At 42.0% G+C, this 72089-nt stretch overlaps 1 protein-coding gene and 1 non-coding gene across 2 annotated transcripts; both read right to left on the reverse strand.

Moving 5' to 3' along the window:
- Window positions 1-12931: 12931 nt before the first annotated feature.
- LOC126281640 (uncharacterized) lies at window positions 12932-44004 on the reverse strand. The gene is made up of 5 exons (XM_049980771.1): window positions 43855-44004; window positions 39761-39930; window positions 23441-23744; window positions 18951-19136; window positions 12932-13354 (listed from the first exon to the last, which is right to left on the reverse strand). Exons 1-5 carry the CDS (start codon window positions 43904-43906, stop codon window positions 13227-13229), a joined length of 840 nt encoding a protein of 279 aa, XP_049836728.1. The 5' UTR covers window positions 43907-44004; the 3' UTR covers window positions 12932-13226.
- An 8974-nt stretch (window positions 44005-52978) lies between these two features.
- Window positions 52979-53053, reverse strand: Trnap-cgg (transfer RNA proline (anticodon CGG)). The gene has a single exon. It is a non-coding gene; the product is annotated as a tRNA-Pro (tRNA).
- Between the last annotated feature and the right edge of the window lie 19036 nt (window positions 53054-72089).

Here is a 72089-nt window from a genome sequence, read left to right on the forward strand (position 1 = left end):
GTATAAGATGAACATCAACAAAAGCGAAAAAAGGATAATGGAATGCAGTCGAATTAAGTTGAGTGATGCTGAGGGAATTAGATTAGGAAATGAGACACTTAAAGTAGTAAAGGAGTTTTGCTATTTGGGGAGCAAAATAAATGATGATGGCCGAAGTAGAGAGGATATAAAATGTAGACTGGCAATGGCAAGGAAAGCGTTTCTGAAGAAGAGAAATTTTTTAACATCGAGTATAGATTTAAGTGTCAGGAAGTCATTTCTGAAAGTATTTGTATGGAGTGTAGCCATGTATGGAAGTGAAACATGGACGATAACTAGTTTGGACAAGAAGAGAATAGAAGATTTCGAAATGGGGTGCTACAGAAGAATGCTGAAGGTTAGATGGGTAGATCATATAACTAATGAGTAGGTATTGAATAGGATTGTGGAGAACAGAAGTATGTGGCACAACTTGACTAGAAGAAGGTATCGGTTGGTAGGTCATGTTCTGAGGCATCAAGGGATTGTAGTATTGGAGGGTATCGTGGAGGGCAAAAATCGTAGAGGGGGACCAAGAGATGAATACACTAAACAGATTCAGAAGGATGTAGGCTGCAGTAGGTACTGGGAGATGAAGAAGCTTGCGCAGGATAGAGTAGCATGGAGAGCTGCATCAAACCAATCTCAGGACTGAAGACCACAACAACAAAAACTATCCCTGTTCACCCAGTATAACTGCCCCACATGGCAAGATGTTTTAAATCATTACTTCTTTACTATTATTTACCGAGCGAGGTGGCGCAGTGGTTAGCACACTGGACTCCTGATTTAGGTTTTCCGTGATTTCCCTAAATTGTTTCAGGCAAATGCCAGGATGGTTCCTTTGAAAGGGCACGGCCGATTTCCTTCCCAATCCTTCCCTAACCCGAGCTTGCACTCCGTCTCTAATGACCTCGTTGTCGACGGGACGTTAAACACTAACCACCACCACCATCTTTACTATTAACTGTATTTACAACATCTTTTGCAGCCAGTACCCACATATACCACTCAGTGTACCAGAGATATACTCAGTAAAGAACAGTTATTAACTTATTAATTGTCTAAAGGAAATTCAGGTTCCTGATACTCCTAGGTTTGCATCACTTGACATCACAAACCTCTACACAAACATACCGGTCAAAGAAACAATAGAAATAATTAAAAACAATTTACTTAAACATAAAAATTTGGCATTACCAGAAATATATGAATTCATTGATCTATTAACACTAGTACTATCACACAACTATTTTTCTTTTAATAACAAAATGTACCACCAGAAAGAGGGCCTGGCTATGGGTAGCTGCCTTGCCAGTTTGCTTGCAGATATTTTCATCAACAACTTAGAATGTAAATTTTTTAAAGAAAACCCCCAGATGGTACACAAGATAATTTATTACAAAAGGTATGTTGATGATATAATAGTCTTAATTGATGGCACAGCAGAATAAATTGATAACCTTGCAAAAGAAATAAAGAGAATGCATCAGAACATCATCTTCACTGTAGAACACCAAACAGAAGTAGGTTTAAATTTTCTGGATCTCTGCATAAGTAGCTCCAACAACAAACACAAATTTCAAGTATACAGGAAACCAACATCTACATCTACATCTACATGACTACTCTGAAATTCACATTTAAGTGCTTGGCAGAGGGTTCATCGAACCACAATCTAACTATCTCTCTACTACTCCACTCCCGAACAGCGAGCGGGAAAAACGAACACCTAAACCTTTCTGTTCGAGCTCTGATTTCTCTTATTTTATTTTGATGATCATTCCTACCTATGTAGGTTGGGCTCAACAAAATATTTTCGCATTCGGAAGAGAAAGTTGGTGACTGAAATTTCGTAAAAAGGTCTCGCCGCGACGAAAAACGTCTACGATGTAATGACTTCCATCCCAACTCGTGTATCATATCTGCCACACTCTCTCCCCTATAACGCGTTAATACAAAACGAGCTGCCCTTTTTTGCACCCTTTCGATGTCCTCCGTCAATCCCACCTGGTAAGGATCCCACACCGCGCAGCAATATTCTAACAGAGGACGAACGAGTGTAGTGTAAGCTGTATCTTTAGTGGACTTGTTGCATCTTCTAAGTGTCCTGCCAATGAAACGCAACCTTTGGCTCGCCTTCCCGACAATATTATCTATGTGGTCCTTCCAACTGAAGTTGTTCGTAATTTTAACACCCAGGTACTTAGTTGAATTGACAGCCTTGAGAATTGTACTATTTATCGAGTAATCGAATTCCAACGGATTTCTTTTGGAACTCATGTGGATCATTTCACACTTTTCGTTATTTAGCGTCAACTGCCACCTGACACACCATACAGCAATCTTTTCTAAATCGCTTTGCAGCTGATACTGGTCTTCGGATGACCTTACTAGACGGTAAATTACAGCATCATCTGCGAACAGTCTAAGAGAACTGCTCAGATTGTCACCCAGGTCATTTATATAGATCAGGAACAGTAGAGGTCCCAGGACGCTTCCCTGGGGAACACCTGATATCACTTCAGTTTTACTCGATGATTTGCCGTCTATTACTACGAACTGCGACCTTCCTGACAGGAAATCACGAATCCAGTCGCACAACTGAGACGATACCCCATAGGCCCGCAGCTTGATTAGAAGTCGCTTGTGAGGAACGGTGTCGAAAGCTTTCTGGAAATCTAGAAGTACGGAATCAACTTGAGATCCCCTGTCGATAGCGGCCATTACTTTGTGCGAATAAAGAGCTAGCTGCGTTGCACAAGAGCGATGTTTTCTGAAGCCATGCTGATTACGTGTCAATAGATCGTTCCCTTCGAGGTGATTCATAATGTTTGAATACAGCATATGCTCCAAAACCCTACTGCAAACCGACGTCAATGATATAGGTCTGTAGTTAAATGGATTACTTCTACTACCCTTCTTGAACACTGGTGCGCCCTGCGCAATTTTCCAATCTGTAGGTACAGATCTATCGGTGAGCGAGCGGTTGTATATGAGTGCTAAGTAGGGAGCTATAGTATCAGCGTAATCTGAAAGGAACCTAATCGGTATACAATCTGGACCTGAGGACTTGCCCGTATCAAAAATGGTTCAAATGGCTCTGAGCACTATGGGACTTAACTGCTGTGGTCATTAGTCCCCTAGAACTTAGAACTACTTAAACCTAACTAACCTAAATACATCACACACATCCATGCCCGAGGCAGGATTCGAACCTGCGACCGCAGCAGTCGCACGGTTCCGGACTGCGCGCCTAGAACCGCGAGACCACCGTGGCCGGCTTGCCCGTATCAAGCGATTTGAGTTGCTTCGCAACCCCTAAGGTATCTACTTCTAAGAAACTCATGCTAGCAGATGTTCGTGTTTCAAATTCTGGAATATTCCATTCGTCTTCCCTGGTGAAGGAATTTCGGAAAACTGCGTTCAATAACTCCGCTTTAGCGGCACAGTCGTCGATAACAGTACCATCGGCACTGCGCAGCGAAGGTATTGACTGCGTCTTGCCGCTTGTATACTTTACATACGACCAGAATTTCTTCGGATTTTCTACCAAATTTCGAGACAATGTTTCGTTGTGGAACCTATTAAAGGCATCTCGCATCGAAGTACGTGCCAAATTTCGCGCGTCTGTAAATTTTAGCCCATCTTCGGGATTTCGCGTTCTTCTGAACTTCGCATGCTTTTTTCGTTGCCTCTGCAACAGCGTTCGGACCTTTTTTGTGTACCACGGGGGATCCGTTCCATCTCTTACCAATTTATGAGGTATGAATATCTCAATTGCTGTTGCTACTATATCTTTGAATTTGAGCCACATCTCCTCTACATTCGCATAGTCAGTTCGGAACGAATGGAAATTGTCTTTTAGGAAGGCTTCTAGTGGCACTTTATCCGCTTTTTTAAATAAAATTATTTTGCGTTTGTTTCTGATGGATTTGGAAGAAATGGTATTGAGCCTAGCTACAATGACCTTGTGATCACTAATCCCTGTATCAGTCATGATGCTCTCTATCAGCTATGGATTGTTTGTGGCCAAGAGGTCAAGTGTGTTTTCGCAACCATTTACAATTCGCGTGGGTTCGTGGACTAACTGCTCGAAATAATTTTCGGAGAATGCATTTAGGACAATCTCAGAAGACGTTTTCTGCCTACCACCGGTTTTGAACAAGTATTTTTGCCAACATACCGAGGGTAGGTTGAAGTCCCCACCAACTATAACCGTATGAGTGGGGTATTTATTTGTTACGAGACTCAAAATTTCTCTGAACTGTTCCGCAACTGTATCATCGGAGTCTGGGGGTCGGTAGAAGGAGCCAATTATTAACTTAATTCGGCTGTTAAGTATAACCTCCACCCACACCAATTCGCACGGAGTATCTACTTCGACTTCACTACAATATAAACCACTAGTGACAGACACAAACACTCCACCACCAATTCTGCCTAATCTATCTTTCCTGAACACCGTCTGAGACTTCGTAATAATTTCTGCAGAACTTATTTCAGGCTTTAGCCAGCTTTCTGTACCTATAACGATATCAGCTTCTGTGCTTTCTATTAGCGCTTGAAGCTCAGGGACTTTTCCAGCGCAACTACAACAATTTGCAACTATAATTCCGACTGTTCGTTGATCCAAGCACGTCCTGTAATTGCCAAGCACCCTTTGACATTGCAGCCCATCCCGCACTTTTCCGAGGCCTTCTAACCTAAAAAACCGCCCAGTCCACGCCACACAGCCTCCGCTACCCGTGTAGCCGCCAGCTGAGTGTAGTGAACTCCTGACCTATTCAGCGGAACCGGAAACCCCACCACCCTATGGCGCAAGTCAAGGAATCTGCAGCCAATACGGTCGCAAAACCGTCTGAGCCTCTGATTCAGACCCTCCACCCGGCTCTGCACCAAAGGTCCGCAGTCGGTTCTGTCAACGATGCTGCAGATGGTGAGCTCTGCCTTCATCTCGTAAGCAAGACCGGCAGCCTTCACCAAATCAGATAGCCGCTGGAATCCAGAGAGAATTTCCTCAGATCCAAAGCGACACACGTCATTAGTGCCGACATGTGCCACCACCTGCAGCTGGCTGCACCCTGTGCTCTTCATGGCATCCGGAAGGACCCTTTCCACATCAGGAATGACTCCTCCCAGAATGCACACGGAGTGCACACTGGATTTCTTCCCCTCCTTAGCCGCCGTATCCCTAAGGGGCCCCATTACGCGCCTAATATTGGAGCTCCCAACTACCAGTAAGCCCACCCTCTGCGATTGCCCGGACCTTGAAGGCTGAGAATGATCCTCTGAAACAGGGCAGGCAGCTGCATCTGGCTCAGCCAGAGACAGTGCCTGAAACCGGTTTGTCAGACGCACCGGGGAGGCTTTCTGATCAGCCTCCGGGGACGCCTTTCGCTGCCTGCCACGCCTTGGAACGACCTCCCAATCAACCACAGGCGAGGGCTCAGCCCCACTGCGGGCAGCAACCGGGACAACCACAGCGGCAGACCGATCTGGGGACAGACGGGACGAGGTTGACATCCCCGTGATACCCAAGTCCGGCTCCCCACAGTAGTGCCCATTGGCAACAGCCTCAAGCTGCGCGACCGAAGTCAGCGCCGATTGCAGCTGTGAGCGAAGGGATGCCAAGTCAGCCCTCATCCGAACACAACAATCGCAGTCCCTGTCCATTCTAATCGATGTTTAACAACAGTTACCGAAACACGAGTCCGTGCCTAGATAACGCAAGCGGAACACGCAAAGAATGTATCAACTAACCTGTACAAATGCCTAACGACTGCGCTACAATCTGCTGAATTTACGATTACAGTAACTAAAACTCGAAATTGCACCTCTTATACGAAACTCTCACGCAATTTAAATAAGAATCTACGAAGTAAACACTAAAGCGCGATGCTACAACTGTCAAATACTATAATACGCCCGAAATATATGAATTAAACAATGCAAGTACCCGAAAACACGCAAAGAAATTAATTAAACTATCTAACAAATAAGTAAACTAGGGTTATACGACTTGCTGCTGCAGCTGCTTATCCAACGGCGGCAGGGAGCACACTGACTGGCCAACCGACACTGGCCGTTCACAACAAAAACAGAAGACAGACGACTACGCGAATTTGCACTATTCAGGTACTAAGGCGCGATGCTACAACCCTCAAATACTATAATACGCCCGAAATATATGAATTAAACAATGCAAGTACCCAAAAACACGCAAAGAAATTAATTAAACTAACGAACAAATAAGTAAGCTAGGGTTATACGACTTGCTGCTGCAGCTGCTTATCCAACGGCGGCAGGGAGCACAATCATACACAGATAACACAATTAATAAGTCATCCTGCCACCCAGATAAACATAAGACGGCTTCATACAGAGCAATGCTAAACAGAATGCACAAAATACCACTAGAACCAGCTGACCAAATAGAAAAACTAAACACCATCAAAGCAATTGCTTACAATAATGGTTACAATCCAAAATTAATAGATGAACTAAACTCTAAGGTAAATTCCCACATAAACAAATACAGTAACAAAACTACATTAAAGAATACCACAAAACAGCCAAATGAAAAATATGTAAGCTTGCCATTTGTAGGAAAGCTGTCATATAAAATAGCAAATTTGTTCCGAGGAACAGATATCAAAATCATCTACTATACAAATAACAAAATAAAGGACAAAGCTATACATAACATTAAAAATAATACCAAACCGTACAATCAATCAGGAATATACAAACTTAACTGCAACTCATGTCCAAAAGCATACATAGGCCAAACAGGGAGAAACTTCAGCATACGGTTTCGAGAACACATGGATGCTCTTCATTTAAAAAACTTAAATAAATCCACATTCGCCCAACATGTAGCAGAAGAAGAACATCAAGTAACAGACATATCCCATAACCTACAAGTTCACCACTTAGCCAACAAAGGAAAAAGAATGAACCTTCTAGAAGAAATCGAAATTTATTCACATATACATGCATCCCCTTCTGACATACTTAACGATCAAACAGAGCTGCCAAACCGAATATTTATAAAAAACTTCCACACTCTACTTATCAAACCACTTACTAAGCACAATCAAGAAATAACATAACCTAATATAAACCCAACAAATGCATGTAATAATATAAAACATAAAAATCTTAATTCTCTCTTTGTTATATTGTAAATGTATGAATTACTGCTTTGTACAAATGTGTTATGTTAGTTTATTATCTTCAGTACTACAAAAAAATTGTATACATCATACTTAGAATACTTATATCAGCCAAGTCAATATTTAGAAAACAGTAGCTTATCTTATAACCTCAAAACTTTCGTAAAAATGTAACTTTGTCCACAGATAAAACATTTGTATGTGAACAAAAAGTGACAGTCGACAACATGCCGGCTAACGCACTGCGCCTGTGTAAAATACGCGATAAAAAGTGTTTGTGTTATTGCAAAAAAGAAGAAAAGCCAATAAAAAAGAAGGAGAGGAGAATGTAAGTAAAATGAACAACTGATAGTGTGTGACTTTAAACTCGCGAAATTGAAGTAAATGATTGGAATTGTTGCTTTTGCACAGGCCTGCTGCAGCATCCAAACTGCTGTCGGGATTGTACTACTGTAGTAACTGAAGATCCATGTAATTTGCCAGCTAAAGTTGGGTGCAAACCCGAAATGCATATTGACGTCAATAAAAACTCATAAAAAAGTGGCTGGTTGCCGTATTTTTTCAGTGAAATATCATTACCGATGGCCACGTAGTTCAACAGTCCAAATAAAATGGACAAATTGTAATTGTATTTGTATATCAAGGGACGAATGCAATAGGTAGGTTCAAATGGATATAGATTGTAGAGTATTTAGATATGAAGAGATTTACATAGAATAGGCTCAGACGTATCTCAAACGAACTTTGAGCTGAAAATCAGAACAAACAAGTGGAAAATTAAAGGTATGGATGAGAACTGTAAAAGTCAATGAAATACACATTGTCCGAATCGATGGGAAAATTTTTAATCATTCACAATGGTTGAGTGGAGATAAAACTGGACACCTTTTCATTTGTTCCAAGACATTTTGACAAAAACATAAGACTCGAGAAGTATTAAAGTTGAAGAGAATTCTTATATTAACAAATACTTATTTCTTGAAAGATATGAAAATATCATTAATGTTGCTGCACATGCAAAGGTTTTTTGGGTGATTATGTTATCAAAAATATTGATAGCATGAGAGAAATCTTTATAGGACAAGGACATGAAGAAATAATTTCCTTTTGTAGGAAAGGAATATAGCTTAAAAGATGTCAATAAAATAATAATTGGTTGCAATAAATTTTAAGAGTAAATTAATGAAACGCACATGTAATTTAAGAAACGTTAGTTATAAATATGAATGTTAATAACATAACCTAAAATGAAAGTTTGTAAAAGATTAACTAGAGATTCATAATCAAGAAAGAGTAACGTATAAAGACTAAAATAGAAAAATAGAATGAATTACCAGTGACAAATATGAACAATAGTAAATTGTCACTCAAGCTGTTATAAACAAAACTCAAAATCTATTATTTTAGGAATAGATCAAAATACTACCATACATAATACACTCCTGGAAATGGAAAAAAGAACACATTGACACCGGTGTGTCAGACCCACCATACTTGCTCCGGACACTGCGAGAGGGCTGTACAAGCAATGATCACACGCACGGCACAGCGGACACACCAGGAACCGCGGTGTTGGGCGTCGAATGGCGCTAGCTGCGCAGCATTTGTGCACCGCCGCCGGCAGTGTCAGCCATTTTGCCGTGGCATACGGAGCTCCATCGCAGTCTTTAACACTGGTAGCATGCCGCGACAGCGTGGACCTGAACCGTATGTGCAGTTGACGGACTTTGAGCGAGGGCGTATAGTGGGCAGGCGGGAAGCCGGGTGGACGTACCGCCGAATTGCTCAACACGTGGGGCGTGAGGTCTCCACAGTACATCGATGTTGTCGCCAGTGGTCGGCGGAAGGTGCACGTGCCCGTCGACCTGGGACCGGACCGCAGCGACGCACGGATCCACGCCAAGACCGTAGGATCCTACGCAGTGCCGTAGGGGACCGCACCGCCACTTCCCAGAAAATTAGGGACACTGTTGCTCCTGGGGTATCGGCGAGGACCATTCGCAACCGTCTCCATGAAGCTGGGCTACGGTCCCGCACACCGTTAGGCCGTCTTCCGCTCACGCCCCAACATCGTGCAGCCCGCCCTCCAGTGGTGTCGCGACAGGCGTGAATGGAGGGACGAATGGAGACGTGTCGTCTTCAGCGATGCGAGTCGCTTCTGCCTTGGTGCCAATGATGGTCGTATGCGTGTTTGGCGCCGTGCAGGTGAGCGCCACAATCAGGACTGCATACGATCGAGGCACACAGGGCCAACACCCGGCATCATGATGTGGGGAGCGATCTCCTACACTGGCAGTACACCTCTGGTGATCGTCGAGGGGACACTGAATAGTGCACGGTACATCCAAACCGTCATCGAACCCATCGTTCTACCATTGCTAGACCGGCAAGGGAACTTGCTGTTCAACAGGACAATGCACGTCCGCATGTATACCGTGCCACCCAACGTGCTCTAGAAGGTGTAAGTCAACTACCCTGGCCAGCAAGATCTCCGGATCAGTCCACCATTGAGCATGTTTGGGACTGGATAAAGCGTTGTCTCACGCGGTCTGCACGTCCAGCACGAACGCTGGTCCAACTGAGGCGCCAGGTGGAAATGGCATGGCAAGCCGTTCCACAGGACTACATTCAGCATCTCTACGATCGTCTCCATGGGAGAATAGCAGCCTGCATTGCTGCGAAAGGTGGATATACACTGTACTAGTGCCGACATTGTGCATGCTCTTTTGCCTGTGTCTATGTGCCTGTGGTTCTGTCAATGTGATCATGTGATGTATGTGACCCCAGTAATGTGTCAATAAAGTTTCCCCTTCCTGGGACAATGAATTCACGGTGTTCTTATTTCAATTTCCAGGAGTGTATATTCATCCTAATTAACAGTTAATATTTTTGACATTTATTTTCTGTTTGCTCAGTAACCTCACTTTAGAGTAGGTAATTCTATCAAAGTTGTTGAATCATGATCATCTGTAAATATTCCGCTAAACTTCAGATGATCAAGAGAAACATTGGAAAAATTGATACTTTGTAATACCACAGTTCTTGACAATAATTAATTATCCACTACAGGATATAAAGCTTTTATTATTTACAGTTCAATTTGTTATTCATGACATAGGTAATAATAATAATAAATTTAAGGAAATAATGATGTGGTGACACTTTTAACTTAAACCAGATTAATACATCAAAGTACTTAAAAATATGGTGGTCATGATAACGAAGTTGAAGAATTAATTATAAATAAGGACCTATTACTGTTAACAAATGCTATTTATTGTTGCTGTAAATTGAGTATAGGGATCTGAAATCATGTTCAAATGAAAAATCGTCACCAGCAGAAGCAGCAGCCACCTAAAATCTAGTGCTGGTAAAAGCCTCGTCTAGATTTTGCAGTGCATTACAGCTTCCAGTGAATTGCGACCCATGCTCCATATGCATTTTTCTTAATGTCATCTGTCAACATTCCACTACATCATGCCCACATTCTTTCCGTTTTTCTAGAAATTCAGATTCCTGGGTCCTAATACCATCATTTCCCTGGGTTATACATCCTAGGCACCTTTACTTTTTTGGTATCCTTGTGATTACTTTTCCATTACTGTTTCTTCTGTGATCAAAATATTTGTTTCCCTGCCTTTTCTAGTCTTTCTATCATCCATCTCCCCACTGTGTGCTGAGTGACACTGAGTTGGTAAATGATTTATGCAGTCAAACAATATGTCTCTCTGCTGTATGTGAAAACTACTGATTATGAATTTGCCATGTGTGACACTCTGTAATCTGTTTCAATAAAATATGTATTCTTCAGTACACTAATACAGGTTGAATGGGTGTCTTATTTTTTAGAAGTTATTAATATAGATTCTTTAATTGAGTCAGACTCTTTTTAAAATTCATGAACCCCTACAAAGTGGTAATTGATACTCATTACTATCTTCTAAAATACAGTTGACTACTTGTAACTATTCTGCTGTGTTAGAACCACTTTTAAATCAGCCTAAATGCTGTACTTATATCAAAACTAACGTTTTTTTTTTTTTTTTTTTTTTTTTTTTACGATGGTGATAAGTTACACAACCAAAGCTGAAATGCTTGCAGCTATTTTATATCTTGTTAGTATTCATCCTTATGAAACAGTATATGTGTAGCATGGTTCCACTAATGGTACACTGTCTAACACCAGGGACATTCTCTTACTAATTTTCGGTATTGCTTTTGTAGGGGAGAGCGTTGCATCTCGAGAATTGTGTACCTAGGAACAGTTTCCTGCTCGGTATTTCAGTGTACTGACTGAATAACACGAAGGAACACGCAGTAGAGACTGTCTTAAGCAGTTTCCGCCATTTGCTACTGTTTTTGTTGTTGTGAGACATAAAGTTTTGTCTTGTGTGGCATTTGTAAATATTTTGAAGTCTGCATACTGATGTGATGTACAGCATATTAAATCTGTTTGGAAGAAGACGTTAATTATTCAGTAGCAGACTTTAACAACAAGTAAAATTCTATATATTTTTAAAACTAACTGTATTATGACTGACTGTTAAGCTGTACTTTGTCAGATATGCACCTTCTTGTGCCCTGAAATGCAAGAAGGTCTTTTATCATGGAACACGGGATACTTGTAAATGATCTTGGTTTTTTTACACTGTTAACAATTTGACCTGTATTGTAAAGGAATATTCTGATTAGTTTCCAATACCTTCTGTTTAACATTGTATTTAACTTATAACTCGTTTCTGGTAATACTTCCTCTTATGTTGTCACTTGCATGTGTGCAGCAGAGTAATAATATAACAGATAGATTCTACAATATTGACAAGATTCACTCAATTGTACTGCTTTTAAATTTCAATAGAATATTCTTTCCTAGGTACAAGAATGTGTTGTATTTGGAACAGGTTGTTTGCAGTTTCAGAAAAACAATGCAGCACACAAAAAGTGAATACCAACATTTAAAAATGGAATCAGAAAGTATATTAAACTTCTGTAACAGCGCTGGCTAGGGCCAAGATCTGTCAGTCTTGCAAAATGCAACTCTTTCCCCTTATGTCTCAAAATTAGGTACAAAAAGTTCTATTGAAACCCCGTCATTTGCAGACATTTTTCCTTTCTTTGTGCCTGAAATGACTTTATACACCCCATGTGATATTAGTTATGGAATGGCATTCAGAATTCTAATTAATGATTGAATTTCTGATTCATGTTCTACAGTACACAAAATTTTAAGAAATGTTTGAATTCTTGTGCAATTTTTCCACTGTTTGCTAGTTGCTAATTACTGTACGATTGTTACCTCAGTGAAAAATATAATCAGTACCCAACATAAGAGTTAGTTTTGCTATCTTTCTTTCTTTCTTATTTTTTATCGGTGTCTCTTTTATCATAGCTTCATAGTAACTTCTCACATCATCTTAGACAAATTTAAAATAGTTTTATTTAAATAGTGCATTCTATAATCATCCTCTTAATGTTTTCTTGAAAGTCTTGCCTTAGTGATGCGAGAGGTTTCGTTCATTTTGTCACGATATGATTGATCTATAAATCATTACACTTTATTTAACGTTTCAGTAATGTAGTATATCACAATACACACATAGCAGTGTGAGGAGTGACTTTAGCTAGTAACAGGACAGGAACTGAGAAACAATTATGTTTAGTTACCTGAAACGAAGGAACAGTAAATAAGTATAGATATTTTCTGAAGTATATCTTAGAGGAAAAAACATCTAACGTCATTACAGTTCAGTATATTGCCTAAAAACAGAAAACAAAATAATTACATAAATATTTATTTACTTCAGTTGCTTTATATGTGGCTGCGTATGTCCACTCCAGAGGAACCATGACAGTCATATCAGTACAGATCGTACAGAGACAAATCAAACGATAAATTTAATATAATCAGAGTACAGTGAAGTCAATTCTTGGAAACAAAACATCTAAAGACGTTACTGGCTAATTCCCTATTTGTGTGTCTTTACCACGGTAGAAGTGGTACCATAAACCTGCCACACAGCGTTGCGGCAGTTATCGCGTACGCAGGTAGTAGATGAAGGCGCCCAGCAGTCCGACGCCGACCACGGCTGCCAGTGTGCCGAGGACGATGGCCACCGTGTCGTCTGTCTCCAGCACAGGCGAGGACCTACACGAGCTCACTACAAACATACCAACAATATCGGCACTGATCGTCGTTTTCGGCCAAAATTAAGTAAATGTTGGTGTACGTGTATTGGACATTTGACAGCAAAACAGGAATCAGAAATAGTGGATGTTGTCTAATCTCATATTACAAAAACGTCTATTGACATCAATACGTACACTGTGCAAGTCTCTGTAAAGTGTATTGCAGAGGGTACTTCCGTTTAAAAAGGTTTTTTAGTGCTTCTTCCGGTTCCATTTTCGAATGGAGCGTGGGAAGAATGATTTCTTAAACCGTTCTATGCGCATTGTACTTAGTCTACTCTTGTCTTCACTATGAAGGGAGCTATAGCTTATTTCTCCATACCTCAATTAAAGCTGATTCTAGAAAATTTGTAAGTAGGCATCCTCGGGATAGCTGCATCTATCTTCAAGTGCCTATCAAATCAGTTTTTTTCGCACCTGCATGACACTTTTCCATGTAATATTCCGAATTGCGGTTATGCCAGCACCATCTGTGGCCGATTCAGCGTAGCTGGAACGCAACTTCAGTTGTGTGTGTGTGTGTGTGTGTGTGTGGTATGAATCATCTTCTGTAAACTCTTGGACCACCTCTATGAAGAAGAGCACAACATTTACGTGTTCAGATCTGAGGACTGCTAGACGAACTGCAAACCATGATTCATAACAATTATAATTAATCGCTTCCAGAGACTTTAATTTTATATTAAGTTATGTAAATTTTGTTTAAAGTGTTTTGTAAATTTGTTATGCAAGTGTATTTGTGAAAATTTCATTGTTTACGCAAGAATTTATTTAGTTTGATAGTTACTGATAGTAACATGAGACAGGAAGCTGTTTGAAAATTTTGGTTTATGTAAATTTTCATTGATACGCTCATGAATACATATGACAAGGCAGTTGAGCGTAACTGAGTAAATAAAGACTTTGAAGGGGACACAACTTGGCGCCAAGTGAGAGTGTAACGTACATCTTAACACGAAGTGATATTAATGATATGGCTGTTGTGTAATGTTGTTTTATGTACGTGAATTGTGATTCGGATAGAAGTTGACAGAAGATCTTGAAGAAACTTTAGACCTCATATGAAGGTATTGGCCACAAAATCTGATGACAGCCAAGTATGAAGCCACTTATGGAAAAAGACATTAATATTGTTTGTCCTGCTTCGCTGTAAGTGTTGTAATGCTATATTTACCTTCATATGGCGAGAGATGGGAAAATGTAATTCACCCAGGAACATTTCGAGCATCATTATTTTGGTGGTCCACGTGTTGTGGCGTACAGAGTCATAATGTTGCTTGAGCGTACTGTCTCCCTAATGTTTGAACGCGTTACACTTAGAGTTCAACTTTAAAGTGACACTCCACCCCTTATCCACGTGTGTCTTTTCGGGGGTGCGTTCGGCAGTGACTTCAGTTTCATGGATGACAATGATCGACCGCATCCAAGATCACAGGTGGAGGAGCAGTTGGAACGGGAGAACATTCGGCGAATGGACTCGTCTTCCCTTTCCCCTAACTTAAATCCCATCGAGCGCGTTTGGGATGCTTTTGGGAGACGTACTATAGCATGCCCAGATGCACCAACGACCATCCACCATTTGTCAGCCGCTCTGACAGAGGACTGGAACACCCTATCACAAGAACTCCTTACGAACCTTTTGTCCAGCATGAAAGCACATTCAGAGCATACATGCCGTCTGTGGTGGTCACCCACCCTATTAAGAAACAGACTTTTGTAATGACCAGGAAACCATTATAAGTCGAGGTGAATTCAGTGTGAAAATTGCTTCTGAATAAAACTGTAGCTTCTACTCGTTTTGACTGTGAATTCTTTCAGTTATCTTCTGGGCTATACCGAAAGAGTTCTTTCTATGTCTGGCCCAGGATCCATCGGCCTCTGTTATTTCACAGTGAAACATCATGGGAAAGTTATTTTTGTCCTTAAATTTCCTACAGCAATGTGTTATACCTCAAATGGAGGCTAACACAGCTGTAAATTCTGTATACGCGACACGGGTATCATCGGGCCTTGAAGACTAGTGTAATTTTAGCGGTTTCAACAGTTTCTCAACGCCTCTGACACTAATCTTGGTGTCACTGATTGGCGTAACATGCAACCTGTGTTACTTTGGATTTTGTGAGAAAGGTTACGATAATGTAATGGTTCTTTAGTTACGTGACCATTACGGCACTCCAACCCCAGTTCTCGATGCCAGTAATATCGTACTACTTTTCTGTGAAGTAACGGACATATTTTTGTGAGAATATTCACATTTGGTTTTATTAATGTATATGTACTCCGATGTATCGATATATTACAGTGATATGGTTCCTGTGTGTATTCATTTCTGTAAGACTGTCATAATCTTTGACTTACTTGTAGCCGTTTTGGCGCGAATGCGCACAGAGCAGTATTTGTTTCACTTTGCAGAAGTTAAGTTGTTGTTTCGCTTTGTAAAAGAACAGTCAAGTCTTGTGTTTGGTTAAAGTGGAAATTTAATATATATGAAGATTGATACAAAACTGTTGTCTTGATGTAATAATTAAGAAGAAGTATATGTGCATTTACAAGAAGTTTAATAAAGATGTGGATCGTGACACCAAGTCAAAAATTTTTTCCACCATACCATTGTTCGGATCTGGGATTGTTTGATCATTAAAAATTACCTGAAAAACGCATTTGTTAGGTCTTCAAAAATTGCTAAAATACAGATCTGGGCCTTCTAGCAATCAAAGTGGAATCACCCTAGAATCTACAAGATGAGCCATAACAACTTCGACAAAGTCTACGTTGGAATCCATTCAAGATAAATGCCAAAATTAATGACTTTTTACAGTGACTTCATTATTTCCATTCTGACGATACCATCCACAGTCAATAATTTTGTTGTTGCCCGATAAAGCGAACAAATGCTGCGTGAGCAAACATTGTAGTCTGATTTCTAACCTACTTTGCAACTGGTGGTACTGTTAGAAGCTACATCGGCCATTAAAGGTTTCGTGCATTGCCCTTTTGGAGCCAAACGCTGTCATTGATCTCCCATTTTATAAGACTGTGTTTTGTTTTATACTGATTACACAGCAGTTACTGACTTGTTTAGAAGTGTCTTGAGAGTAGCTGTATTAAATGGAGGGTCCTTCCCATATGCCCTTATAAAGATTGCTGCAGTATCGCGTACACGAGGTAGGCAGTGCATTTGCAGAGCTGTCATTTGTACTCAGGTAATTCATGTAAATAGGATCCGACGTGATTGTAGCCGCATGAAGGGAATTAACATACTTTCTACGCGGACTGGTAGTTGGATGTAGATGCATGGGACATTCCATTTCGGAAATCGTTATGGAATTCAGTACTCCGACATCCACAGTGTCAAGAGTGTGCCGAAAATGCCAAATTTCAGGCCTTATCTCTCACCATGGACAATGAAATGGCTGACGGCCTTCACTTTACTACGGAGAACAGCAGCGTTTGCAAATAGTTGTTAGCGCTAACAGGCAAGCCCCACTGCATGAAATAACCACAGAAATCATGTAGAACGTACGACGAATGTATCCATTAGGACAATGAAGCGAACTTGGGAGTTAATGGGCTCTATCAGCAGACAACCGACGTGGGTGCCCTTGCTAACAGCACGACATCGCCTGTCCTGCTGGGCTTCTGACCATATGGGTTAGACTCTAGACTCCAGTCCCTCGTGGCCTGGTCAGATGAGTCTAGATTTCAGCTCCTAAGGACTAATGGCTGCGCTCGAATATGGCGCAGATCCCACGTAGCCACGAACCCAAGTTGTCAACAAGGCACTGTGATGGCTCCATAACAGTGTGGGGTGTGTTTACATGGAACAGACTGGATACTCTGACCCAACTGATGCGATCATTGACTGGAAATAGTTATATTCGGTTATTTGGAGACCGTTTTTATGCATTCATGTACTTCATGAGCCCAAACAACGACACAGTTTTTTTGGATGACAATGCGCCATGTCATCTGGCCACAACAGTTCGCAATTGGTTTGAAGAACATTCAGGATAATTCTAGCAATCGATTTGGCCACCCAGATCGCTCTACATGAATCCCATTGATCATTTATGTGGCATAATGTATTGTATTAACCGAGACCTAGAAACGACGGATGGGCTTCGTTCCGCCTTAGCCTTTCAGTGGTTCACAGCCCCACAACAGGCCACAGCAGTCTACCCACCCCTCCGCCGCCCCACACCAAACCCAGCATTATTGTGCGGCTCGGCCACAGTGAATACCCCCCCCCACCCCCCCACCCCCCCAGAGAAGTCTCATACCACATGAGTGTACCCCCAGATGTTTGCGTGTTGCTTTGCAGAATGATTATGGTATATACGTACGTGTAAACGGTGTTTGCGCAGCAATCACGCCGACACATTGTAACTGAGGCGGAATAAGGGGAAGCAGAGCGTTAGACCGCGCGGCTAGCCGAACGGGCATTTCGTAATCATGGATGGCTATAGAGTCAGCACGGCTCAATATTTCTGCAGGGGACTTCCAACGCCTTGTGGAGTCCATTGCACGTCGAGTTGTTGCACTTTGTGGCGCAAAAGTAGGTACGACACGATATTAGGAGGTATCCTGTGAATTTTGTCACCTCAGTATATGTATTATAAATTAAAGTCCTCCACACCCAGAGGGGTTGCTCAGTGGTTAGCACACTGCATTATCACTCAGGAGGACGACGGCTCAAGACCGCATCCGACCATCCTGATTTAGGTTTTCTGTGATTTCCCTAAATAACGTCAGGCAAATGCTGGAATGTTTCATTTGAAAGGGCACGGCCGCCTTCCTTAGGAAATCCCTAATCCGATGGGACTGATGACCTCGTTGTTTGGTCCCCTCCCCCCAACCAAACTACTAACCAGTCCCCCGCCGTATTTTTCTCTCTGTATGTGAAGGCTTATCCCAGGCGCTACTGTAGGGATTTTGATATCGTTTTCACTGGTAGAGAGGGTGATTCACGAGGTATTTCTGTGCATATAATTTACTATCGCAAAGCCAGACAAATGGTCCGCTTGTATAACTTAGTGCTACCCGTGCATAGGTGAAGCTAGTCGCTAGTAACATATAAATCAAACTTAAGTACTTTTCTTGCAGATCTGCCAACCTCCCAGATATTTTTTGCACCAACAAAAAATATTTAACTGCCTATGGTATTATCTACTGAAGTATCTGGAACGATTAGAATAATATTACATCTGTGAGTTTGGCTTAAGATTAATTCATACTATCTGTGATATGTTATTTACGCAGGAGCAAAACAGATTCAAAGAATATTTGAAGTACATCCTTTCCGGCTGTTACCAAAAACATGTGTCCTTATTATCTACCTTTTCGACTTCCCACAATCTACCTTAGCGTAATATTCAAAGTGTCTCATAGTACAGTATTAAATCTGTAACTGCGAAGTCTTTTGAAATATACTCTGTTCTTCCAAACATTGTTCAAACGGTGTCGTAAATTTATTTCTTTTATGATTGACAAAATTAGCTTAATCAGGAATCCTAAACTTGTCGTTCAAGTTAGATATAAGCGTACCAGATGATGGAAGCAGTAAGGTACCTTGGTTTGGCCAAAAGGACTCCTCGTGGTAGGCCAGTAGCTGCACGTCGGTGAAAACGAGAGTGACGGCTGTCACGTTGCCGTAGACGTCTCCTTCGACCAGCGTCTTCCCGTAGCACATGGACACGATCCCCAGCGGCGCCTCGAACAGTTTCTGGTCTGTTACGGACAGTTCGATTACCGTGCCTGCAAAACATAGAAGATGATGTCACAGAACATGAGCACAAGAGATGGCTGTTCATAATAAACGTGTCTGTCGCACAGTTATCTAAGGAAAAGTGGAGTCTTCCAGTCATTCCTGTCCGTTCCTAGATAATGTTCCGTATCTAATGATCATGCTGCCAACAAGAAATTTAACTGTAACCTACATTAGTTGTGAAAGCTACTACGACAGACGTTTTGTAACAGAAAGTTGTCACGCAGCGACAAAGAAACAACAATCACACATTACGTTTATTTGTAAGACATGGATGTGAGGCATGTACACAATTCCTTATAACATTGAAGAAAAGCGTCGATACGTTCACCGCTATAATCTACCCCTAAAATCATTGGTTTGAATCATTCATACAACATCTGTTGCCTGATAACTGATCACAATAACTCGTGAAACTCCCAGGCTTGCTGTTGGCTTGAATAAGATTTGAGCGTACAGAGAGTGTACAGAGTGGTTGTAGTTAAACTTTGGCTACTTCATAGGGCCCCTTTGACAAATTAGTGACCCAGCGAGGTAGTGCAGTGGTTAGCACACTGGACTCGCATTCGCGAGGACGACGGTTCAAATCCATATTCGACCATCCTGATTTAGTTTCCCCGCTATTTTCCTAAGTCGCTTCAGACAAATGCCGCTATGGTTCCTTTGAAAGGTCACGGACGACTTCCTTCACCATCCTTCCCTAATCCGATAGGACCGATGACCTCGCTGTTTCGTCCTCTCCCCGAATCAACCAACCAATCAAACGAGTTGTCGCAGGACAATAGACCTTGGTGGAAACATTTGTAAGGACATGCGGCAGTAAAACAAAGAATGAAACATAGAATGGAACACCTTTTAATTTCCACACTTCAGAGTAACATTTATTGCGTACCATTATTACATTCCAGTTTCCAGACGTTCTTCAGTGTGTCCATATTACTTGAATGCGTCGATATTGGCGAAGAGGAGCAGTACTAGTACCATTACTGTTGCTTTGATAAAACAGTTTTACGTTTAGAACCGTGGACACCTTGTCCAGACACATGTTGACTGTCTTCAGCTATAACGCACGCTTATGCTTGTTTCAGCCCTACGTCGCCATGCCAGTACCGGAGCCTAACGGCAAGTCATGGTACTAAAACCACAAACGACGCAAATCCTGCAGCGTAGTCTGTTAAGTTGGCCACATATACGGTAAAGAGTTTTCCGTCTACACTGGCTCAAGTAGCTTGAGTTTAATTATAACCATCTTGTGCTACAATAGACGATTGATGTAACGTTTGGTGTACCCCAAGAAACGTAATAAAACCAGTAATACAGACACTACATACAAAAAATTTGTCCAACAGTCTTCAACACTCCCAAATATTTCGCTAATGATGTTCGCCGCGTGGCTGTAATAACATAAAGAATGACCTAGTATTTTCATTCGATTTGCGTGATAGCAGCTCTCTGTGATAATGCAAGATAATTTCCATAAACAAGAGAAAGAGCGCTGTGGTACTGGACGTTTCGCCTGTTTCCTGTTTGTAATGGGACTCTTGTTTCCTGCAGGCGCTTTCCATAAAAATTTTCTACATTAAATAGGGGTCACAGTATGTAAAATTTTGTAAATTACATCATGGTCGCCTTTTGACTCTAAAATTATGTATTTGTACGACGTTCTATTGCAGTTTCGGCCATAGGGCCATTATCAGGTAGAAATATTTCTGCTTCAGTACTTGTTAGACACACGTAGAAGTGCCGATAAAATGCATATGTTTATTTCAGATGATTGTATGTTTTGAAATGCGCTAAAGCACAATTATTTCCAACTGATAATAACCAAAGGGCCAACGTTGCAATATTGGGTTGTACAAACATAAATTTTACAATGAAAAGGCGTCCATGACGACATTTATAATATTTTTCACATTTGGGACTAATTTGCTTGCCTGTTCTTTATTTTTTTTATTTACGCTCTACATTTCCACAAGGTGTACAGAGCGGGTACGTAAAACTTGCACATGATTTTATCGATTTTGCTGCTATTTATATGTTTCATTTATTTGCTATTGTTATTATTCGTATTATTTGAACTGACTAGTTTACATTGGAACTCAATGTGTTGCCAACTTAAGACAGATCTAGTACTTGTATTATTTCATTCTTCCTTATAAACTTCTTCCCCCTCGACCCCTCAACATACGGTTAACTGTATACACGTTTGTGGAGTAGTGGGGTGGGGGGCTGCTGGGAGGATGAAGGAGAGAGTGAGGGGGCTGCAAGTACATGGCGGAAGGCCATAAATGCAAAGATTGGTGCATCTGGAATGATCGGAAGAAGGAAGACGTGTAATGAGGAAGGATATGAAATGGCTCTGAGCACTATGGGACTTAACATCTGTAGTCGTCAGTCCCCTAGAGCTTAGAACTACCTAAACCTAACTAGCCTAAGGACATCACACAACACCCAGTCATCACTAGGCAAAGAAAGTCCCTGACCCCGCAGGGAATCGAACCCAGGAACCCGGGCGCGGGAAGCGAGAACGCTACCACACGACCACGAGCTGCGGACGGGAAGGATATGAAAGCGAGGACCTAAGGAAAGAGGGACATGCAGAGTAATAGCGCAAATAAATGCATCCTTTTCCTAGATTTTTTTTTAGTGCATGCATTCAGTGAGGAGAGAGAATTATTCACATCACATGAAGTCCTATGTTCCTCTGGTCATATAGCAGACGTATTTAATGTGTTTATGTTATTTGAGAGGCGCAAAATTGCTGCTTCAAACTAATGGTACTGACGTTTCTGTCCACTGTGCTTGTCAGTGATGAATTGTTTGTATTATGATACCAGGTCGCGTGTTTTCGATTTTTGTTTTTGCCAAATGCACTTTTCTCAACGTGTAGTCTTCCATGGACCCTGCGATCATTAACGTGCTGTTACTGATATAGCCTGTGTTATTTATGAAGAATTTCTATGAATAATTTCCTTCTCAAATAATTTTTATGTGCTTTTCTTCGAATGTATTATTTATTAGGTAAATGTTTTGATCGTGATATCACTGTGTACCGTTTTCGCGTGGTTGTACTGCTCCAATAATTCACGTTTTACCACTTTAGGATGAAAATACAGCAATAATTGTGATACTTGGTCTTCTCCAATCTTTTTATTATTATATCAGTTGCATATCCACAACTCTTGATCCCACTTTTCCTGTCGCCATCTGTTCACATAGCTGTGCTCAAAGGTTCTCTTTCCTACTCTGCAACTCCACTACGCAGCATGACGTGATCCCCATACTCCTTTGTTCCATACAGCTCTTTCTGTTCTTAATCTCTGATACCGCTTCCAGTGCTTTATTAGTTTTTGACATTTAGTGTTAAGGTTCCCATAATTCCTAAAGGAGATTTTTAAAATTGTTCCAGATTATTATTCATTTCTTAGTTCATAGCAGTTGTAATTTTGTAGTGATGAGCCTTGATACGATGATTACGAGTAGTTCTGTACCAGTACCTGTCTCAGATTCTGTCTTGGTGTGTTGAATGTGTGAGCTTTGCCATTAGTCACCATGTTTATAGTCACCGTTTTCCGTGTGGGGTTAACAAGCTTAGAGTTTGATTTCCTGATCGACGTTAGCGACTGCAGGGAATACTTTCTTGTCCAGTCGAGTAACACTACTAATCAATCACGGCTACCAATTAGAATTTCTAGAATTTGAGCTGGTAAACTGATCTTCATTTCCTCATGATTATGCATATGATTGACGTTTCTCGTCAGTAATTTAACATGTTAAAATGAAATATTGTTTATGTTAGATACCTTCTCTTCAAATTAAATATTCTATGAGTAAATTCCCACGTTAGTATCTCCAGCTAGAGTCAAAAATATCAACGTTATCCATTTAAGTTAAGCCCATACACATAGTGCATATCTTAAAGCCATGGCCTGCTCACAATTAACCTTCTATGCACGGAGGTTCTTCAATATAACGTGTATAGACCACTGTGGATTTGTGAAACTGTACAGAGGCAAAATAAAACAAACTTTTATATTTCTTATACCTGCAATTTTTCTGATATATGTGATGTAGCTTACTTTCTGGCGCAAATAGGGTAGGATAAAACGTCATTAGAATCACTGAATGAACCTCTAAATCTCTATCCCACAGGTTTTAGCTTGCTTAATGAAATTAGGGTGAAATAAGAGAGAGAAAGGGAAGAATGCGACCTCTCTTAACAACTTGTCAGTTATCATGAATAGACAGAAGACCAGTTATGAAAGAAAGAAAAAAAATATAAAGAGAAACTTACTGTTTGGTGAATAGTCTTCGGAAACGTCATTAATATTAATGAAGCCTGTAATGTTTGCTATGAAGTAAGAGTCGTTCTGCTGTACAAAGTCGAAATGAAGTGTGTTGCTGTTGACATCGTCAAATACTGTGGGCTCGGACCACGATGTCTCTTCCACATTCAGTGCATTAGCTTCCTCTGGCGTCGGAGTCTCCGTTGTTGCGTCAGGTGAAGGCCAGGACAGATGAAGAGAGGCGTCTGGACCACAGCTGCCTTCAACATTTTCCTTTGTAAGATGTGGAACTATGATCTGGACCGCTCCGTCCTGTCGATGACAGAGGAACAAAATCAGTAACGAGCAAGAAAGTCATCTGAAAAGAGTTATGAAAAATTGTTTTGAGCTTTAGTTGAAAGGTGACACTACAAAAAGTGATCATTCGGCTGGTGGTGAATACTTTCTCTCTTCCCTTCTTTTTCTGGGCTGTTCTAGGAAATATTTTCAAGATACAATATTAGTCATTTCTTTATTTTTTAAACGACATGACACGAATGTCAGATAGATAAAAGGAAACCTGTTACGCAGTTAGTTGATAGCGATTGTAAATTTCAATATTTGACTGTGGCATTTCCCAGTGAGGTTTTCTTGACAAAGTTCATGAGTGTCCAAAGAAGTATAACATAATGTGAGCACCGGGAATTATGACTGATCTGTTGGCTTGGTAGACTTTGGTCAGCACTTGGGAATCCTAAAATGGAATATGTGTGTAGATAAGTGTTGCATCCCTTTTTGCTGTGACTGCACGCTTTTGTCACTTCATAATGTGTCCTAGGAGAGACAAATAAGGTCTTTTAAAAGCGACAGTTGTTCATTCATCTACATCTACGTGATTAGCCTGAAATTGACAATAGAGTGCCTGGCAGGGGGTTCAGTTGATCACCTTAAAGCTGTCTCTCTACCCTTCCACTCTCGAACGGCGCGCGGAAAAAACGAGCACTTAAATTTTTCCGTGCGAGCCCTGATTTCTCTTACTTTATAGTGATGATAATTTCTCCCTATGTAGGTGGGTGCGAAGAGAATGTTTTCGCAATCGGAGGAGGACACTGGTAACTGAAATTCCACAAGAAGATCCCGTCGCAACGGAAAACGCCTTTCTTTTAATGGTTGCCAGTCCAATTGATGTGTCATGTCTGTGGCACTACCTCCCCTATTTTGTGATAATGTTACCGTGAATGACCGAAATTGGACAATGTCGACTTTTACCGGTGAATGTCAACAGATACCAAATACGTCGGCGAAAGATCGAATATTTCATTACATTATTGTACATTCGGACCCTCTCCGGTGTGTGCCGACAATCACAGATATGCTCTGGTGGAGGTCCAAAACAGAAGAGTCAAGAAACAAGCGACTGGCTCTCTCCCGCCAAATCCTTTGTTCTGCTCGGAGTCAATCAGCTTTGTCAGTCTTATGCAAGCTTTGATAACGCGAGCAACGTTTTCCTGATTTTTTCCGGTACCCTAATTTATACTAAATGGATACTGCACTAAATCGTGATCTTTTCCATGAAAAGTTAAATACATTAGTTGTGGGTAAACAAGAAGACTCTTGTTTTTATGATTCGCAAGAAATGTATTCTAAAATACTTTCTGAAGTGGTTTCTGCTAAAATTAAATGCAACACACCTTTGGATTACAGAACGATTAAAACGTTTTTATGTTTTAGAAAGTAATTGTACCATTAAAACCAGGAGAAACGAACATACAGTATTACGTTACCAATGAAGAATTGTACAGTATACTATACGAAACTCACATGAGAATAGGCCACGGAGGAAGAACACATATGCTTAAAGAGTTGCAAGTTAAATACAAAAATATTACATATGAAGTTGTAATGTTGTAATGTTGTATTTAAATTTATGCAAACAGTGTCAAATGCACCTAAGAAAAGTATCGTTGTGAAGCCAATGGTTAGCTCTGAATTAAACTCAAGATGTCAAGTTGATCTGATAGATCTGATAGATCTGCAGTCAAACAGAGATGGCGAATATATGTTCATAATGATGTATTAAGATCATTTAACTAAGTTTGTCCACATACGACCTTTGAAAACTAAAAGAGCTGAAGAAGTAGGTCATCACGTTCTTTCAATATTTTTAACATCTGGTGCACCAGCAATATTGCAATAAGATAATGGTAGCGAATTTAGTAATCAAGTTATATCCGAAATATGCGCTATGTGGAAAGGTGTTAAAATAGTTCGTGGAAAGCCTCGTCACAGTCAAACACAAGGCTCAGTTGAAAGGGCCAATCAGGATATACATAATATGCTAACTGCATGGATGAATGATAACGTTACGAATAAATGGTCAGATGGTTTATCTTTTGTTCCATTTGCCAAGAACACTACATACCACGAAGGAATACGTCAAAGTCCTTATGAAACCATGTTTGGCGTTAAAGCAAAAAGAGGTATAGCATTGTCTTTTTTGCCTGGCGAACAAATGGCAAATATTGAAACTGAAGAACAACTCGAAGAAATTGCCAATTCTTCTGAAACCGAAGAACAGCTTGAAGAAACTGTTAATGCTTATAAAAAAATTGGATCGGTAGTCATACCGAAAACCATATAACAAAGAAAAATATTGAAGAGAACCTACAACTCCTTCACATCAAATTCTGTCTGAAAAACACGAGGTGATTTCTATAAAAAGAGAGGCCGCGAAAGAAAACCTTTTACTGCAAGCAACAAAGAAGTTACGAACCTCACAAAATCAATTTCCTCCTGCTCAAATTGGTGATAATGTACGAATACAAGTCCATGATGTCGACCGTGGTCGTACAGATAGCCGAAATGTGTTTTCAAGAAACTGGCAAATAAAAATGGTACCCTGAAGCAGCTTTGCACACGTAATCAGTTCGTAATTTGTAAAGAAAAGTTACTTTCCATAGATGAGATTTCTTTTCAAGAAATGTCGCTGAGACAAGCAGCTGCAGCTAATTCGAGAAGCGGGGGCAAGGCTATACACGCTGTCGTTGCAAAAGGAAGTGTTCCACAAATAAATGCAGTTGTAAAAGCAAGCGACTCTTGTGCAATTCAAAGTGTCATAATAGTTTAAGTTGTTGCAATAAATAAGATTTGAATCATATAAGTAAGTAATATTTTTATAACTATTATTTTCTTTTCTCATGTAGAATGTACTGTGTATTTTAAATTCTTGGTCATTCCTTTCAGAAAGAGAGGCGAAAAAGTTACGTCACCCTTGTGACCTTTTATATCGACTGAATTACGGAGAAGAAAATATAAATCTCCATGTTCAACATTCACCATTAGTATATGGTGAATGTCAACATTTTCCTGTGTAAGTCAGAAATAAGGGTATTTAGCAAATATATCGGACATACACTAAGCGACTGTGTGAATGTTGACATTCACCGGTGAAAGTCGACATTCTCCAGATTTCGGTGTTTCACTGTAACCATAATACTAAACGAGCTGCCCTTCTCTGAACTTTTACGATGTCATCCATCGGTTCCACCTGATGCGGATCCAACACCACACGGCAATACTCCAGAGCAGGGCGGACAAGCGTGATGTAAGCAGTCTCTACAGTAGGCCTGTTGCACCTTCTGAGTGTTGTGCCAATGAATCGCAGTCTTTGGTTTGATCTACCCAAAATATTGTCTATGTGAGCGTTCCAATTTATGTTATTTGTAATTGTAATCCCTAAGTATTTACAGCCTTCAGATTTTTGTGACTTATCGAGTAATCGAAATTTAGCGGATTTGTTTTAGCACTCTCGTGAATAATTTCACACTTTTCTTTATTCAGGGTCACTTGCCACTTTTAGCACCATGTAGATATCTTATCTAATTCATTTTGTATTTCGTTTTGGTCATCTGATGACTTTACAAGACGGTAAATGACAGTATCATCTGCAAACAGTCTAAGAGGCCTACTCAGATTGTCTCCTACGTCGTTAATGTAGATCAAGAACAATAGAGGGCCTGTAACACTTCCTTGGGGAAAGCTGGATATTACTTCTGCATTACTCGATGACTTTCCGTCTGTTACTAAGAACTGTGACCTCTCTGACAGGAAATCACGAATAGAGTCGCACAACTGAGGCGATATTTCATAGCCACGCAGTTTGGTTAGAAGACGCTCGTGCGGAACGGTGTCGAAAGCTTTCTGGAAATCTAAAAATATGGAATCAATTCAACATACCCTGTAGATAGCACTCATTACTTCATGCGTAAATATTTAGTGAGACCTGTATCGAAAATTCAATTTACTACTCCTGAATGGAGAAATGAATCGTCTGTGGTCCTGATTTCTCTGTGATGCAAGTGTTTTATAGAATCTATTGGTGCTAATTAATATTTTTGAGGCTCTATTTTGCCATCTTTAAAGGGACAGTAGTGTGTTGTCATCCGACAGGAACCACATATCAAAACAGTGCGGTACGACTGTATAAGCCGTCCCTACTGTTTAAGCAGCCAGAAGTGTTCTTAATGGTCGCGATAACGTGCGAATTCCAAGTCACACGTTTGCCAATTTCTAGCGCCAAATCGATCACCGAATTACGCCAGGATAAATCTCTTCTGCCAGTAGATAGATCATGCATAGTAGTAAAAAATGTGGCAAAGTGGGGAGAATGTTGAACCAGCTGTGAAAAATCGAAGTGTCGCGCGCTTACAGGCTCACTTCATCACACATTATTGTTCTTAACAGCTTCTCTCCCATGCGTTTTTGATAGAAGGATTTTATTAGTCCTGTGAAGATTGTTACCCCTGCGACGCGATGAATATACACTATCTGACCAAACGAGTCCGGACACTTATTAATGGATATTAACATGACGTGTGCCCTTCCTTGAGTTGGGTTGGTTTGGTGGAAGATACCAAACAGCGATGTCATCGGTCTCATCGGATTAGGGACGGAAGTCGGTCGTACGCTTTCACATGAACCATCCCGACATTGACGTGAAGCGGCTTAGGGAAATTACGGAAAACCTAAATCATGATGGCCGGACGCGGGGTTGAACCGTTGTCCTTCCGAATGCGAGTCGAGTGTGCTAACCACTGGGCCACCTCGCTCGGTCCTGTGCCCTTGTTCATGACGGCTTAAACTCTGCTGGCGATACTTTCAACGAGGTGTCTGAATGTCTGTGGAGCAATGGTGGCCCATCATATTGGACCCTGGAGTCTGAAACAAAGTCGACGTCCTAACTCACTTCATAGGAGGATCATTTGATTCAGGTCGGGACTCTGCGCAGTCTAATCTATTTCAGGAGTGTTATTCTGCGCAAACCGTTGCCTCACAGATGCTGGTTAATGACGGAGTTTTTTTGTCATGCTGACACAAACAGCTATCGCTTTCGAATAGCAGCTCTACAGCACTACACATTGCTGTAAAACGTGTTCCTGTCCTTCCGTACTTAGACTGGTCTTAAGGGCAGGCCAGCCGGAGTGGCCGAGCGGTTCTAGGCGCTTCAGTCTGTAACGGCGAGACCGCTACGGTCGCAGGTTCGAATCCTGCCTCGGGCATGGATGTGTGTGATGTCCTTAGGTTAGTTAGGTTTAATTAGTTCTAAGTTCTAGTTAAGTCGCATAGTGCTCAGAGCCATTTTGAACCTTAAGGGCAGTAAGGAGACGACACTCTGTCCAGAAAAAACATCTCCATGCCGTAACACCACTTCCTCCGTTCTTCACGCTTGGCGCTACATGTTATGGCAGGTAACGTTCTACAGCCGCTCGCTAGACTCAAATCCTACCTTCGGATTGCCACAATGTCTAATTATGAGGAAAACCCTATTGCTTCATGTTTGGCAAAAATATCCTAAACAACAGTACCAAAAATCTTGTATAAGATGTTTAGCAGTACCTATAGTTAAAGTAACAATGGAACTAAATCACACTTCGATGTATGTTACAAATTCTCATAAGCCATAACTCCGTTCTGGCTCAGTTAGAAAAAAAAATCAACAAATGGACACTATAGCCTTGATCTAGGACATGAAGATACATCACAGTCAGAACTCAAATTACACAGAGTGAATGCACATTGTAAGAATATTGACTGAGAGTAAATCGAAGAAAGACGAAGGTAATAAGAAGTAGCAGAAATGAGAACACCGAGAAACTTGACATCAGGATTGATCATCACGAAGTAGATCAAGTTAAGAAATTCTACTATCTAGGCAGCAAGACGAAAGGACCAAGGAGGACATGAAAAGCAAACCACCACTGGCAAAAAGGCCTTTCCTGGTCAAGAGAAGTCTACTAGTATCAAACATAGGCCTTAATTTGGGGCTGAAATTTCTGATAATGTACATTTGGAGCACAGCATTGTATAGTAGTGAAACATTGACTGTGGGAAAACAGAAGAGAAACGAAGCATATGAGATGGTATGCTACAGATGAATGTTGAAAATTAGGTGGACTCATAAGGTAAGAATCCGAGAGGAAAGGAATACGTGGAAAACACTGACAAGGAGAAGGGACAGGATGATAGGGCATCTGTTAAGATATCAGGGAATGACTTCCTTGGCACTAGAGGGAGCTGTGGAGGGCAAAAACCGTAGACGAAGACAGAGATTGGAATACATCCAGCAAACAATTAAGGATTTGGGTTGCAAGTGCTACTCTGAATGAAGAGGTTAGCACTGGAGAGGAATACGTAGCGGGCCGTATCAAACCAGTCAGAAGGCTGATGATATAAAAAGAGTGTGAATGTGAGTGGATGTAGAGCAGATATATGGACCAACAAATATCGGAAAATGTTTTACCTATCTAGTACTGTGCACTGTGCTTCTCATGATTAGACTCTGCGAAATATGGTATTGGTGACAAATGGTTAAAATGGCTCTGAGCACTATGGGATTTAACTTCTAAGGTCATCAATCACCTGGAACTTAGGACTACTTAAACCTAACTAACCTAAGGACATCACACACATCCATATCCGAGGCAGGATTCGAACCTGCGACCGTAGCGGTTGCGCGGTTCCAGACTGTAGCGCCTAGAACCGGTCGGCCATCCCGGCCGGCTTATTGGTGACAGTTCACTTTTCCAAGTAGAAATAAGAATGGGAAATTTATGAAGAACCTCATCGAGGAAACATTATTCAAATTGTTAGGAGTTAATCCCCAGCATTTTAAAAATAATTCATTTGCTACTGACCATAGCACAAATATATGAAAGGCACAGCAATCTTTTCAGCATTATGTATGCCCTACATATGTTTTGAACGGAGTCCTGAAACACTTGCTGTATGATGGTTATTTAATAAAAGGGCTCCGAGTGCTTTATTCGACGAGTTATGCTGCTGAAGGTAGTGTCTGTTTCATGAAGAAAACTGGTGACATGAAGTCGATGTAGACAATCCTGAAGCAAGAAACGGAGTTTAAGTGGAATAACTTGCTTAGAATGCTACACCACGCAGTAGGGTAGTACGACAAAACCATAGAACTGCTTTTGGAGAGAGGAATCTCTGAAGAACTTACTAGTTACAACAACACCACAAAAGAACTCGTGACATTTTTAGAGCCATTCAAAGATGCAATAAGAATGCTGAAAGGCGGGAAGTTTCCAAAAACGCAGTTTGTTTCTTTATGGGTGCACAAGCTGGGAAGTCATCGTAATACAGGACCCGAAGATACAGAAGAGCGTACGTTTAAATTACTATGGACGCGCTTAACTGCAAAACGCCGGTTTCAGTATTTTGGCAGTACAGTACAGCGGTCGTATTGTTGTCTATTACATGCGTATACTACGAGTGCTGAAACATCATTGTCTCTGTCTCGCTGATGAGAAAGTCGAAACACCGACGTTGCACATAACAGTAAAAATTCTATAATCGCGCTTCCGGCTTTTGGAAGTGATAACAAAATTATAACGTCGCAATGATACCTTAGTCTTTGTTACATTTGTAAATATTTTTTTATGACTGTTAAGAGAAAGTCTGTCACACTCAAGAGCCAAAACAATGAAGTCTCTATTTTCGGAGTAACTAGATTGTTGGTCACTCAATCTACCGAATAAGTTGACATGTATTTAACCCGGACGGATAGTCGTGAACACGAAGATGCTCGTGAGAGATGAAAGCGTAACCGCACGCTCTTTTCCAAACTATCAAATTTATTGAGGTGAATGTTTTGTCTTCCAGACTCAAATGTGAATAGTGAAATAAATTTCAGCGCAGTTTGGACGGAAGAAGCGAACTTGATTCGACACAATTCGGTTTATTATAACTACACGAACAGGGAATAATTTGGAGAAAATTTGTCCTTGTTTCTAATTGTTCACGTAAATGCATTTGTTTCAATAAACAGCGATATGATATTCATTATGTGACCAACAAAAGTTGGTAGTTACATAGTTTCCCACGAAACTCTAAATTACTTCCAAATTTTCTTTATTGCGTGAAGCACACCGTTTTTTTTCTTACGGATCTAAAGGTGTCGCGATTACACAATACCATACACTACAGCATAACAAAGCTATCTGCGTGTAGTTCTAGTAGCTAGCTGCAGTTTGTCAGGAGAGACGCTGGCCGGGGTGGCCGACCGGTTCTAGGCGCTACAGTCTGGAACTGCGCGACCGCTACAGTCGCAGGTTCGAACGCTGCCTCGGACATGGATATTTGTGGTGTCCTTAGATTAGTTAGGTTTAAGTAGTTCTAAGTTCAATGGGACTGATGACCTCAGATGTTAAGTCCCATAGTGCTCGGAGCCGATTGAACCATCAGGAGCGACGCCAGCCTGCGTGAGCTGTTACTAAAACGGTCGCAACAGCAGTGTGACGAGCGTGCCAGGCCGGATGGCTTCTGCCCCCCTCCCCCCCCCCCCCCCCCCCCCACCGCCACCACCACCATTCCGCTTCGAGCAATCGCACTAGGAGAAGCCGTGGCCGAGTATGGTGGGCTCGAAAGAGTATGAGAATGTGAAACAGCCTATTTCCAGACCTCTAGTGACCTTGGGAATTTGCACTGGAACAAGAAATGATCTCTTCAGCTCTATCCTCGCAGCCAGCGAAAGACTCAAAATAAAATCAGTTTCGGAATCTAGTATTTTAAGTGGTCGAGCGGTTCTAGGCGCTTCAGTCTGGAACCGTGCGCCTGCTACGGTCGCAGGTTCGGATCCTGCCTCGGGCATGGATGTGGGTGTCCTTCGGTTAGTTAGGTTTATGTAGTTCTAAGTTCTAGGGGACTGATGACCTCAGATGTTAAGTCCCATAGTGCCAAGAGCCATTTGAACCATCTAGTACTTTAAATTAAAAAGCAAGCCTCTCAGTCGTTTAAAACGCTTCAGAATCTATAATCTTTTTGGCTGAATGCAAAACGGTACTGCCAAGGAGAATTGATGTGGCAAACTCTGACAGAATTTACATAATAACAATGAATTCAATAGTTGAGCACAGCCTTTACACAGTGTAACTTAACAAAATGATTTGTGATTAAGTGAGAACAAATGAATACAGTACAGATAAACCTTCACTGCGAATCTCAGCTCTAACAGAACAGGTAAAAGGGCATGAGGTTCCACTCACCTATCTAATCACAACCACAGGTGGAAACACAAGCGGCCAAATACACTGGTAGCTAGGGCATAGCCACCTGTGGTAAACTAACATACGCAAACAGCAACAAACGTCGGTACGCCCTTGCACATCAGCAACACTGACTGGCAACTACCAGCTGCTACTAGAGCCGATCAACAGGCCACAGCAGGGACACCGACCGAGCTCGCCCACAGGCGCACAAACAAACTGCCAACATTCCCTCACACTGTGTCTCCGGTATATGACCTATCGGACACAAAATCGATAACAAACCTAACTGTTGCAGGTTGCTGACGCTGATCGAGGACTCCGTACCAGCACCCAGCGCCAGCCGCCGAGCAGCACAACGCACAACGCCAAGGTATCGACAAGCATGATACCCACTACTAACATAGCCTATCCTTGCACAACATATCGCAGGCAGCAAGAAAACCGCTACTGCTCTTACCACCCGACGTAACTATCGCAGAGGTTTTTTTCCCTTGGCTCTTGCCCTGGCACTTTTTTTCCTCTGCCCTTAAAACGGCTACTCTTCGTCAGATTTCGACCAATCTATCTCCAGATGAGCGCGTATTAACGGTTAATCCTAACCAGACGTACGCAAACATCGCAGTACCCACATCCTGCGACACCTCACTTTAGTGAATACTAACCCTTATGCAGAGATGGCAATAGACCTTTTGTGTTGGCCATCATGCCGGTGTGGGCGTGGAGGGGCTCCACCTCTAATAAAAGACTCACCTATTGTTGTTGTTGTTGTGGCCTTCAGTCCAGAGACTGGTTTTATGCAGCTCTCCATGGTACTCTATCCTGTGCAACCTTCTTCATCTCCCAGCACCTGCTGCAACCTGCATCCTTCTTAAGATGCTTAGTATATTCATCTCTTGGTCTCTCTCTACGATTTTTACCCTTCACGCTGCCCTCCAATACTAAAGTGGTGATCCCTTGATACCTCAGAACAGGTCCAACCAACCGATACCTTCTTCTAGTCAAGTTGTGTCACAAATTTCTCTTCTCCTCAATTCTACTCGAAACCTCCTCATTAGTTATGTGATCTACCCATCTAATCTTCAGCATTCTTCTGTAGCACCACATTTCGAAAGCTTCTATTCTTGTCTAAAATATTTATCGCCCACGTTTCACTTCCATACACGACAACATTCCATACAAATACTTTCAGAAACGACTTCCTGACACTTAAATCTATACTCGATGTTAACAAATTTCTCTTCTTCAGAAACGCTTTCCTCGCCATTGCCCGTCCACATTTAATATCCTCTCTACTTCGACCATTATCAGTTATTTTGCTCCCCAAATACCAAAACTCATTTATTACTTTACGTGTCTCATTTCCTAATCTAATTCCCTCAGCGTCACCCGACTTAGACTACATTCCATTATCCTCGTCTTGCTTTTTTTGATGTTCATCTTATATCCTCCTTTCAAGACACTGTCCATTCCGTTCAACTGCTCTTCCAGCTCCTTTGCTGTCTGACAGAACTACAATGACATCGGAGGACCTCAAAGTTTTTATTTCTTCTCCATGGATTTTAATTCCTACTACAAATTTTTCTTTTGTTTCCTTTACTGCTTGCTCAGTATACAGATTGAGTAACATAGGGGAGAGACTACAACCCTGTCTCACTCCCTTCCCAATCACTGCTTCCCTTTCATGCCCCTCGACTCCTATAGCTTCCTCCTGGTTTCTGTATGAATTGTAAATAGCCTTTCGCTTCCTGTATTTTAACCCTGCCATGTGCAGAATTTGAAAGAGAGTATTCCAATCAACATACTTTTTCTAAGTCCACAAATGCTAGAAACGTAGGTTTGCCTTTCCTTAGTCTAAGGTAGGTCGTAGGGTCAGTATTGCCTCACGTGTTCCAACAAACTGATCTTCCCCGAGGTTGGTTTCTACCAATTTTTCCATTCGTCTGTAAAGAATTCGAGTTAGTATTTTGCATCCGTGGCTTATTAAACTGATAGTTCGGTAATTTTCACATATGTGAAAACCTGCTTTCTTTGGGATTGGAATTATTATATTCTTCTTGAAGTCTGAGGGTATTTCGCGTGTTTCATAAATCTTTCTCACCAGATAGTAGAGCTTTGTCAGGGCTGACTCTCCAAAGGCTGTCAATAGTTCTAATGGAATGTTGTCTACTCCCGGGGCCTTATTTCGGCTTAGGTCTTTCAGTGCTCTGTCAAACTCTTCACGCAGTATCTTGACTCCTACTTGATCTTCTTCTACATCCTCTTCCATTTCCATAATACTGTCCTCCGGTAATTCGCCCTTGTACAGACCATCTATATAGTCCTTCAACCTATCTAAGCAAAGAAGCTTAGGACTGGGTTTCCATCTGAGCTCTTGATATTCATACAACGGGTTCTCCTTTCTCCAAAGGTCTCCTGTAGGCACTATCTATCTTACCCTAGTGAGATATTCCTCTACGTCCTTACATTTGTCCTCTAGCCATCCCTGCTTAGCCATTTTACACTTCCTGTCGATCTCATTTTTGAGACGTTTGCATTCCTTTTTTCCCGCTTCATTCACTGCATTTTTATATTTTCTCCTTTCATCAATTAAATTCAATATATCTTCTGCTATCCAAGGATTTCTTATAGTCCTCGTCTTTTTACCCACTTGATCCTCTGCTGCCTTCACTATTTCATCCCTTAAAGCTACCCATTCTTCTTCTACTGTATTTCTTTCCCCCATTACTGTCAAACGTTTCCTAATGCTCTCCCTGAAACTCTCTAAAACGTCTGGTTCCGTCAGATTATCCAGGTCCCATCTCCTTAAATTCCCACCTTTTTGCAGTTTCTTCTGTTTTAATCTACAGTTCGTGACCAATAGATTGTGGTCATCAGAGTCCACATATGCCCCTCGTAATGTGTTATAATTTAAAACCTGGTTCCTAAATCTGTCTTACCATTATATAATGTATCTGAAACCTTCTAGTATCTCCAGGCCTCTTCCATGTATACAACCTTCTTTCATGATTCTTAAACCAAGTGTTAGCCATTCACCTACAGATTGGAAAGGCGACCAAAATCACTCAAAGACCACATTGCTATTTTGGACGAACGTTAAGCTTGCTTAGAAACAGCATCCATTCCAGTTAAGAATTCAGTATCATTTTTCTTTTTTGAGTCATCAATTTTCTGACTGGTTTGATACCGTCCGCCACGAATTCCCCTCCTGTCTTTCTCCACGGTTTTGCATTCTATATCTCCATCTAGTACCATGGAAGTCATTTCCTGATGTCTTAACAGGTGTCCTATCACCCTGTCCCTTCTCCTTGTTAGTGTCTTCCACAACTTCCTCTCCTCTCCGATTCTGCGCAGAACCTCCTCATTCTTCGCCTTATCAGTCCACCTAATTTTCAACATTTGTCTATAGCACCACATTTCAAATGCTTCGATTCTCTCCTGTTCCGGTTTTCCCAAAGTCCGCATTTCGCTACTATTCAATGCTGTGCTCCAAACGTACATTCTCAGAAATCTCTTCCTCAGTCATTAACTACAAGTTTCAACGACGCAAACCGACCGTGCAAAGGCTCAGTGAAACGCTGCGTACAAATCATGGAACATACAACATCCGCTCACATGAGCTTCCCTCTTCTCCAGAATGTTGAGAAGGATAATTCAGATCCATTTCATATATATTTTTGCTTTTGTAGATCAATCTTACTTTGCTCTGCCACTCGCTATATGTTTGCAAAGACAGCGTGCCTCTTAAAGGAACTGATTCGTTTTACTCTCAATATTTAAATTGATATTGGTGGATCTGTGTCCTTCTCGTATTCTGTTTCAATTACTTAATCCAGTGTATGTAATTTATCACGTAGACCACGTAACTAATGACGAGGTACTTAATAAAATTGGGAAGAAAAGAAGTTTATGGCACAACCTGACTAGTAGAAGGGATCCGTTGTTAGGACACATTCTGAGACATCAACGAATCACCAATTTAGTACTGGAGGGAAGCGTGGATGGTAAAAATCGTAGAGAGAGACCAAGAGATGAATACAGTTAACAGATTCAGAAGGATGTAGGTTACAGTAGTTACTCGGAGGTGAAGAGCCTTGCACAGGAAAGAGTAGCACGGAGAGCTGCATCAAACCAGTGTTCTGACTGAAGACCATGATAACACATGTAACTGAGATGAACAAATTAAGAGCTCCACAAGAGCAGTCGGTATCTGTTGTCTGCTAGAGCAGTTTTACGAACAGTAGTAGCTTAGCTAAAAGGCAAAGACGTTAAACTTGACCATTAGGCCAGGTACCTGAGCAGGTAGTACAGCTGCGTTGGCAAGGGGCAGTTGTCGTCTTTGGCTCCCCCTACTCCACCGGAAAGCGAGGCACGGTTACCACTCGTCCAGCACAAACACGCTTTGCTGCTAAGACTGGCTAAGTGGCTCTGAGCACTATGGGACTTAACCTCTGAGGTAATCAGTCCCCTAGAACTTAGAAATACTTAAACCTAACTAACCTAAGGAAATCACACACATCCAAGCCCGAGGCAGGATTCGAGCCTGCGACCGTAGCGGTCGCGGAGTTCCAGACTGTAGCGCCTAGAACCGCTCGGTCACAAAGCCCACCAGCGCTAAGACTGGGTAAGGGCGGACATGCCTTTGGACAGTCTGTGGATGGAGATATTTGAACTTATTTAGCGTGTGATGTTGAGGTTCAACAATATTTATTTCAGCATTTTGAATATTAGGGGGAAATAATGTTAATCATTCGTGGCAGGAGTAATTTCGAGTGTGGATTTACCACCATTCCTCTTTTTTTCTTTTTTTTTTACTTTGTGTATGATTGAGCTGCGTGCCCGTGGTATTCAGTGTAAAGCAAATTACTCTCCAGTACTGTCAGTAATATGGAATCGTTTTCGATGTGTCAAATAAATTCGTGGAACACCATTGTACAAAACCTAGGATTCTATTTCATTTTTTTCTTGGATTTCGGCATCTTGAAAACTGGTGGCTTTATTCAGCTAGGACGCCACGTGACTGGTGATAGATATCAAGTTCATTCTTCCATTAATTAATAGTAAATGCTTGCATTTTACTTAGTGCTTACATAATATATATAAACAAATTTCAAATTTAAGTCAGTTTTCTTGTGAAAGAGACAGGGTTTGTCTGTCTGATCAACCACGTGCCACTAATATTGCATCGAATTTCATTTTGTTCTTAATCATTAGGTGGATCTAAATTTTCAGAATAGAGTGAGCACTACTGGTGTACGTTATTTCCTTCATTTTCATATGATAGAATTTAATGATCTTCTTTTGGGATTTATTTCATGCTCACGGTTGAGCTTTGATATCTCTGCTGAAAATTCAATTAGTTCCATAGTGTTTATTGGTAGCAGAAATTTACTTCTTTTTATGACTAGATGAGCGTGTGTTTACAATGTTTCTACCCTAAATCACGAGTTCTCAAGTGAGCCGATTCCGACCGTTCCCAATCATTATTCAGGCTAATAAATTTGTAAAGTTAATTTTTATGTAAAGTGGAGACCTTGCCTATGTCGTACGTTCGAGAGTGTAGTACGTTCGAGAGTGTAGTTTCAATTTGTATATCCAAATCAGAACAGCGAAATTTTGATACATAAGTAATTCGTATGGAACGTTAAAAAGAAACCCAAGCCACCGTACCAGACATTACAGTGCAATCAAATCCTTAATGTATACATAAAAGAAAAGCTCAACTAATTATCAGTAAAATTGTGTGTGATACTCTGACCCCTTTGTTGAATGATTTACGTGAAATAACACACTCCATTTCACTTATGAGGGAAATTCAAATTTCGATCGTGATATTTGAGCCAGTCAATTAAATAAGAGATTAAGTAAAAATTAATGTAGTTAAAGTAACAGGATGTTTTATGGCGAGGCTGAAAGATATATACGTTCACTACCTCAACACTTACCCAGATCGCAAAGTACACCGGCATCTTACATGCCCTCTCCTCCCAGGATACATAAGTACATTTATAAATATACTGTTTTAGCTTATAGAGCAGGTATCAGAAACATGTGACTACACTACTAGTACGGATATGAAGTGCAGTACCTATCGATTCGAGGCAAAGATCATATGAGTGCACGCAAGAAATTTGGGACGAGTTCAAATGTTAAACGCTTCACACAGTTTTACAGTATTAAATAACATAAGGTAAGCGGTGTCTTTACGAAGCATTATTCAGGTGTTCAAATAATTAAATGGGAGGTAAGGGTATGGCATCTCACCACTCCTTAAATTAACCGTGTCAGAAACATAAAAAAGCATGCCGACTCTGCGCAGATGTAGGATAAAGGCGAAAAAAGAAGATACAAAACAACCTAAGGTCTGAAAGAGCCACAATACAAGAGGTTTGCGTTTCAGCTGAAGAGACAAAACTGAAAATGTAATTGAACATACGATGATTTTTGAAAATTAGCCCAGTTGGTTGATAGAATGATACATAGACCTGAAGTGGTAAGTAGAAGATCTACAGTTGAAAAAAGACTTTGAGAGGAATATCACAACAGATGAAACTCTGAGTACTCTCACAAGAATAAGGTGCATGTGACTATTGAAAACGACATAAAAAAGAATGAACTGTCTTCGCCATAGAAGTGTGCTATATGTTGTGTTGGTGGTGGTAATGTTGTATAGCGTTGAGGGTACTGTAGTTCTGATGGTAGCAACCATGTTACGCAGGAAGTCGCATCCAGGAGTAGAGCACTGTACAAGCATTGGAGTTGTGTTACATTCAGAGTGGTCGTGCGTACCCTAACGCGTTCCGTCTTGTACTGCACCAGGATGGAGATGGAGGCAGACAGCCGCAGACAGATGGTGGTCGCGTTGAAGTGCAGAATGTTGAAGTCGTTGTTGGGCGCCTTCTGCAGCTCCAGGCTGCTGCGCTGCAGCTCGGACGCCCACGGAAGCCACGATGCGCCCACTAAAAAGTAAAGTACAAGTATTGCCGACATATTGCCCCTCCCTAAATTCGTTGCAAAATAGCACATCTTGGACCTGAAACCAACAATACGTAATTCATAATTACACAATTGCGGATGTAATTTAATCTCAGATCCACTACAGAATTACTTTGTAGTGAAAAACATGTCCTGTACTGGCACGAAAACGCAAGCGTTATAATGGTTGGCACTGATTCTGTCTGTTAAAATCCTAACACGAGGAGACGAAACAAACACAACGTCGCTGCCCGTGTTTTTCACTAGTTTTAGTTCCTAAATCTTTATTTGCGCAACAGAATTTTATGTATTTTCATATGACGTACACTAATTGAAATGAAATGTTATTGACAGATTTTGCGACTTGTAGACTTTAATCTTAACCACTGAAATTTCCAACTCTTTATCTAGAAGCGGTATTCTCACGTCTCTTCTACTTCGAAGAAACGTTCTTCTACACATGCGTACAGTCTGCTTTGTGTTAACTTCAAAATGATGGTGAGCTACTCTTGAACGCGTCGATCTTTTCTTGGCGTTGATTCGTAGGTAAATTATTAAGTTATCACATGCTATTTCGAATTATTTTTGCAGCATATCTGTGTTATCATACAGCATTGCTGTTGATTGCTAATTTCCCTATGTTCAAAAATGGCTCTGAGCACTAAGCGACTTAACTTCTGAGGTCATCAGTTGCCTAGAACTTAGAACTAATTAAACCTAACTAACCTAAGGACATCACACACATCCATGTCCGAGGCAGGATTCGAACCTGCGACCGTAGCGGTCGCCCTGTTCCAGACTGTAGCGCCTAGAACCGCACGGCCACTCCGACCGGCTTTCCCTATGTTCACCAGTATGTTAAAATAAAACTTTTTAGATAATTTTCACATCGATCTTATTCCCTTAGGATTTTCGCAACATCTCGACAGCGGTTCCATGTCTTGACGTCTGAGACCGTCCCATTTCTGTGCTGAGCTGCTGCGTCGATTCTTGCTGTTCAGCTGTTTTGGATTCCACGCTATGCATTGCACCAACGATGCCATATGGCTTCATGGCATTTGCCACTGAGTACAATATTCTTCTAAACAATTACCTTTACTTACCGATGTTTTTCTTACACACTACGAGATAAAAAGTATCCTAACACCCTAAAAACCATACGTGTTATATATCAGGTGCACTGTGCTGCCAGGTACTCGATATCAGCGTCCTAAGTAACCATTAGACATGTTGAGAGAGAAGAATGGGGCGCTCCACGGAACTCACGGACTTATAACGTGCTCAGGTGACTGGGTATCACTTGTGTCATACGTCTGTACGCGAGATTTACACACTCCTAAATATCCCTAGGTCCACTGTTTTCGATGTGATAGTCGAATGGAAAATTGAAAAGAAAATTGAGGATGTATTAGATGACGATCAGTTTGGCTTTACGAAAGGTAAAGGTAGCAGAGAGGCTATTCTGACGTTGCAGTTGATAACGGAAGAAAGACTACAGAAGTATCAAGCTGGTTCATAGGATTCGTTGACCTAGAAAAACGTTCGACATTGTCAAATGGTACAAGATGTTTGAAATTATAAGGTAAACAGTGGTAAGCTCCAAGGAGAGACGGGCAATGTACACCACGTACAAGAACCAAGAGGGAATAATCGGAGTGGACGACCAAAATGATTCAAGGGTGGAATTAAAATTCAAAATAAAAGGATATCAGTGATTAGATTTGCTGATGACGTTGCTGTCGTCGGTGAAAGTGATGAAGAATTACAGGATCTGCTGAATGGAATGAACAGTCTACTGACTACAGAATACGGACTGAGAGTAAATCGAAGGAAGACACAAAAGTAATGAGAAGTAGCAGAAATGAGAACAGCAAGTAAAGTAACATAAGGATTGATGGTCGGGAAGTAGATGAAGTTAAGGAATTCTGCTACCTAGGCAGCAAATTAATCCACGGCAGACGGAGCAATGAGGACATAAAAAGTAGGTCAGCACTGGCAAAAAGGGCATTCCTGGGGAAGGGAAATCTACTAGTATTAAACATAGGCCTTAATCTGAAGAAGAAATTCTGAGAGTGTACATTTTGAGCACAGCATTGTGTCGTAGAGAAATATGGACTGTGGGAAAACCGGAAAGGAAGAGGATCGACTCATTTGAGATGTGGTGGCACAGACGAATGTTGAAAATTAAGTGGACTGATAATGTAAGCAATGAGGAGGTTCTACGCTGAATCGGAGAGAAGAGGAATATGTGGAAAACACTGACAAGAAGACCGGACAGGATAATAGGACGTATTTTAAGTCATCAGGGAATATCTTGGTGCCAGAGGGAGCCATAGAGAATGAAAACTGTAGTGCTGATCCAAGACGAAGAGGTTGGCAAAGGAAAGGAATGCGTGGTGAGACGCATCAAACCAACCAGAAGGCTGTTGCCTCAAAAAAAATCGTCGTCTTGTATAAACCTAAACTTGTACTATTAAAAATATTCTAATTGAGCACGACGAAAAAAAAGATGAATAAAATAAAAGCGACGGCAGAAGGAAATGATCTAAGAAATTGATTTGTAGGTGCTTTGTTTGGCATTTAATTATAAATTGCTCAGAAAATTGGACATTAATGAAAAAGAAAAGAAGTATTTTTAAATCTTTGTGAGATCGCTTTGGGAAAGAATGAAAAAAATTAAATGAATAGGCACTGAGTAGTCGTAAGAGTAAATGAAACACGGAATCTTTTGAAGTACAACTGAAAGAGTAGAGCGATCTAAGTACGAAATTCTAAGAAAAAAGAAAAATTCCATGAAAAGAAGCTCGGGTGGGAGAAGAAATAGCACGCTGACAGGTTTGGGGGAAGGATTATCCTGCCAAAGTCTAAACTAAACGGCAAGGAATACGGTCACGACGGATAAAACTTGGCTGAAACCTGTCGCTGGACTGAGTTATACGTGGTGATAGTGACTACAACAATTACCAGTCATTAACAAGAAGTATGACTATCACTGGCGATTGAGAAACATTTACATACCGTGGAATTACTCTCCTTAACATAATGTTTGAAGTCTACATTATTTATGTATTTTATCCCACAAAATCCAACGCTATTTCCACAAAAATGTACTGCTACTGTGAATCAGAGGGTGCTCACTCAACAAATTGGTCGACAGCGAAAAGCAGAGATAAAGAGAAAACAAGACAAGGTCGGGCTCTATGGTATGAACCTGTTCCCGTAGTGGAACCAATGACTGAAGTAAAAATTGTGTACCATCTGAACAAAACCTAGTGGCCACCGACCACGTGGAGTCCTAAGTGAAGATCGCTGAGCGTCATAAACAAAGGTATCGCACAATTTACATTCAACTTTCAATTTTTTACTGTCCTCAAGTCTGTCAAAAGCTGGTTGAGTCCTACACCGAAAAAGTAACAACTTTGTAGTCATTGTATTGCTAATCGAGATAGGAATTAACTGCCGTAGAGAAATTATAATAAAATACAATATAAAAACAAAGATCGCAAATCCTGAAATCGCATTCCGAGATCCGACGAAGCGGACCCTGTCACAACGATAAAACTGTAGGAAGGAAGAGTCATCTAAACAGCTGGTTCGATCCATCGTACTTCTTAATGTATACGTCTTTTGTAAGAGGAAGGCTCTTGCACTTCCACGCCTCGCTTAATGTATCCAGTTCAGGTACGACAGCCTACTCACGAATACGAACCACAGTAGGTCAAGGAATTTTTCACGTTCATAGTTAGCCACGCCAAAGTTAACGAAAAACGCCGCAGTACCGATAGGGAATTCAAAATGAAAATTAATTAATAAACTATCGAGATAAGCGGACTTGCTAATACAGCAACAGAAATTAGATACAACAGATGTGGATTGAATGCAAGAAGGAATCTGCTGCAGAAACTCACCACAATATACAGCCGCTAGCACGACCACAACCACAGATCTGCTTCTAATCATTTCAACGTTTGTGCCCAGGTATGAGAACCCGCGATGCCAAGTGACATGTACGGGGAACTACGCTCGGTATAAGCAGCATCTTCCGATAACACAGCCATCAGTGCAAAGTACCTGTGATAGCGTTAAGTACGCCGTGGCAGAGATTATGTACCTCCTGTCACAAAATGGCGAAGGTTATCGATACAGAGACGTTAATCGATACCGAAAGTAAGCGGAGGTGTTCAGCCACAGTGCAGAGCGCTAATGGTAATGAAGTTTGTACAGGGGCTCAAAAAATTACAATCAGAAACATACAGAGGGTGAATGACTAGGCGTTTTACTGTGAGATGAGGAACCAATGACTAGGAATGTACACGTACGTACTTTCAGTATAATTTGAGCGATTTACTTGAACATGATTGCTGCTCCACCAATATTATCGATACGATAATGTCTGAAGCGTATATTTCGCGAAGTAGTTGACGGAAGCTTATTGATGAATCTTATCCGGCAAGACCCGATTCCATCTCTACAAAATATAGTGTTAGAAGTACTTTGATCATCTGAGTTAGTATAAAGACCTCATTTTCCATTAGAATCTATCCACGATGATCAATTTCTTGTGTTAATATGATGCTTATCACGGTAGTATCCTCCGTACATCCGTTCGGCTTTCGGAGTACTACATTCTGCAGTCTCATAAAATAACACGTATAGGCAAGTTCGGTATGGGGTAGGTAGTTCTTTGTTACTAAAGACGGATCTCACACGGGTTACGCATTAAAAAAACTCATACGGCCTGTTATATTGATTTCCGACAATTGTTTCCTTGTACATTTTGTTATATTACAGGAAATGTTGGCTTTACAAGGTGTAACATTAATAAATGACCATTGATTTTGGCTTCCTTGAGTTTGCTATTATTTTCTGTTCTAACTGAGTTTACTTTTATGAGAGGGTCCAAGTAGGGACCTCTCAATATTACATGCAACCAGCGGAAATATGCTCCTATCGGAGCACAAAAAAATCGAATGTGCTCCTGTTCATTAAAAGATTCGGAATGATAAGTGAGGTAACAGCTGCCTAATTCTACCTTCCTCAGCACCTTCAAAATTTTCCTAAAGATTTTGGCATGTGAATATATTCACGCGTTTTTGTGCTGAGAGAGATGGAGACAGCAGCAGCAGGAAAGAGACAAAAAATAATAAATAGTGGAGTAGTAGACAGTGGTTGTAGTGTAGAAAGAGCGAAGGAAAAAACGGCGGTGTGAGGGAAGGAGACACAGTGGCAGTAGAACATAGCTCACAGTAAGAGTACAGTGCTAGCAAAAGAAGGAAGGAGACAGTGCCATTGCAAGAAGAATAAAGAGGAGAAAGTGGAAGTACGTGAGAGCCAGTGATAATGAGAGAGTCTATGACAATGACTACGAGGGCAAGAGAGACAATGACATTAAGAAGCGGCAGCAGCAGCAGGAAGGTATGAATGAGACAGTAGCAGTAAGAGGAGCAAGAGGGAGACAGTGGCAGAGGAGACAGTAGTTGTAGCTATGTTTACATGGGATCCCAAAACAGGATTTCGTAAACCGAGTTCCCAGTAACGCTTTTGGTTGGTCATGTAAATACTCTGGAATCGCTTCTGGAAAGCCACTTGTTGCTGCCGGTTTTCAACTTCCATAATCGTTTTTCGCTTCCATGTAAAAACAGAACCGCTTTTGAAACGTACTTGTGCTGTCAGGCTGCAACTTGTTATTCAAACTTCCGCTACTATAGACGAAGTAACTATTTTCTCAGAGAAGGTGAATCAGAAAGTTATTTTGAGCACCTAGTAGATTGGAAGAACTGTTTTTCAAACGTCATGTTTGACTGAGCTAGCAAATGATTTATTTGCCTTAACAAATAAATGCGACAGCGAGAAACGGTTTCCGAAATTTAGTTTTCGTCTTCTGGAAGGTATGTCGCACATACACGTAGTGACTGACAATGGGTGACTGGGAGTGGATGGGTACGAACGACTTATAGCGAGGAACTATTGGATGCGAGCGAGTTACAGTTACGGGAGCTTGTGGGTGTAAGAGGTGAGTTGCATATAAAAAAAGAACACGAATATGTTCGCATGCCAGAATTTTTGGGGAAATTTTTAATAGTGCTGATAAAGGGAGAATGAGGTAGCTGTTACCCCACTTTTTAGTCAGTCTTTTAATAAACAGGAGCATATTCGCCATTTTTGAGCTCCGATAGGAGCATTTTTCCGCACGTTCCCTTCTTTACCCTGCTATAACTGGGTCTGTAAATCATATGAAAATAACTTTATCGGCCAGTAAAATTTTATAATTTACTTATGTGCCGCAAAACCATATAATTTTATACCTCAGACCGGATTTTATGTGCACAAAAAGTTTGCATATGCTTCACTCGTACAGCGAAATGAAGTTTGGAGAACTGTTCCGATGATAACGGTGACATTTTGCAGCATATTTCTCCCTACAACGTAACTTCATAAACTACGTTTTCGCCTCACACCGAATTGTACGCACTTATTTTACGTGTACAAGTAAGGGTGGCTTAGAACCTCTGTATCTTGGTAACGGGTAAATATATCAAGGAAATTTTCAAGGTTGTTCGAGAACTTATGAATATATTACAAAAATTCAGCCATTTGCTGTTCGTAGCCGTCTTGGAGTTCGAGGCCCGACAACCATGTTCTTCGGGTTTTGTTAGGAATCACCCATGAACTAAATGGTGCCTCCATAAATCCCTTAAAGTGTAGACCTTATCCAACTGCTCTATTTTCCTAAGCTCGAGGAAGAGTGTAATATTCAAACTTTGATCCTATACTGTACTATAGTTACAGTAAGACGATCCTTCTCTTGGGTGTATAAATGGTCCCTAGCCAAAGGGTTTATCAAAACGTTTGATCCTACCTTTCTATCACCAATACAATCCGGGTTATGAGCGCCGGAAAAACCCCGTTTTATAGTGCAGTGTTTTGGAACGTATTAGGTAGTGCATGCCTGGAATGATTATCGATACTTCACTTGATAATGGTTCTCGAAACTTTGTAAGTAGGCTTACGTGGACTAGTTGTTATCTGTCTTAAATCACTTGCCAGTTCGGGATCTTCAACATCTTCGTGACTCCTCCTCGTGGGCCAACCAAACCTGTCACCATTTATGATATTTTCCTTTGCAAATTTTCAATTTCGTCTGTCAGTTCGTCTGTACCATATACTAGAGCAATATGCTGCAGTTACTCGTAGGAGTGTTCTGTAAGCAGTCTCCTTCTTTTCAGACTGATTCCATTTTCCCTGCTGTCTTTATAGTTCTGACCCTAATGGTTTCCGTCTACCATGTATGTTTTGTTCCACTGAACTAGAGATTCGTATATGCTATATTTGATGTCTATAGAGAGAGATCTTAAAATGGTAATTTAAAACAAAAGAACTCGTGTGAACACACACACATTACCTCTAATAGTTCCCTGCCAATAGCAAATGTCTGTCATGTTTAGCAAACATGTCTTATTTATTTTTATCTAGTTCTTACAACAAATTCGTTACTGTTTCTAGTACATTTTTAACAGCTCACTGAAGCTTTTCAACAGTTCGCAATACATTTTAAGCAGTTCGCAGTACATGTACAATAGTTGACAATCATCTTTGATTTGGTGACGGTAAATTTTCAAAACGTTCGCTGTCAGTTGTATCTTAACGTATCGTTATGAAGACAGCAATTTCCAGCCTGTGATACAGCAGTTCTTCTGGCAGTACCCCAATTCTTCTGCCTCCTTCTAACATTACAAACAAAAATCCTACGATATCCTGGTCTCGAGACACAAACTGCAGCTTGTCTGACCTACTAAATGTCCTCTAGTTCTTCACTGCCATGTTTTCTGAATTAATTTCTTCCCTTCATTTGCTCTTCCATAATAATCAGACCTACGAACATATCACCCGCTTGCGCATCTGCGTGGAGGCACTCGACTCTTGGATAGTGAGATCGAATCTTGGTGCTGGAAGAAATCATCACCGCCAGTATTTACCTGCAGGGGAAGGAGGGAAGGCGGCGATGTAAAGTAACTGGTCATGGAGAACCATGGCATGCATGGTGATTCGTCTGACGGATGAGCACTTTTAGTGGGCGGTTGGTTACCTTGATGCTACTACCGAGGAGAAGGCTATGCACACACATACACACACACACACACACACACACACACACACACACGCACACACACACACACACACACACACACGAACGTCCACTCAACCCCGCCCTCCAAAATGCCCACGTGGCTAAACATCTTATTATTAAAAAAAAAAAAGTAAAAAATCCCACGCAAAGGTATAATGTTTATGTCATAAGTAATGATCTATATTAATTAAGCATAAAAATGAATTTCCTACGTAATTTCAGTAGTACTATTGTAGAATTATCCAAAGCATTGTTTGATAGGTATTGTAAATAGCTACAAGGCAATTTTGCAACGTAAATACTCATTATGTTTGTAGTAATGAATACCATATTAAATAGATATATATTTACTGTCGCCAATGTGCAATGCTAGTGCTGAGCGAAGAAATTCTGCATCAGCACAAACTCTTTGAACACAACTTTACTCTCTTTTATTTACGTTTTGTAGAGCATGTGGAAGTTGTTACGTACGGGAAAGTTTGTGAAGTGCTATGAAATTGACGTCACTGGGAAAAATATATTATGTTTTCCAGAAAATTATGTACACCAAGAACAGACCAGCAGATACTGACCTGCATGCAACACACCTAAATCGATCTCATAATTAGATAATTCTCGCCACATGTAGTGTTAAGACGTTGCGTTTCTACATTTTGTCACAGCTTCACGAACTCCACAACGCTGCAAACAAGCAATCTATATGGACAATCTGATGATGAATCGCTGGGAGATCCGAAACGAGTAACAGAAAATAAAAACTGAAGAATCAAACAAGAGGCGTTTGGTTGTAGTAATTTCTGGAAACGTTGAATGATGATTATAGTATCAGGCATATTGAACAGAGTATCATTTGCTCGCCAAAGTTGGCAGCGAAGAGAATCATGTATTGTCAGCTCAAGTTCCAGCGACATGTACCGACGCATTATTAGAGACGGCCGGCCGCGGTGGTCTCGCGGTTCTAGGCGCGCAGTCCGGAGCCGTGCGACTGCTACGGTCGCAGGTTCGAATCCTGCCTCGGGCATGGATGTGTGTGATGTCCTTAAGTTCTAGGGTAGTAATGACCACAGCAGTTGAGTCCCATAGTGCGCAGAGCCATTTGAGTATTAGAGACGATAAGCCAAGAAAACTTGGGCGCAATGTACAGCTTAATGTTTGTAGTTCGTCTATAATCGTTAGAAATTCTTATAAAAATGTATTATTTCCTATGATGTGTAGTTGGAAAATGTGTGTTTCAAAACAGCATGATGTTGTGCAGCACTGTCTATACGAGCTAACACAGAGAGGACATGGAACGGAAATTTTGTAGGAGAATGTATTATCGTAATATTTTGACAATCCTCTGATAAAATGTCTTTCTCCAACTCAACTGCGTCAACCAAATCCTGTTAGATAGCCTGGAGGACTGGGTCATAAAATCAAAGTACAATGAATACAACTGCAGTGTTAGTGATCTCCATGTTCGTTAAATACACATACCCGTGAGAATTTATGTATTGCTTGCACAGAAAGGTACCATCTATTTTGAGTCTGTGTTTTGCGTAACGCTTTTAGGAGTCAAGGTACTGCGAGCGAAAGGTGTGCCTAACAATTTGATCATAACTCAACAATCTTTGTTTCTTAACACAGTCTTAAACCTAAGTCCTCTGTCAGAAGAGGCGAGCCGCCAACAAGCCAAAGTCATTAAAATAGTATCAAGAAACTCCCTTAAAAGTTGTCCAACCGTGCCATAGAAATTCAAAGAATTTTCCCGTAACAAACAGGATAGTTTTACACCATTAAATCTTGTTTAACAAATAAGTAACCTTTGGCCAGAACTGTGTCTGTGGAATATTGGAGCCGGACGGAGTGGCCGAGCGGTTCTAGGCGCTACAGTCTGGAACCGCGCGACTGCTACGGTGGCAGGTTCGAATCCTGGGTCGGGCATGGGTGTATGTGATGTCCTTAGGTTACTTGGGTTTAAGTATTTCTAAGTTCTAGGGGACTGATGACAACAGCAGTTAAGTCCCATAGTGCTCAGAGCCATTTGAACCATTTTTTGGGATATTGATTAAACACAGCCGAACAAAAAATAAACTCAAGAAGCAATCTACATTAGGAAGTGAGAGAGCAAATGATACTTTAAATCACTAACAGATCCTGTAGACAACGCATAAGGCTTTCTTAAACAGAGCACTAGATATCGACCACTAACATTGTCCTCATGACTTGGATTACAAAATGTTCTAACTTCACTTACTCAAAAATAAAAAACGTAGATAGTACAATCACATTCTGACCAAATAAAATGTCCGTAAGTTAGAACGCTACAGTGAAACTGCTTTCAAGCGCCGTGCGGTTCTAGGAGCTGCACTCTGGAACCGAGCGACCGCTACTGTCGCAGGTTCGAATCCTGCCTCGGGCATGGGTGTGTGTGATATCCTTAGGTTAGTTAGGTTTAAGTAGTTCTAAGTTCTAGGGGACTGATGACCTCAGAAGTTAAGTCGCATAGTGCTCAGAGCCTTTTGAACCATTTTTTGCTTTCAAGTCGTGCAAGAACAACTTTCTCTCGATACACAACACAGTAGCTTGTCAATTACATACGCCCTGTGCGCTCAATACACGGGCCCAATCGCCACCGGAAACCTCCGCGCAGCCCAATGTGCCCGCACCGTGGTCCTCGTTTGAGCAAAGTGACCAGGTTGTTCGCTCCACTGTAATACGTGACCGCGGGGTGAAGCTCCTCCAGTCTGGCAAGCGCCATCCGAGCACTTGCTGCCGCAGTGTGAATTTGTTGTTTTTTTTACTCTAAGAGGGTATGCGAAAAATAATTGGCATACAATTAATTAAGGAAACTATCCAGTGGTGATAGTGAGGGCCTAAGCAGGCTGGGACGACAGGACAATGCCTCTGGGTAAAAATAAGAAACTGAAATCGGAGAGGTGCCAATAGTACTCACGCACTGAGGGTTCCATTCAAACTTAATAGGTTGTACATAAAGTCTTTTTGCACAAGAACCATACATTGTACAGGTATCATACATATGTCACTTTAAAGAGAAGCCCTAAAAGTTTTTTTTTCGTTTGTACCGCCACAGCGTAGTTTCGTAATTTGCCGATAGCCAGCGCTAGTCGCAAATACGACGAGTTCTGCTGCGGAGCGAGCTTTGTGTGTCTTGGATTTCGACAAAAACAAGTGTTCAACGGATGTTTAGAACCAAGTACGGTAAGAAGCCACCAACAAGTAAGGTCATTTACCACTGGCACAACAAATTCGTTACGACGGGTTGCTTGTGCCCGGCAAAGAGATGCAGACGTCCCAGTGTGAGTGAAGAGAATGTTTCATGAAATGGCCTACCCGATCACCAGATATCACTCCGTGTGATTTTTTTCTGTGGGGACACATTAAAGATTTGGTGTATGTACCACCCCTAGCACGTGATGTAGCAGAGCTCCGGGAGATAATACGGGAAGCGACTGCCACAGTCGACGACACCGTGCCGCGACGAGTATGGCAAGAATTCGATTACCGTATTGACATCTGTCGGGTCACTCATCGTTCGCATATCGAATGTTAGTAAAAAAAAACTTTCAGAGTTTCTCTACAAAATGCAATATGTACGACATCCGCACAATGTTTAGTTCTTGTGCAATAAATAATTGAAAGTGTTCCCGGACTTGATGTACACACTATATATATATATATATATATATATATATATATATATATATATATATATATATATATATATATATATATATATATATATATACTCCTGGAAACTGAAATAAGAACACCGTGATTTCATTGTCCCAGGCAGGGGAAACTTTATTGACACATTCCTGGGGTCAGATACATCACATGATCACACTGACAGAACCACAGGCACATAGACACAGGCAACAGAGCATGCACAATGTCGGCACTAGTACAGTGTATATCCACCTTTCGCAGCAATGCAGGCTGCTATTCTCCCATGGAGACGGTCGCAGAGATGCTGGATGTAGTCCTGTGGAACGGCTTGCCATGCCATTTCCACCTGGCGCCTTAGTTGGACCAGCGTTCGTACTGGACGTGCAGACCGCGTGAGACGACGCATCATCCAGTCCAAAACATGCTCAATGGGGGACAGATCCGGAGATCTTGCTGGCCAGAGTAGTTGACTTACACCTTCTAGAGCACGTTGGGTGGCACGGGATACATGCGGACGTGCATTGTCCTGTTGGAACAGCAAGTTCCCTTGCCGGTTTAGGAATGGTAGAACGATGGGTTCGATGACGGTTTGGATGTACCGTGCACTATTCAGTGTCCCTTCGACGATCACCAGAGGTGTACGGCCAGTGTAGGAGATCGCTCCCCACACCATGATGCCGGGTGTTGGCCCTGTGTGCCTCGGTCGTATGCAGTCCTGATTGTGGCGCTCACCTGCACGGCGCCAAACACGCATACGACCATCATTGGCACCAAGGCAGAAGCGACTCTCATCGCTGAAGATGACACGTCTCCATTCGTCCCTCCATTCACACCTGTCGCGACACCACTGGAGGCGGGCTGCACGATGTTGGGGCGTGAGCGGAAGACGGCCTAACGGTGTGCGGGACCGTAGCCCAGCTTCATGGAGACGGTTGCGAATGGTCCTCGCCGATACCCCAGGAGCAACAGTGTCCCTAATTTGGTGGGAAGTGGCGGTGCGGTCCCCTACGGCACTGCGTAGGATCCTACGGTCTTGGCGTGCATCCGTGCGTCGCTGCGGTCCGGTCCCAGGTCGACGGGCACGTGCTCCTTCCGCCGACCACTGGCGACAACATCGATGTACTGTGGAGACCTCACGCCCCACGTGTTTAGCAATTCGGCGGTACGTCCACCCGGCCTCCCGCATGCCCACTATTCGCCCTCGCTCAAAGTAACTTCCTGGCAGATTAAAACTGTGTGCCCGACCGAGACTCGAACTCGGGACCTTTGCCTTCCGCGGGCAAGTGCTCTACCAACTGAGCTACCGAGGCACGACTCACGCCCGGTACTCACCGCTTTACTTCTGCCAGTTGACCCTGTAATTCTTCTTCGCTGACACTGAGGAGAGCAATATCATCACGAATCTTATCACTGACATCCTTTCATCCTGAATTCTAATCCTGCTCTAGAAGCTTTATTTCTGTCATTGCTTCTGCAATGTGTAGATTGAGCGGTGAAAGCGAAAGGCTATATCCCTACACTACAAACGCGTTAATATATGTCAACGTGACTGTGATCTTAGACAGTGAACTGATGGCGTCGCGGCGGAAAGTTGCACGGATACATATAAACACAATGGCTTTTCTGAGCTTCTTTAAATGCTAAACTGCTTCCTGTGTCTTTATATGCTCTGATGATGACGCCAGCATTAAGAAATAATACTTCAGCCACGAAAGTATGACTTGGAGCACGACATAATGCCCAAAATTAGAAAAACCACCAAGGACGCATACACCAGAAATTACAGCCTACACTTCGTGATCATTTAAGAAAGATCAGAATTTAGACTGCCAAGCACTTACGTTTCATTAGAAGTTCACATTTTTATATGGTATTCAGATTTATGCACTTCTACAAAATTATCTATTGGTTCTTGTTTTCCATTACAATATCGTATTAGATGTTATTTCACATTTTGTGACGTTATTCAATGTTGCAATTTTTTTTAAATTTTATTTCATTCTGAACGTATAACTATTGATTTCGAGTTAAATACAGAATCGCATAAGGAACATTTTGCTTTTGGATTTAATTAAAATTTATCTTGAGTAGTGTGTAGTATTGGTTATGTGCCATAATTCAGGGACGAATAGCTGTTTCATGAATGAATGGATCAGGGAAAAATTATTAAGATTATACACGGTGGTCCGATACAGTCTGTAAAGACCGAACGCGTTAAAATGCGATACTGTGCAGACATTGGTGTGTCCGTGGGTTACCACTTTTTCTAATGCTCATTATCGGTTAAAATGCGCTTTTTCGGAAGAGTTAAATTTAAGATAGATGAGCAAAAGATACGTTTGTTCTGTTTAAAGAAACCAAACGAAGTACACATTTAGCGACACTGTCTCTGGCAGGCTGCTTGAATTTGCGAGAGCGACGACCTCATTTGCTAAGATCGGTGCTAAATAACTGGGAAACGGCATAACGCACCGAATTTTCTTCTTAACAGTTATCTCTCAGCACAACGCCCTCTGCAAAATCCTTACAAGCTCTGCAAACTGGTTCTGACTACCCTGTCTTTCACTTCAATAAAGTTTTTTTTAAGTGTATCGTACTTACTGTACTTTTGGACTCAAGTGAGAAAAGAGCTACCCGGAAATGCTGTAGTGTAGTTTCCATATGTCTGATGAGTAGAGTAGAGAGAAGGAGGTGAGGGTGGGGGTCGGATGGGGGGGAGGAGGGGGGGATTTGGCGGCTGTCTGTGGGAGATCATGTGTGGACGTTGTTACAATTAGCTGGGAGTGGGGTTGGGTGGGGGAATATATGTAGGAAGGCGAAGGAGCCCGATATAGGTACTTCCTCCGGGCCTCCATCGCTTTTCTTAGGCCCCTGCTGTATATCTATTGTATACAAGTTGTTTCCGTGATGATATTACAAAGTTTCAAGGATTATGGGCAACGGTAAATGTATCAATTTGAGGTAAGCGACCCTGGACTGGAAACGAACAAGTCGAAATTTGTAAGCGAAAATTGATCTGATGCCTCTGACTGTGGACCTGATCTACCGCAAGCTCTCTGATATCCATATTTTGAGAGGAGGTAGCCAGAAACAAAACAAGAAAAGATTTCCTAGTAAACATGGGCTCTAAAATGCACACCTTCAGAGGTATGTCTCACACTATCAGCGGTGAACAAGTGCTCATAGCTCTTAAAGTATGCATTTTAGAGCCCGTATATCCTGTATATGGTTCAAATGGCTCGGAGCACTATGGGACTCAACTGCTGTGGTCATTAGTCCCCTATAACTTAGAACTACTTAAACCTAACCAACCTAAGGACATCACACACATCCATGCCCGACGCAGGATTCGAACCTGCGACCGTAGCAGTCGCACGGTTCCGGACTGCGCGCCTAGAACCGCGAGACCACCGCGGCCGGCTCCTGTATATGTTCCCCTATCTCTTTGTCTAAAGAAAACTACTTACAGCCCGTTCGTGAATAATGCAATTTTTATTATTACAGTCGTAATGTATTATCCACTTACCCGTCCGGTCCGTTTCATTAATAGAGATTAGTCACTGTTCGAACCCAGTAACTTGTAAAGGTAAGAAAAAACATTCAACGCAACATATTCCTTCATCCTCCAGACAAACCCCTTCGAAAGAAAGGCAGAGTATCTTAGAAGAGCTCATGGAATCCTTTGCTCTCTGGAAACGGCCAGGAAGACAAAACAGCATTACAAGTATAAACGCGAAGTACAGTCATTTGCTGGTGAAAGTAATGTAACGACACCTATTATTCAAAGAACTGAATGGAAGTACCGTAGTATATTTTACATGCTTCTTTCCGTATTGATGACCATGCATCATAATCAGCATGTTAACTAATTTCTTGACGGAGAGGAATAGGAAGTTCTTTAGTGTGAACAAGAGCCACGAATGCATTGTATTTGAAAACTGAGTCGAGTTCGAAAAATTCGATTTTGGTGGCCAAGACATCAGTGTGAGATTACTAGCTTCTCCAAGCATTGTGGAACAGCTGGACGTTGTGGCCGAGCGGTTCTAGGCGCTTCAGTCTGGAACCGCGCTACCGCAACGGTCGAAGTTTCGAGTACTGCCTCGGGCATGGATGTCTGTGAAGTCTTTGATAGGTTTAAGTAGTTCTAAGTTCTAGGGGACCGATGACCTCAGATGTTAAGTCCGATGGTGATCAGAGACATTTGAGCCATTGTGGAACAATACTCGCCTTGTGACACGGACAGTTACCCCGCTGGAAGACGCTGTCGCCATCAGGGGAGACATTAAACAATAATGGGCATATGTGCCCCGCAGTGATGTTGACATAGTTGGTAGCTGTCATGCTGCCTTAGATGACCCATAAAATGTACCCCACAGCATAATACCGCCGCCACACCGCGTGCATCCGTCGGCGCTGCGCGTTTCGAGCAGTCGTTCTCATGGATGATAGCTTGCCCAGACACGTCCTTCGACCTGGTATAACAAGAATCTTGTTTCAGCACACCAGGCAGTACCTTCCCATTGATAGACAGTCCAGTATCGTTGATCCCTTGCCCTTTGGATTTGTGATTGAGGATGTTATTGGGTCAACACTGGAACACGTAGAGGTCACCTGCTGCCGAACCCCATTCTTAGCTATGTCCGCTGAACAGTGTAATTTGAAACACTTGAGCCCGTGCCAGCTCTGCACTCTGTTCTCAGGCCTGCCACAAATCACAGCCCAAACTGATTCACACAGTGGGGAAGCCTTCGACCTCCACATTTTGTGATGAGACGGGGCGTCCAACTACCGCAGTTTCACCGTAACTGAACCATTTTCCACAGATGTCCATGAGCGCCATATGGGAACAGCCAACCTGCTTCGGCCTTTCTAAGATACTTGTTCCCAGGAGCTAGGCCACAACAATCTGCACGTTATCAAAACAGCTGACATTAGTGCATTTCCCCATTTGCGGGTGAAACGTCCCTGTGGAGTCGTTTCATAAGACGCTTGTCTCACTGAATTCTGTGCGTCGTATTCTGCCACCGCCTGATTCCGGTTTAATTTATTAAATCTCCCAGGAAGACTGAGCAATCAAACTAAGGCTTATTAAATGATATTATGTTTGATTTTTTGTGTTCCATAGGAATTCATGACCTGTATTTATTACGTTTTTCCCTTCACCCTACCGTATGTTTGGGTGAATATGACTGAATGAGTGTTTAACGTGTGGGTTCGGGTTTCTTTTGTGGGGGACGCTGAGTTGGTTGTCGTCTGCTAGGAGCAGGTGATGTTCGCTTCTCATTTGGAGGGTAACACAGGATCACCAACTTAGGATTGCAGTACGTGGACAGAGAGGTTTACCCGTTATAGTCTGAGGTTGGTTTGTCTCTCAGGTTGGTGGCGGAAGCCTACCCCTCTGGTAGCTTCCGTTGCACCGGTAGTTAGGCGAAGCTCGGTGGAGAAAGGACACCCTGCAGTTGTCGGTTGGTGAGTACAGTTCATAGCTCCTAGAGAGGGTTTCTGCTGATAGGAAGTAGGTGGAATTAGAACTTCCTTACGTTAAACGCATGGAATATTGAAGTACTTGAGCCTAAGTGAAGCGTGTGTATTTTCGGAATGTGGCATAATTATTTTGCTAAAAAAATAGGCTATGATGGTGGTTGAAATTAAAAGTGCGGAAGTTGCTTTGCTGCTTTCGGACACCATGGTGCGGAATTTCTAGTAGCGAATACGTTTAGGAAAAGCTAGTCAGTACAACTTCAGGTGAACTTGAGAATAATAGTGTTTTCAAGCGAAAGTGATTTTTATTATTCTTATTTTCTATGTTTTCGTGGAAGGTGCTATGGTCTCTTTGTGTTCGTCTCGTACCTCCTGTTTGGTAACCGATGATGCTTCTGGTCTGCTACTACACTGTAGTAGGTTTTCAGATTACCAGTTTAATTGTTTCGTGTGTATAATTTCAGTAAAATATCAGATTTTCGTGCGCATAGAGGAAATGTTTGTAACTGTTTGGTTCTGAGCGGACCACGTGTAAGTTGAAACTTTTGGGAGGGACGGGGGGAGGGGTTCTGCCCTGCCGAGTTAATATTATTTTGAGGCGGCAAAATCATTCTGGTATTGCACCATTAAAATTTCTTACATTTGTGCCTGGTTTAAAGTCTAATTACTGAACACTTAACTCGTAATCAAGTTTACCACGTGCCGAAGTTCGGCCGATCGTAAGCGGCAGGCGCGGTTTCTACGTCGTATATCTATTCCACAAAACCTTGCGAATCGGATATACCTCTTTCCAAGCTAGTGTATGGGCATAATGGTGATAGGTATCTCTCTGAACTACACTCCTGGAAATTGAAATAAGAACACCGTGAATTCATTGTCCCAGGAAGGGGAAACTTTATTGACACATTCCTGGGGTCAGATACATCACATGACCACACTGACAGAACCACAGGCACATCGACACAGGCAACAGAGCATGCACAATGTCGGCACTAGTACAGTGTATATCCACCTTTCGCAGCAGTGCAGGTTGCTATTCTCCCATGGAGACGATCGTAGAGATGCTGGATGTAGTCCTGTGGAACGGCTTGCCATGCCATTTCCACCTGGCGCCTCAGTTGGACCAGCGTTCGTGCTGGACATGCAGACCGCGTGAGACGACGCTTCATCCAGTCCCAAACATGCTCAATGGCGGACAGATCCGGAGATCTTGCTGGCCAGGGTAGTTGACTTACACCTTCTAGAGCACGTTGGGTGGCACGGAATACATGCGGACGTGCATTGTCCTGTTGGAACTGCAAGTTCCGTTGCGGGTCTAGGAATGGTAGAACGATGGGTTCGATGACGGTTTGGATGTACCGTGCACTATTCAGTGTCCCCTCGACGATCACCAGAGGTGTACGGCCAGTGTAGGAGATCGCTCCCCCCACCATGATGCCGGGTGTTGGCCCTGTGGGCCCGGTCGTATACAGTCCTGATTGTGGCGCTCACCTTCACGGCGCCAAACACTCATACGACCATCATTGGCACCAAGGCAGAAGCGACTCTCATCGCTGAAGACGACACGTCTCCATTCGTCCCTCCATTCACGCCTGTCGCGACACCACTGGAGGCGGGCTGCACGATGTTGGGGCGTGAGCGGAAGACGGCCTAACGGTGTGCGGGACCGTAGCCCAGCTTCATGGAGACGGTTGCGAATGGTCCTCGCCGATACCCCAGGAGCTGGGAAGTGGCGGTGCGGTCCCCTACGGCACTGCGTAGGATCCTACGGTCTTGGCGTGCATCCGTGCGTCGCTGCGGTCCGGTCCCAGGTCGACGGGCACGTGCACCTTCCGCCGACCACTGGCGACAACATCGATGTACTGTGGAGACCTCACGCCCCACGTGTTGAGCAATTCGCCGGTACGTCCATCCGGCCTCCCGCATGCCCACTATACGCCCTCGCTCAAAGTCCGTCAACTGCACATACGGTTCACGTCCACGCTGTCGCGGCATGCTACCAGTGTTAAAGACTGCGATGGAGCTCCGTATGCCACGGCAAAGTGGCTGACACTGACGGCGGCGGTGCACAATTGCTGCGCAGCTAGCGCCATTCGACGGCCAACACCGTGGTTCGTGGTGTGTCCGCTGTGCCGTGCGTGTGATCATTGCTTGTACAGCCTTCTCGCAGTGTCCGGAGCAAGTATGGTGGGTCTGACACACCGGTGTCAATGTGTTCTTTTTTTCATTTCCAGGAGTGTATTTCTGTTGAGGGCATGTAGATGGAATGATTGAATTATTGTGTGCCACTTCCCTCTTGTGTATTTCTCCTTTTTCATTGCGCTATCCTACCATTTTTGCGAATTATTTAGTTAATTTTTTTTATTCAGACACCAGTCATGTCTATTCATAGGATGTGGATCAAACTCAGATATGAAATAAATGTGCTACGTTAAAGATAAATTCAGCGTCCTTTATCTTTCTCATTGATGCCTCTTTTCAAATTAATATTCTATTCCCTGATTTTTTTAAAACTTAATCTGCTTGCTTGTGATGAACGAAAATAGGAGGAAAAATCAAAGTAAACGGCATACTGTCTAAAAATTAAGGAATTCACTTGTAATTCAACAAGCTCATTGACGTATGACGTATAGTGCTGTTCATCTCTTAGTTCTATGAAAAAAACTGCATTCTTATAGTTAGATTCTTAATTTAATTAAACTGATAATTTCCAATTCGTTCTTCTCTTAATTATTAGGAAGAGCTTGGGCTGGTGGCGACACTGCAATTTTTAAATTTATAATTGTCCTTGTTAAGTGGCTTAACCAGAAATTGCGCACAAGGGTTACATGTCCGTTATTCTTGGTACGTAACGTATGTCGAGCCTTGGCTAGGACCCGTTTGCAGTTCTACATATATACTTTACACGGGTAGTATTGTCGCTAACGCGATTCGCCATCCGTCTCTGGTCTGCTTCCCTTTCCGCGTCAAGTGCGCCCAACGCCAGCCAGGCGGCATTCATTCTCGCGGTAAGTAGTAGTCACAATGATTTGGCTCATCAGTGTATGTAATCTTATGTATTCACGACGATAAGATGAGAGCTCTTCGGGTGCACCTAAGGGAATGCTGGCAGTATTTTTCATCGCGAGTCTCGCGTGAATGGAACATAATAGAGACAAAGGTGGCTTACACCGTTGTGATGTAAATGGACATTGATTAAGATTATAATGTGTAAAGCATTCCAGAGAAATAAAATCTCCATTCATAATATTATTCCCTTGTTGCAAATGTGGATGTAGTGCACGTATGTCATTTGCTTCAAAGGTACATGTAAGCAAATTGGAAATGCGATGTGGCAGACTCTCACGATTTATGGCGAATAGACGGAAACTAAATTACGGCAAAAAAGTAAGAAAATTGAATCTGCTGTCCACTTTGTCTACTCTCGGCTTTGCTAGTGGACATCCAAGAACGCGGAGTCCAGCTGTGTATCCAACCCGCACAACTGCTGTGATGGAAGGGCCGCATCCGCTCCAGGCGCAATGTATCGTGACCCTTTCGGAAAGAATCGCAGTTTTTGGCCATTGCGATTTGACAAACAGCCAACAGATATTTGTTCGTACATCTTCTGTTTTCAATAACAATCTTTTACTTTCAACGATAGCTTGGATACAAGTATGCACAAAAATATTCACGTTTCGGAAAATACTTGTCATCTTCACATATGCTTAATCCACAGAAAGCTTAGTACAGGCAGAAAATTTCTAATTAGGTGCTTTGAACATGATAAAGGGATTTAAAATTTTGATGGCTGTTCATATAGTCATAAGATAAAAGACTGAAATTCCAAGATGTTTGTTTGAGCTTTTTTGTCGATTAAGCACCTCTGAAGATGGCAACTACTTGCCGAAACCAGTAATGAAAATATTTTTTGTATAAATTTAAGCTATGGTTAACGTAACAAAATACGGTACAAATATTTCAAAGATCGCATGCTTCCAGTCCGCATATGCCAATTAAAAAAAAAAACTGTTTCGAACTTCAAAAATATGTGACCTACGTTTTCAAGAAAAACTTAACCAAGTGTAACTCAGTCCATCCAGAAAAGTTTGAGACCAAAATCGTATAACCCAAGCCATATGTGATCATGAACTCGAATTAAGGTGGATACTCCGACGCTGACGCACATCTAATCTATCGTGAGATCCTCTGTCGACAACATTCAGAGGAACAGTTCCTCCACACAATAAATACTGAGAAGAGAAGTATTCTCCGCGAAGACAGGGCAATTCATCCTGTCGTTCAGAAAACCGATTTGCTCTGTAGCAATCATTTTTAAACAGATTTCCCTATGAGTTGGAAGTGGCTAGAGACATAAAGCATACGGAAGGCTTTTGTCATGGCAAAGTCATATCCTCTGCAGGATTGCTACAGGTCTTTTTAACTGTGATTGTTGTCACTCTAACCTACTAAAGTAATCTGCCGTCTTACATTTCTCTGAAGAGGTAAGTACGTCAGGTGATATGGTATTCACCGAAAAAAATCAATAAACTTTCAGCCGGGATATGGCACAAGAAACTGCACGATCTCGTGGGGATTTGCTGACCCCCAGATGCACACTTGGATGAAATATTGATTCATCACTGAAGACGACACTAAACAGCAAATCTTCAGCGTCGTGCAGTTACATTTCGCATGCAAAGTTGGCACGTAAACGGTAGCCCTTAGACTGCAGGGCTTGTAACAGCTGCGAACGATAAGGACATAGTTGTGTCTCCTTAAAAGTGATATCACTGACGACACTGGAATTGCTAATGCACTACTCGTCTTCTTAACTGATTTCTTGTGGCTATGCATGAAAGATATTTACAGAATAAAAATCCGCTGGAGCTGACAGTATTTTTTTCAATTTATTCCACGACCGGTTTCGAAGCTTAGCCCTCTAGTGTCCTGCGTGACATATGTCACCCGGGGTCTGAAGTGCTGCAGAGACTACAGTGTGCTTCCTTTCTGCTTAATGCCTGATATGGAACGTCTGTTAAAGCCTCCCTAACCATCTCCGGTGGCGTTCATATGACTCAGTGGTGCGGACAAAGATCACCGAGGTACTTTCGTCATTCGACAGCTGCTGTGAACAGCCATGTCACGCTAGATAACATCACTGCATCCATTGTCTTCGTATTACTGCAGTTTATAGGAACATTTTGATGTATTGTTTATTGTTGCCATACCGAAATTGCACTGAAGTGCCAACGGAACTGGTATAGGGATGTGTATTCAAATAGAGAGATATGTAGTCAGAATACGACGCTGCGGTCGGCATCACCTATATAAGACGACAAGTGTCTGGCGCAGTTGTTAGATCGGTTACATCTGCTACGATGACAGGTTATCAAGATTTAAATGACTTTGAAAGTTGTGTTATAGTCGATCGCGATGAAGTGGGAATTTTCCCATACGGCCATTTCATGAGTGTACCGTGAATATTAGGAAGCCGATAAAACATCAAATCGCTGATACCGCTGCGGCGGGAAGAATATCCTGAATTAACGGGACCAACGACGACTAAAGAGAATCAATCAGTGTGAAAGATGTGCAATCCTTCCGCAAATTGCTGCAGGTTTCAATGCTGGACCATCAACAAATGTCAGCGTGGGAACCATTCAATGGAACATCATCGGAGCCGAATGCCCGCTCGTTTACCCTTGATGACTGCACGAAACAAAGCTTTTCGCCTCGCCTGGTCCCGTCAACACCGACATTGCACTGTTGATGAGTGTAAACATGTCGCCTGATCGAGAAGTCTCATTCCAAATTGTGTATAGAGGATGGACGTGTACGGGTATGGAATCCATGGACCGTGCACGTCTTCAGGGGACTGTTCAAGCTGATGGAGGCTCTGTAATGGTGTGGGGCCTGTACCGTTGGAGTGATACGGGACTCCTAGTACGTCTAGGTGCGACTCTGACAGGTGAAACGTACGTAAACGTCCTGTCTGATGAGCTACATCCATTCATATCCTTTGTGCATTCAGACGGACTTGAACAATTCCAGCAGGATAATGCGACACTTCACACGTCCAGAATTGCTACAGAGTGGCTCGAGAAACACTCTTTTGAGTTTAAACACTTCCTCTGGCCACCAAACTCCCCCGACATGAACATTATTCAGCATATCTTGGATGCCTTGCAATGTGCTGTTCAGAAGAGATCTCCACCCCCTTGTACTCTTACTGATCTGTGGCCAGCCCTGCAGGATTCATGGTATCAGTTCCCTGCAGCACTACTTCAGACATTAGTCTAGTCCATGACACGTCGTGTTGCAGCACTTTTCCTGACTCGCGGGGGCCCTACACGATTTAGGCAGGTGTACCAGTTTTTTGGCTCTTCAGTGTACTAAATATTGTTTGTGAATGGAATAGCTGTCTATACCGTGTTATAATACGTTTTGAAAATGCATGTGAGAGATAAATTGCATTGTATATTGAGTAACCATGAGTAATACAGTTGTGGATGAAGTACAGATTATTTCGCTACATGAAACAATGGAACTCGTGATAAAATTAAAATGAGAAGGCTTATCACTTTTGCAGCTTACCATTTAAGATATGCTTTCTATTCTGGACTATACTGAAGTCAGTGACGTAGAAGACTTGCCCTCAGATGATACTCATGATGGCTCTGATGAAACTATTGCAGTTATGACAAGAGGCTTGTTAGGACGTGAGCAAGTACCCCTAATATTCCTGAAGCTGAATGCTGTTTAGCTGAAGAAGCCTTACAGGTGAACGACAGTAATGCAGAAAAGTTTTATCGACTACAGTGGCAGTAGAGAGATTTTACTGCAGTCATTGAGCCATTTGTTCCTGTATAAGTTGCTGCTGGAGTAATGAATAGTCTGAAATATTTCACAACTCTGGTGACGGATGATATGTTTCACAACTTGGCAGACCAGCCAATTCAGTACAGAAAAAGAAACCAGAACAACAGTGAACAGAGACAAGTTAGAACTGCAGCAAATGTTAAGTATGTGCCCCAGAATGAAGCTTGCTCAAATGCTTAGCGTTCTCTGCTTCTGGGAGACCCACAACGGCCACCCACTTGTTTGCAACGTAATGGCATAAAATAGATTTGAATAATTGTTGAACGTCCTCCACTTCGAAAATAATTTGTTGGCAACTTATTAAACTAAAGCTAATGATAAGCTCTGGAAACTTCCATCTCAGTTGAATCATAAAAAAAATGTTTGAAAGAAGTTGCAGAAGAACACCACAGTGTCGATGAAGTAATGATTGCTTTTAAAGGCAGAAGCACCTTGTAACAGTTCGTGCAAAATAATCCTGTAAGATGGGGATTCAGAACGTGGCGCAGGGCTGGAGCTTCTGGCTATAATATATGACTTTGACATTTATCAGGACGCAATAGGATAAAACGTAAGAGAGAAGCGGAGAAAGGGTTCGCATTTGAAGTGGTCGTAAAATTAACAGACACGTTGTCAGAAAACCACAATTTCAAGGTACATGCCGACAATTATTTTTAGAAAAGATATACACTACTGGCCATTAAAATTGTTACATCAAGATGAAATGCAAATGATAAACGGGTATTCATTGGACAAATATATTATATTGGAACTGACATGTGATTACATTTTCACGCAAATTGGGTGCATAGATCCTGAGAAATCAGTACCCAGAACAACCACCTCTGGCCGTAATAACGGCCTTGATACGACTGGGCATTGAGTCAAACAGAGCTTGGATGGCGTGTACAGGTACAGCTGCCCATTCAGCTTCAACACGATACCACAGTTCATCAAGAGTAGTGACTGGCGTATTGTGACGAGACAGTTGCTCGACCACCAATGACCAGACGTTTTCAATTCGTGAGAGATCTGGAGAACGTGCTGGTCATGGCAGGAGTGGAACATTTTCTGTATCCAGATACGCCCGTATAGGACCTGCAAAATGTGGTCGTGCATCATGCTGCTTTAATGTAGGGTTTCGCAGGGATCGAATGAAGGGTAGAGTCACGGGTCGTAACACATCTGAAATGTAACGTCCACTGTTCAAAGTGCCGTCAATGCGAACTAGAGATGACGGAGACGTGTAACCAATGGCACCCCATACCATCACGACGGGTGATGGCGATGACGAATACACGCTTCCAATGTGCGTTCATCACGATGTCGCCAAACACAGATGCGATCATCATGATGCTGTAAACAGAACCTGGATTCATCCGAAGAAATGACATTTTCTCTTTCGTGCACCCAGGTTCGTCGTTGAGTACGCCATCGCAGGCGCTCCTGTCTGTGATGTAGCGTCAAGGGTAACCGCAGCCATGGTCTCCGAGCTGATAGTCCATGACGTTGCAAACGTCGACGAACAGTTGTGCAGATGGTTGTTGTCTTGCAAACGTCCCCATCTGTTGATTCAGGGATCAAGACGTGACGGCACGAACCGTTACAGCCATGCGGATAAGATGCGTGTCATCTCGACAGCTAGTGAAACGAGGCCGTTCTGATCTAGCACGGCGTTCCGTATTAGCCTCCTGAACCCACCAATTCCATATTCTGCTAACAGTCATTGGATCTCGACCAACGCGAGAAGCAATGTCGCGATACGATAAACCGCAACCGCGATTGGCTACAATCCGACCTTTATCAAAGTCCGAAACGTGATGGTACGCATTTCTACTCCTTACACGAGGCATTATAATGTTTCACCAGGCAACGCAGGTCAACCGCTGTTTGTGTATGAGAAATCGGTTGGAAACTTTCCCCATGTCAGCACGTTGTAGGTGTCGCCACCGGCGCCAGCCTTGTGTGAATGCTCTGAAAAGGTAATCATTTTCATATCACAGCATCATCTTCCTGTCGGTTAAATTTCGCGTCTGTAGCACGTCATCTTCGTGGTATAGCAATTTTCATGGCCAGTAGTGTATTTGTTCAGTATCTGTTAACTAGATGTATCTCTTTCATTTGAACAGTAAGAGCAAACTGTCTGAAAAACTGTGACCTGCTCAACGTAAAAGACATGAAGGCTAAAAGACGAGGAGCAATACTCAGCCAGGTTGATTCATGGTAGTGATATGGTATGACAACAAACCTGATACTATGCTGTCATCTTTCGTTGGTGTTGAGCTCCAGGATAAGGCAATCAGGTGGAACAAATCACTAAGAGAAAATGGTCAATACACAGGATCAGTTGTTATCCCAGATTACAATGCCCGTATGGGTGCTGTTGATCTGACGGACATGCTGTCAGCATTATACAAATACCACATAAAATCTACAAGGTGATATTTATAGCAGATCTGGCACACATTTGCAGTTGCGGTAGTTAATCGAAAGGCATGCAAGTTTATTCAAGAACGACACATTACATTGCGCATATTGAGGGTGGACTGGTATTGGCAGGGAAATACAAATCAAAGCGAGGATGTCCAAGTAAAGATGACACATCAAAAAAGTAGAAGAGGGCTACCACAACGTTTCTGCCAGTTGTAGACTCCCAACAGGACAAATATGGTCATTGCCATATATGGAAGGAAACAGGATGCCGGTGCAAGATAGCATCATACGTGTGTTGTGAAAAATGTCACTTATTTTTGTGCTTAAATAAAAATAGAAATTGTTTCAGAAGATTTCACACACAAAAACTGACAAACTGTCTTGGCTAATAATTTCACCTACTTTTTTCTATTTTATTGTTGAAAGGAATTAACAATTTCGCATATTGTACTCTTTAGTGAATCAGCTACTGTTTTATGCCATATAAGAACCCGACTGCACACAATTGAAATATATGTGGTGACTTGCTGCTCTAAGATGATAATCATTTACTTCATTTCATATGCATTTATTATAAATAAAAGCATTTAAATGTAAGGTGGTATTAATATAGCCGCCCCCATCTCGTGGTCGTGCGGTAGCGTTCTCGCTTCCCACGCCCGGGTTCCCGGGTTCGATTCCCGGCGGGGTCAGGGATTTTTTCTGCCTCGTGATGGCTGGGTGTTGTGTGGTGTCCTTAGGTTAGTTAGGTTTAAGTAGTTCTACGTTCTAGGGGACTGATGACCATAGTTGTTAAATCCCATAGTGCTCAGAGCCATTTGAACCATTAATATAGCCATTCGTCAACAAAGAATTTTACGTAATGATGAAAACAAAAGAGATTTTGCAACTATAACCAGTAAAGTAACTTAAATCTTAAAAACATGTTCACAGAATTTTACATAAAAGTGAAAGAGGTTTTGCAACTAGAACCCGTAAATTAAATTAAACTCTTAACAGCATGTCTTGCCATCCAGTATTTTATACTGTTTACAAATATGTCACATTAAAATTTCATGATCGAAAATGTAAAAAAAAGTTAGAATTGCACATGAAATAGTGAAAAGAAGCAATAATAAAAATTTCTGGTGAAATAAAATTTTTCAGACTTTGGAAAATGATCTTGGACAGTATAGAGTTAAAGCTTCATCTGCAGTGCCACCTAATAATTATGGGAGTATAAATGTGTGGCGGTTCGCATAATTATTTGGTGACACCTGCAGATGAAGCTTTAACCTCCGAAACCGGTCGTGGAACAAATTAAAAAAATTACCGGAAACTGAAGCGGATATGTTCCCCAATTGCCAGTGCATATTAACAGGGACAGTAAAACACGAAGAATGAAGAATGAGGGTGGGGCAAGGCGGTGCTGTCGCTCCTGTAGTACTGTTTATTCCTTCGTATTTTACCGTCACTGTTAATATATCGATTCAAGGAATATCGTGCTAGACTAATTTTACACCGCTCTATCTAATGGGAACATAAAATTAAGCCTTAAAAATAATTTCGTGTGTAACGGAAAACAAACCGACGCTTTCTGTTGGCATGGATATCACATGAAAACTTGATACGCGATATTTGTTTGACTCCAGCTACACACTGCAAAAACCAAATTGGTAATATCTACCGAAACACCAGAAAAAATGCTCCTGACGACCCTTAAGAGAAACACCTGGTACGTATATTGCGAGTGCACAGCATTTGATTGTCACGGCTTGTGCCTGTGACACAGCCGTCGGGTCTCCGAAATCGATCGTAATAAATATGAACATGATCAAATACCGCCGTTTGAAGTTAATTTCAAATTAAAGAGAGTATATAGTTATTCTACGTAACTAATGTACATTAAAATAAGTGAAACTCAGACGATACTGATTCTGTAATACTTTGAATTACCCATGGTATTTCCAACTCATTCTAGAGCTATGGTGGGATGATTCTTTACAATCAGTCGAAACCCTCACCTTATCCACTGTCTGTGCACCATTAACAATTTTCAAAAAAACATTTTATTAAGTCAAAATGTTGGTAAGGCATTATTTAATTATTAATTTGTTAATGTGTTCTATTGGCTTTCGGAGAGTTCTGAGGACAAGAAAAGACTCGCTTCGTCTGATAATGGTGTCCTGATTGCTCTTAATGGGCGCCAATGTACTTGAGGGATAGGCCGCTGTGGTGGGCGTTAGAGGCAGGAAATGAACACAGTGAGTGTCCCGAGCTCTCTCGCCACCACTAATTAAAATCAAGCTGTAAAACTTTATGACCCCACAACAACCTGTGCCTGTGGCCACTTACGTGTTCATCTTAATGAAATGGATGTTACCAATAAAATGCTTTTACAGCGTTTTTCAGACAGCTGGGGAATTACAGAATTTTTTTTCCGAGACAGAGTTTGATTACCAGACTTAATAACGTAATCTGGTTAGTGGAAAGTACGACAGTGTTTGTGTGGGATTTGCTAAATCTGTGCCACAAAGGTGGACACATTCTACTTCTGTTGTATTAGACTTTACCTTAAATACTGTGGTGACCAAAATTAAAGTAACAAACCGTTATTTCTCCGTCCAATTCACGATATAATCGTACAAACTGTCAACCAGATGTCCGTACGACCGTGTTCTGCACGGAAGACGGTATTCCGGTCAACGGACAACCATGCCAACGATGACGTCAGGGCACCTATGACTCGAGGTAATGTTTGCTGGGTAGCTGCACATCCACAGCCGCTGTGCACATGGTCACAGACGGTTCAGTATGGCATACATAAGATGCCGACCAAACTCTTTGCGGTGGAAGGCAATAGAAAGAAAGGAAGCAGTACACTGAAAACTGATTTGGCTCGATGGCTTCATGTGAATCGTTCTGTTGTTTCTCGGACGCGGCAACAGTTAAGAGGGACCGAAACTCTATCCCGAAGACCAGGGCATGGCCGACTACCTGTGACTTCAGAAGAGAGGACCGTTACTTGGCTGCAAGTGCACGACAGTACCACCTTAGTAATGCACGGGCCGACCAGGGTGGCCGAGCGGTTCTAGGCGCTACAGTCCGGAACTGTGCGACCGCTACGTTCGCAGGTTTGAATCCTGCCTCAGGCATGGGTGTGTGTAATGTCCTTAGGTTAGTTAGGTTTAAGTACTTCTTAGCTCTAGGGGATTGATGACCTTAGAAGACCCTTAGTGCTCAGAGCCATTTTAGTAATGCACTACAACCGGCATGTGAGCTCGCAGCGCCCACTGGACAAGTCATATCGAGGAAAACTGTGTGCTGAAGTCTTCGGAAGATTGGCCTTTATTGTCGGAGACATGCCTTATGTCTATCTCTGACGCGCCTTCACAGAAGATAACGTCTAGAGTGGAATCATCAAATGCCACACGGACGGTCGAAGAGATGAGTCCCGATTTAGTCTGGAGAGTGATTCTCAATGGATTCGCATCTAGAGGGAACGTGCAACACGGTTTCGGGGCCCAAAAACTGTGGAAAGATACCGATATAAAGGAGTGTTCCTAATGGTGCGAGCAGACATTGTATTTATCACTCGCAACCCTCTTCACTAAATTGTATGGGTGAATTGGCTAGGATTAACTGCTATCAGGTATCGTGAAGATATTTTGAGACCTCATTTACGGTTGTTGCGACATGCTGTGGGCCCTGAAGTCGTATTGATGAATGAAACGCTCGAGCTCATACAGCACAACTGGTTGATGTTTCCTTGGAAACGGAAGATATTGCACGCATAGTGTGGCCTGCTCGCTCTCCTGATTTGAATCCCATGGAGCATGTCTGGAATGCACTAGGGAGGCGGGTTGCATCACGTGAGCATCCACCAACCACTCTCAAAGACTGTAAGCAGCTGTGCAGGAAGAATGGGCGTTATTGCCTCAAAATGACATTGATGACACCATTCATAGCATGCCCCGTCGCTGTCAAGTCTGTATTGCTGCCAGAGGTGGTCACATCCATACTGAGCACATTAACCAGTTGTCGGAATATGTGTGCAAATCTGTTAAGTTGGAAAATTCTAAGAACATTTTTGTCTACCGTTTATCATGTTCCAGTTTTTGTATTCTGTATTTTTTACATTATTTCTACTATACTGTCACCCGTTTATAGTGTTTTGTGGCAAAATAAACTCAATCTTGCAAAATTTAAGTTTGTTGCTTTAACTTTTAGCACCAGTGTATTTCTGCCTTCTCGGCCTCTCGAGATTTGGGTCAAAAACAATAAATGTCATCAGTGAACAGATGTTTAGGAAACAGTACTGGCAAAACTGGGATGATCTACCATCGCGTCCAGTGAGGGTTAAGTGCACCAGACATTTACCATAGGCCGGCCGGGCTGCACGAGCGGTTCTAGGCGGTACAGTCTGGAACCGCGCCACCGCTACGGCCTCAGGTTCGAATCCTGCCTCGGGCATGGATCTGAGTGATGTCCTCAGGTTAGTCAGGTTTAAGTAGTTCTAAGTTCTAGGGGACTGATGACCTTAGAAGTTAAGCCTCATAGTGCTCAGAGCCATTTGAACCATTTACCATAGACTGATGACGAGTCGTGAAGTAACTGTTGGGGAAGAGACGTGTTCGCAACTGTGCCACAGAGATGCCGCAGCCGTACGGCAATGCAATGAACCACTACAAATCGTTTGCCTGCTACAGGTTTATCTCGAAGCGGTAAGGGTTAGAAACCCACGAAAAGAGACCCTGAGGTGTTAATTGCACAATATGTTTGCTTTTTATTATAAAAATACTAATTTCTTGTGATAAAGTCTTACACCTTTTCAACCAATAAAAGCAAAGAGCTTAGACTGTGGTGTTCTCACATACGTCACAATAATTTAGCTGTGGTCTGTTATCAATAATTTAAAGGATTTAAAGCATTTACAACAAATCTGCCATCTATTCTTACAGCAGTTGCAACTTATCGTGTTATTTTCGTGGTAACTCAGATAAGCGTATTAAATTAACGATGAATTAAAGAATATTTAATTTGCGTGTTAGTAGATACCACTACACAATTGATTCTCCATCGTGAGGCTACATCTCTTTAGCTAACTAGAGGGACTCTCAAAGTGGTACGTAACTAACGTAGCCACTACAGTTACGGCATCTTCAATTAACTTACAAAAAAGCAGTAGACCTTCATCCCAATAATTTAAATAAATAAGCTGTTTTTTTGGGTCATCAGTCTTCTGACAGATTTGTGCGGCCAACCACGAATTCCTCTCCTGTGCTAACTTCTTCACCTCACAGTAGCACTTGCAACCTACGTTCTCTATTATTTGCTGGATGTGTTCCAATCTCTGTCTTCCTCTACAGTTCTTGCGTTCTACAGCTCCCTCTAGTACCATGGAGGTCAGTCCCTGATGTCTTAACAGATGTCCTATCATCTTGTCCTTTCTCCTTGTCAGTGTTTTTCACAAATTTCTTTCCCCCCCCCCCCCGCCCCCCCCCCCCCACCGCGATTATGCGTAGATTCCTCATCTTTTACCTTATCAGTCCACCCAAATTTCAGTATTCATCGGTAGCACCACATCTCAAATGCTTCGATTCTCTTCTGTTC

Source organism: Schistocerca gregaria, chromosome 7, assembly GCF_023897955.1.
Source record: "Schistocerca gregaria isolate iqSchGreg1 chromosome 7, iqSchGreg1.2, whole genome shotgun sequence".
Lineage (NCBI taxonomy): Eukaryota > Metazoa > Arthropoda > Insecta > Orthoptera > Acrididae > Schistocerca > Schistocerca gregaria.

Bases quoted from the DNA above. Each gene is read 5' to 3' on its own strand.
- LOC126281640 (XM_049980771.1), bottom strand. From the start codon at position 43,906: ATGATTAGAAGCAGATCTGTGGTTGTGGTCGTGCTAGCGGCTGTATAT. The intron at 39,931-43,854 runs GTGAGTTTCTGC...TTTACTTTTTAG, and splicing joins GCTAGCGGCTGTATATTGTG to TGGGCGCATCGTGGCTTCCG. The intron at 13,355-18,950 runs GTACCTTACTGC...GTATGTTTGTAG, and splicing joins GTCCTTTTGGCCAAACCAAG to TGAGCTCGTGTAGGTCCTCG.